Here is a 62,635-nt window from a genome sequence, read left to right on the forward strand (position 1 = left end):
AGCTTTGAGAACACTGTCCAACCATCTCGTCCTCTGTTGTCCCCTTCTCCTTGTGCCCTCCATCTTCCCAACATCAGGGGCTTTTCCAGGGAGTCTTCTCTTCTCACGAGGTGGCCAAATTATTGGAGCCTCAGCTTCAGGATCTGTCCTTCCAGGGAGCACTCAGGGCTGATTTCCTTAAGAATGGATAGGTTTGCAGTCCATGGGACTCTCAAGAGTCTCAAGACTCTCAAGATGCTGAACTACATCCAGCCTAATGCTTTCCTTCATCACAAGTCTCTGTCATGTATGCAAACCTATGCCAATAATAGTCAAAATATTTATTGAATGAAAAAGGAGCTAGGGATGTACACCCCCCCCCCAATACATTATGGACTACTACAAAGATGCACCCACACACCCAGAAGGGTGTGCTGTATGAGAAGGCACTGAATCACATTGAGCCTACACTTTCTGTGGCTGCAAGACTCTGTCAAATATGGCACCCTCATGCCAATAAGAGCAAAACATGTTGGAATGAGTAGGAAGGGGGTATTCATTGTTTCTACTTTTGCCTCTAACTCCACCCACATGTTAGGTTACCCACGAGGGATACCTGGATAGCTTACAATTATTTTTAAAAAAATCAATATAAACATAAAACAAGCTATAAAATCAAAGGCAACATAAATACAGTATATTTTTTTGTTAAATCACAGGTGTAAAAATGGAGAGCCATTCTATGTTTTATAATTGGTTTATTTAACTGGGTTCAAGTTTATACATGGCATGGGTTATTTGATGGCCATTTGGGAAGGCCAATGTATCAATTGGTAGATCATCTTGCTTTGCATAGAAGTCTTGGGTTCCATCTCCAGATAGGACTGGGAGTCATTGCCAGTCAGTGTACCTGTGTTTCTCAAACGTGGCTCCCCATCTGTTGTTGGACTACAAGTCCCATCATCCCTGACCGCAGGTCCTGCTAACTAGGGATGGTGGGAGCTGTAGTTCAACAACAGCTAGGGACCCACTTTTGAGGAACACTGGTAGACAGTATTGAGCTAGATGGGCCAATAGTCTGACATGCTATGAGACAGCTCTTCTTATGAAGGAATGGGGCCCTAGGCCCAATTCAATTTTTATCCTGCCTTTCTTCATGAAGCAGCCCAGAATATGCTGTGCCACTTGTAGCGGAGACCACCTAACAAAATACCATGAATGCCAAACTTCGGTGGTTAAATATGTGTAACTGAATGTTAACCCTGCCCAGTGATTGGTTTCTGTAGCTAATGGTTTGCCCCTTAACTTCCAAAAGTAAATAGTCGCCCTGTATACACTTGCCAAAGGGACACGGGTGGCGCTGTGGGTTAAACCACTGAGCCTAGGACTTGCCGATCAGAAGGTCGGCGGTTCGAATCCCCACGATGGGGTGAGCTCCCGTTGCCCGGTCCCTGCTTCTGCCAACCTAGCAGTTCGAAAGCACGTCAAAGTGCAAGTAGATAAATAGGTACCACTCCGGCAGGAAGGTAAACGGCGTTTCCGTGCGCTGCTCTGGTTCGCCAGAAGTGGCTTAGTCATGCTGGCCACATGACCCGGAAGCTGTACACCGGCTCCCTCGGCCAGTAAAGTGATATGAGCGCCGCAACCCCGGAGTCGGTCACGACTGGACCTAATGGTCAGGAGTCCCTTTACCTTTACCTATACACTTGCTATATACTCTTGAGAGTCAGCTGACTGAGAGCCAGCCTATGTCTAAACCACAACCAATCCTTCTTGTGTATGGGCAAGACTGGCTGATATGCTCTTTATCCATTCCATGCATTCAGCCAGATCATTGGCAAGCTAACTATTTGGATCTAATAACTGTAGCTACTCACAGAATCGCTTTTATAGAACAAAGATATAATGTCATGCTCTCTGCTTTTTTGGATGGCTGTTATAAAAAAGAAACCCTTGAACTGTATTTTTGTGCAATGTGTGAAACCACCACAAAGGATATTGTTCTTTATATAAAGATCCCTGTCAAAAATATTTGTTAGGAGTTTAGTTGCAGGAACCTAGTCACACCTAGAGAGTTTGTTTTCATTATCAAACAGCAAAAAAAAAAAAATTTTTTTTAAAAATGCAGTTACTGTACTTTGCTTGTGTCTTTACCTACACTGATGACCGGGAAATTAAGAGTGTATTTTTGGCTCAAACTTTTTATTTTTTATTATTATTATTGCTCTCTGTTTTATTACAGCTTACAGCTAAACAAATACAGCTATTGCCTACCATGAATGCCTCTTCTAAAATTATTTATGACCAACTTATCTATGTAATCCCAATACTTGTGTGTTTGTGCGATATAGCTTCCTCCCTCCCTTTTCAGGCTTGGTTTGTAAAGATGCTTCAGTGATGACCCACAGATGAAATACATACAGTGGACACTCTGGTTGTGAACGTGATCTGTGTGGGAGGCACGTTTGCAACCCACAGTGTTTGCAACCTGCAGCACCGCGTCTGCGCACACGCAGGTCGCGATTCAGCGCTTCTGCACATGCGCAATCATGACTTACTGATTCTGCACATGCGCGAGCGCCGAAACCCGGAAGTAACCCATTCCAGTATTTCCGGGTTCGGCGCAATGTGCAACCCGAAAACCCACTACCTGAAGCGTCTGTAACCCCAGGTATGACTGTACAAATGACTACCGACTGAAAACAAAGGCTGCATTCAGTTTTTGTTTTAAACAGGCTGTGGCCCGTACAGTTTAATGCTACTACAAGCAGCACAAGAACTTCCACTTTGTTCTTAGATCAATGCAATGTTCATTTATTATTTGTACTTACAAAACCCCTCCCCCAAAAGCCCAGCCCCTCCCTTTTCAGCTACCTCCCCATCCCACCTCCCCCACAAATGCCTTTTACAAATAGTTAAAAATTAAAAACCAGATGACATTAATTTTGGTACAGTTATTCAGCAATATAGCTGTCATAATTAATGGGTTACGTTTCATTACAACCAGGGTGATTTGGGTAAAGGGGGCGGGGAGTTCTGGTTATTGGCCAAATAAAATTTCATATTACAAGTTAGCAAATTCTAGTACAAAAATAGTCCATGTGATAGAACAGCCTGTAATATTATTATTTTTTTTTAATTTTTATTGTTATTCACAGTTAAGAGAGTCTGTTGGCTGCATAATTCCTTAAGTATTTTATGAATTTTTCTTTTATGGGGCTTCTTCTTATATAACCCAAATATAGGACAGAGCCTCAATAAATCCTTAGCAAAGAACCCTAGAATGAGGGTTAATAAGATCTTCAGTTTATCTTCTTGTAATGTGCTTTTCACGGGATATCCAAAACCCAACTGGTTCCCCAGGTAGTCTCTTTGATATTTGTCCCTATGAGATCTAGAATCAAAAGGACCCCTGAAGGACATTCTCCAGAACTTTTCCATGGCGGCCACAGGCCACGGTAGCGATGCTCAAATTCCACACGGGGAGGGGTGGTGGCGCAAAAGCATGCTCTGTTCATCCCCATTTCCCCCACACATTCCTCTTGTCACCTCCTTTCAAAAAATCATCAGTATTTTGCTCATTAAAACACCTCGGGCCTGGTTCTTCTTCGCATCTCTCCCAGGAGTATTCCGTTCTGACTATGGCCCCTTCCGTTTCCACCTGTTATGAATGCTTTTCTGCCATTGGTTTCTTTTTTCCTTAGGCCAGAGAAAGATCTGCAGAGGCGCTTACTTGTCCCTCAAGATATCTAGCTGTTCTTGGTATTCGGTGAATAGCCGTTGCAAACGAAGGTTCTGACCGATGACGGGAAGCAGTTCCTTGAGGAGCTCTCGCTTGCGTAAGCCCTGCATGGGAAAGGAAAATAAATCCTTTAATGTCCATCACACGGCAAATACCAGAGTTTGATTGTGGGATTACAGGAGACTCCCCACTTGTGACTGACATATGTACAACCACGTATGCACACTGGGAAACAACTACCGTATTTTTCGCTCTATAAGACGCACCAGACCATAAGACGCACCTAGTTTTTGGAGGAGGAAAACAAGAAAAAGAATATTCTGAATCCCAGAAGCCAGAACAGCAAGAGGGATCGCTGCACAGCGAAAGCAGCGATCCCTCTTGCTGTTCTGGCTTCTGGGATAGCTGCGCAGCCTGCATTCGCTCCATAAGACGCACACACATTTCCCCTTACTTTTTAAGAGGGAAAAAGTGAGTCTTATAGAGCAAAAAATACGGTACAGTGGTGCCTCGCAAGACGAAATTTATTCGTTCCGCGAGTTTTGTCGTCTTGCGATTTTTTTCGTCATGCGAAGCACGGTGCCGGGAAAGTTTTGGAAAAGCTTCAAAAACCTCAAAAAGCTTAAAAAACCTCAAAAAAGGCTACCACACCGCGTTCTATGAGTTGCTCCTCGAAGTCAAGTTGCAACTGTATTAACGGTGTTAAGAAAAAGGAAACAAACTTGCAAGACGTTTCTGTCTTGCGAAGCAAGCCCATAGGGAAAATCGTCTTGCGAAGCAGCTAAAAAAAAACACCAAAAACAAACAAACAAACCCTTTCGTCTAGCGAGTTTTTTGTCTTGCGAGGCATTCGTCTTGCGAGGTACCACTGTAATTTAATTCATACCAGGAAATGGAAGAGGAGAGCTGGAGTCCTTGTGGCTTGCGAGGAGATGTTCCACAAAGCCCAAAGAGGACATCAGTAAGGACAGAGAAGAGACTGGACACTCAGTGGGGCTTTGTTTAGGCTGCTAAGCCTCCCCACCTAACATCTAATGTGTGCGGTAGCGCAGCAGCAACAACTGTGTGTGCCCTCCAGCCTTCTGCCAGCCCCAGAGCTTCAATTCCAGTTGTAGATATTTTTGGTACAGTGTATGGGTTTTTAAAATCTGGATTGGAGAGACAGTGGCAGAGAGGGCATTTCAAGGGTGTTTGGAGGGTTCTCTCCCCCGTGTAAGTGGGGAATCACCTGTATATCTACGATAAAAGGTAAAGGACCCCTGACAGTTAAGTCCAGTCGCGAATGACTCTGAGGTTGCAGCACTCCTCTCGCTTTACTGGCCGAGGGAGCCGACGTTTGTCCACAGACAGTTTTTCCAGGTCATGTGGCCAGCATGACTGAGCAGCTTCTGGCGAAACCAGAGCAGCGCACAGAAACGCCGTTTACCTTCCCGCCGGAGTGGTACCTATTTATCTACTTGCAGTGGCATGCTTTTGAACTGCTAGGTTGGCAGGAGCTGGGACCGAGCAATGGGATCTCACCCCGTCGCGGGGATTCGAACCGCCGACCTTCCAATCGGCAAGCCCTAGGCTCAGTGGTTTAGACCACAGCGCCACCCGCGTCCCTATAGCTATGATGGGTTTGTGCAAATTGGGGGCTTTCTCTTTCTGCGTCAACTGTCCCAAAGTATGTGGCTACATGGAGGATGTCTTGCATGAAAAACTAGAGGGTCACAGTTGTGCTGGAAAGTGCTTCATATCACTCAGAGACAATAAATTGATGCATAATGTTCCCAAGCAGGCACTGGCTCACATACATGCGCAAGGATAATCACACAGGTAGGCAGGTGGGGGAACAGGACCCAACTGCTCATCCCTGGGAGCAGCCAGCAACATGCTTGTTGTTGCCTCCCGACATAAGACAAATCGGGTCCTGCACTGGAGAGGCAGGTGGCTTCCGCTTCCCGGCCTCGCCATCAAATTAACTCAGAGCTTTCCTAACTCTTCACGTTGGCGACACGCTTTTTAGACATGCATCGTTTCGCAACACAGTAATTCAGTTTTTACTTTCTTGGGCTCCATGATCACTGCAGATGGTGACAGCAGCCACGAAATTAAAAGACGCCTGCTTCTTGGGAGAAGGGCAATGACAGGCCTAGACAGCATCTTGAGAAGTAGAGACGTCACCTTGCCAACAAAGGTCCGTATAGTTAAAGCCATGGTTTTCCCAGTAGTGATGTATGGAAGTGAGAGCTGGACCATAAAGAAGGCTGATCGCCGAAGAATTGATGCTTTTGAATTATGGTGCTGGAGAAGACTCCTGAGAGTCCCATGGACTGCAAGAAGATCAAACGCATCCATTCTTAAGGAAATCAGCCCTGAGTGCTCAACTGGAAGGACAGATCCTGAAGCTGAGGCTCCAGTACTTTGGCCACCTCATGAGAAGAGAAGACTCCCTGGAGAAGACACTGATGCTGGGAAAGATGGAGGGCACAAGGAGAAGGGGGCGACAGAGGACGAGATGGTTGGATAGTGTTTTCGAGGTTACAAGCATGAGTTTGACCAAACTGCGGGAAGTAGTGGAGGACAGAGGTGCCTGGCGTGCTCTGGTCCATGGGGTCACGAAGAGTCGGACACGACTAAACGACTAAACAACAACAACACTAGCAAACAGGACATTAAACTAACCCCTTTCCAGCCCCAGGAGAAGACGGGAAACGTTTGCGTGACACACCTACACACTGCCACCTACACACTAACGTGTCGCAACACAGAGACTGGAAAGCTGTGAATTAACTGGTTGAAAATAAGGGACTATTAGCCCTCAAAGACAAGTGAGCCATGCCTTGGGTAGCTGGGTTTCCTTCTCTTTCTTCATAGGGAAAAAAACCCTAGAAAATAATAATATACAGTCAAACCTCAGCTCCCAAATGTCTCCGTCTTGGAATGTTTTGGCTCCCAAACGCCGAAAACCCAGAGCTAAATGCTCTGGTTTTTGAATGTTTTTTGGAAGCTGAACATCTGACACGGCTTCCGCTTGGGTGCAGGAAGCTCCTGCAAGCAACTGGAAGCTGCACCTTGGTTGTTGAACATTTCAGAAGCCGAACGGGCTTCCGGAATGGATTACGTTCGACAACCGAGGTTTGACAGTAATCACTAATTATTCTTTATGTGCCCCCATCTGACTGGGTTGCCCCAGACACTGTAGACAGCTTCCAACAAATTAAAACACATTAAAAGCCTCTCGTCAACTAAAGGGATGGCAGTACTGACTATTAACACGTATGCTTTTCCTTGTTTTGTTTATATATATATGTATATTTACAAAAATAACATTAATTTGTAGCTCTCAACCAATACAATTCTCAGTGGCAAGAGAAAGGGCACAGATCTGACATCAGGAAGGACAGTATTCACAAGAGAGTAGTAGAAAATTTCAGCCTCCCAGGACACAATGATGCAGTTTGTGAGCAAAGGAACGCCTGGGTAAAACTACTGTGTTCAATTTTGAGTTCATGAAGTTCAATTTTGTCGCTTGTCGCCTGAATGGAGATAATGGGTTTTTATTCTACTGCTAGGTAATTTGACTATCCCCAAGTATCGCCATCTATTTTAAAGGCAGATATAAGTGTCTCCCTTCAGCAATATTGGAAGGGCGTCATCCAAGTGTCCCAGATAAGGGCTGTCTGTGTCCCATTGCAAGTGAAGTAGTTGAAAAGTTGGGTCCTGTTTTCTTTGAAAGTGACGTTCATGGAGTGGAATGTTATAGGCTACTTCGCCACCTCTTTTCAGGATCACCCAGGAAGGACACCAGAATGGTACCTGAAACTTTTATTGGCTAATATTGGAATATGATGCTCTTATTTAGTAGTTTGTAACCCATATGTATATGTTTCACCATGTGCCTTGTACTGTATTTTAAAGAAGTGTGATTTTATTCTTTCTCTGCTCTGTTTTGGGGGAGTGGGTGGGTCTGTGACTGTATGATAAATGATTGCTTGTTTGATGAGTGGCTGGACTGTCAGAATGCCAGGACTGTATGTTTTGGACCTTCTCCTTGGTAACTGTGCCGCTTCGCAAAGGAAGAGAGAGAGGCAAGGAATTTGTGTAATCTGTTCTGAAAGGAAGCCACCTTACCACAACAGTTGCTTCCCACTGACTTCCAGCTGAGCTGTGGACTGGACCCAATAAATCCTTGCATAATTCCCGCAATCGATATTCAAACCCTGATAAAAGACAGAAGGTGAAATCGTGTTCAGAGGCATCACAATAAATCCTTTGCATAAATCATATAGCAGAATGTAGTGAGGGCAGCCCTTACAAGTTTCCCAGGAGTAAAGTAAATTGCTTGAGTAAGAAATAGGACAGAAACAAGAAGACACAGCTAAGAATTTGTTATGAACTTGGTTTTTGTTTTTTAAAGTTGACCATCCATGTTCATGACAGTTAAGGTTCTGTCTATTGTCTGCCAGAAATGGATAGTGACACTGCATATTATTCCATTCTTTGAAGGACTGACTTTGTGACTGAGCTAGCCAAATTAATGTCAGAAAAATACTCAGAGGCAGCTGAATTGCTTCAGTTGAATCCAAGCATATTTACTATTATTAGATTTGATTTATTGCCTGCTCTGCACCATAAGGTCCCAGGGTAGGGTGCAGCAATTTAAAAACACAGTATGTAAAACAGTTTAAGACAAATTGAGAGTCATGGGAATAAGGTGGGTCCTTAAAATATGCATGTTTGGTGTCAAAGACAAGGGTAAAGAGGTTCATCTTCAACATATAACAGAAACTACATACAGTGGTACCTCTGGATATGAACTGCCCCCTTTGCGAATGCTTTGGGCTACGCACGCAGCAAACCTGGAAGTACAGTAGATGCTCAGGTTGCGAACGTGATCCGTGTGGGATGCACGTTCGCAAACTGCAACGTCCGCAATGGTGCGTCTGTGCACACGTGGGTTGCGATTCGGCACTTCTGTGCATGCACAAAGTGCAATTTAGCACTTCTGCACATACGCAACCGCCGAAACCCAGAAGTAACCCGTTCCGGTACTTCCGGATTTCGGTGGTCTGCAACCTGAAAAAACGCAACCTGAAACATCTGTAACCCAAGGTATGACTGTAAAGGATAGGTTTCCGCTGCCGGCGCCTGTGCGGAAGCGGGCTACCGCTGCCCGTGCCTGCGCAGAACAGCGCACCTCTGGGTACGAATGTTTTGGGGTAAGAATGGACCCCCGGAACGAAGTTTGTATCCAGAGGTACCACTGTAATGATGGTTCCTGATGCACCTCTTGGAGAGGGAATCAGACAAGTTAGCGGCTCTCCTGGCCACCTCTACTCCACCCAAAATTCTGAGGGCAGCACAGAGCCCCTCTGCTCATCATAATATCTGGGAGGGTCTGTAGGGGCAGGAGTTCCTTGAGGGTCAGTTTGCAGCAACTCACCGCATAAGGAGAGGGACCAGTTGCTGACCATGGTGCTGACCAGGGGGCTAAGGCAACAAAGGTGAATTGGGGACGAAAACTCTCAAACGAGAGATGCATAAGCAGCATTGAGAGAAACTGGGGGGGGGGGGGGGGAGGGAAAGGTATCTACCAGTGCTGCTGTACTCACTACTGCAGTGTAAACAACCCAACCCTAATGGCAGGACAGCAAAAGTGGATTTTGCAAGCCCCTGTGGCCGCCAAGTGACTTTTGCAAACCCGGAAGGGCAAACACCCACCATTTATTCTGCGATGGTCTAAGGAGCTGACTGCCCTTGCTATTTTTAATGCACTTCTTACAGATGTCAATTTTGTCTGGATACCTGCCAGGAAATCGGGATGGCATATATATTTTTAGGTGCCAGGTGACAACGTTCCTCTTCAAGCAGGCTTTCGGACAATTCATATTCTACAGCTTTTTAAATGTGTTTGTGGGATGGGGGGGATATTGCTTTACTGTTTCTGTTTTAACCATTTATTTGTGCTTTTTTATCTTGAATTTTTATCTTGTGAACCGCCCTGGTATCTTCTGATGAACGGTGGTATATAAAATCTAATAATTAAATAAATATCTATCAACTTATATATGTCTAAAGCGAGAGGGATATATTAATGTTCATTAAAGTGTGCTAATGTTTTCTCTTTTTTCTCCTTCCCTCCTTCCTTCCTTCCTTCCTTCCTTCCTTCCTTCCTTCCTTCCTTCTTTCTTTTGTTAAATTTGCTCAAAGAAGTACATACATACACACTCGGAGCCTCACCTTCATTAACTAGATACCGTGCATAGATAAGGAGCCAGTGGCGGTATTCGTGACTTGACTGTAAAGTCAGCGCTGCAGCTACCTGACTCTCCAGATACGCCAGAGTCGTTTCCTGCTGCACCAAATGAGGCATGGAGAACAATCTTGCCGCTTGCCTCCCGGAGCTGCAATGAAGAGCAGTGACAGGAATGTTTTCAGAAGCGAAGAAGCAACTGCTTCAACTGTAAGTGTCCGTATCTATGTTGTACTCAACAGCAACCTTGAGCTCACTCTCTCTCTTCCCTGCTCCACCTCCACACAGCTTCGCCAAGAGATCAGAAGCTTCCGCTCACAAATCGGGAATGGAGGGGGACGAAGGATTGCATGAGCCAGAAGCTATTTGTGCTTGTAATGGCAAGCCAACAATAGCAGATGCTTCTGAATTATTGCCATTAATACTGGATCGTCCCTGTAGATGGTGCTTCACAAAGAGGGGCAGGTCCTTACCCAAAACAGCTCACGGCGTAAAGGGAGAGAGGAGTGAGACAACAGAGGAAGGAAAAAGGGCACCAGGGTAAACAGGGGGTGACTATTAAATTACTTAAGGGACGAGGGTGGCGCTGAGCTCCCGTTGCTCAGTCCCTGCACCTGCCCACCTAGCAGTTCGAAAGCACGGCAGTGCAAGTAGATAAATAGGTACCGCTCCAGCGGGAAGGTAAACGGTGTTTCCATGCACTGCTCTGGTTCGCCAGAAGCGGCTTAGTCATGCTGGCCACATGACCCGGAAGCTCCCTCGGCCAACAAAGCGAGATGAGCGCCGCAACCCCAACGTCGGTCACGACTGGACCTAATGGTCAGGGGTCCTTTACCTTTATTCAGTTACTTCAGTTACACACACTTGGTCTTTATTCCCTGGCCCTCCAGATGGGAACAGAATGCGGGACTAAAAAGACCTTTAATCCAATCCAGTAGGGCAGTGGCTCTATGCTTTTGTGGCTCTAGATTCTCACAATTAGGTTTTGCACCAAGTGAGAAGGGCGTGCGAACCTTGAGGAATAAACTAGCCCCCAGCTATGCAAAATTCGGCTACTTGCCAGGGATAACGCCACGGAAACTACTGGGGAGGCATCAACAATAACAAAAAGACGAGGCTTAGTAAGTCCATACTTAGACGTTCTCCCTTGTATTATAGCTAACGGTCCTGAACACAGCATAGCCTCCTGTGATGGCAAACTGTTCCTGAAGTCCGCACATTGCGCTAGAGTCTCCTGCTTGTCAGAAACAAGGTTCCTGGAAAGACAAAAAAAGATTTGGAGGTGATTAAAAAGGAGGGGGTGGGGAGGGGATTAAACTGAAATGAGAGGGGGGATATTTACTTAGTTTTAATATTTATATACAAGTGGGGTCTCAACCGACGCGGGTGGCACTGTGGGTTAAACAACAGAGCCTAGGGCTTGCTGATCAGAAGGTCAGCGGTTCGAATCCCCGCGACGGGGTGAGCTCCCGTTGCTCTGTCTCTGCTCCTGCCAACCTAGCAGTTCGAAAGCACGTCAAAGTGCAAGTAGATAAATAGGCACCGCTCCAGCGGGAAGGTAAAAAGCGTTTCCGTGCGCTGCTCTGGTTTGCCAGAAGCGGCTTAGTCATGCTGGCCACATGACCCGGAAGCTGTACGTCGGCTCCCTTGGCCAATAAAGCAAGATGAGCGCCGCAACCCCAGAGTCGGTCACGACTGGACCTAATGGTCAGGGGTCCCTTTACCTTTACCTAGGGTCTCAACCCAAAGTGCTCAAAGCTGTTTGCTTAGGCAGGAAATTGTGGCTTGCAAACATGTTTTGGGTAAAGCAGAGGGTCACAAACGAGGCCGTCCCCATCAGGCCTCTTCTACCTCACCTGTCACCTGGGACGGGGGCAGTCTGCCACTCCAGCAGACTGCCTCAGAGGAAGAGATGAGAAGAAGGGTTCATTCCATTGGCTTTGATAAAAGCCCGGCTCCATCAGGCACCTCTTGCCCCCAAACCGTGCCAGCAGATCATTGGAAGAACAGCTGTTTAAGAACAGGTGCCTGAGTTTGATTCCCCCAACTTCCCTCCCTGCCTGTTTCCCCTTTTGTGTCTTCTCTCTCTTTCTCTCTTTTAATACTGTAAGCCTACAGACAGGAACTGTCTTGTTTTAATTGATTATATGCAAGACATGCCGGGAGCCTACACTGGCTGAAGAGCGAGGTACAAATGCTCTAAATAAACAAATAAGCAAAGGTTGGCTTTCAAGTTTAGAGCTTCCCCCCTTGGACAAAGGAACGCACTCAACAAACCCATTCCCCCCCCTCCTTTAGGTGCTTACCAAGAAGACAGAGAAGGGTTAAAGCAATAGGCTTTTCCATCAGACATGTTCATTAAAGGGATGCCATGCTGTGTCAACAAGATCTGAGACACAGTTGTTTCGCTTCCTATAAAAATCAAATCAGATAATGAGACTTCCTTGGAGCAAAGTCATAGCAGGGTTACAAGTCTGGGTAGAGCTTAGTTGGGTAGAATCCATCATGTCTAAAGAAAATAAATGTGGAGGGGGATGAAAAGGAGAAGGAGTAGGGGGAGAAGTGGCCATGAAGTGTTAGGGTGAGGTGTTTTGACCACACAGGATGCTTAATGCAGGCATAGGCAAACTCGGCCTGCCAGATGTTTTGGGACTACAACTCCCATCATCCCTAGCTAACAGGACCAGTGGTCAGGGATGATGGGAGTTGTAGTCCCAAAACATCTGGAGGGGCGAGTCTGCCCATGCCTGGTTTAATGCATAGCACTACAAAGCACCCCTAACTGGAAATAATTTCGTTACCTGCTAAAATTGTTTGCAGGGACTCGTCTTTCACCACTACTGCCTGTTTTTGAGCATTCCTGGAAAGTACAGAAAGGGAATGGCATTTCAGTTCAGCAAAACACAGAAGAGGCATTTCTGCAAAGGGAGAAACTGAAACATGGCACGGTAAAATATTAAAACTGAAAAGCAAGGAATTGCCGCTGGAACGTTGGCACCAGTCTCATAGGATGCTAAGTGTCGCACCAATATAATTCTTGGTAAGATTCAGGGGGCTATCACTTCATTGGCACCGGCTCACATGGGAAAGCCTGAAATGAACCAGGTCCTGCTTTTGAGAACCTGTAGAGCAGTGTTTCCCAAATGTTTTTGGGCAACGGCACACCTGTTTACTGAAAAAAAATCTCGCGGCACACCACCATTAAAGCCCCGCCCCGTGACGTCAGCGCGCAGCGTCACGCCGGGAGGGACGCACAAAAGTGAAAGTTTTTTCCCTCCCCCTTGCTGGGGAACCTCCAAGCTTTGGGGGTGGGAGGAGGCAGCAGAGCGAGGGACTGAGGGACGGCGGCAACTGAGGCGGCGGCGGCTGAGGCAGAGCTGGGAAGGGGGTTTCCAGGGGACACGGCAGCTCCTCGAAAGGCTTCTCTCAGCTGCGCTCAATCCGCCTCGGAGAGGATTTCCCCTCCGGTCCCATGCGTTCGTTTGGGGCATCGCTCCGGCTGCTCCCTCTCCCGCCGCGCAGGAGCGATGCCTCTCTCTGGCTTTCCCTCCGCGCAGGCTGAGGGAGGGAGGGAGGGGCGCGTGTGACCCGTCTCTGCTGGGAGACCAAACCCAGCGAGGCAGAGTCGCGCGGAGGCGCCCAGGCAGCGCTTCCGGCTGCGAGGAGGAGCGCCAGGCAACAGCAGGAGGCGCGGCCTCTCCTCGCCGCCGCCGCCCCGCCTCTCGCCGCCCGACTCGCCCGCCTCCCTCCAGGCATCTCGCGGCACACGAGGCAACGTCTCACGGCACACTCGTGTGCCGCGGAACACCGGTTGGGAAACACTGCTGTAGAGGACGCGGATGGCGCTGTGGGTTAAACCACAGAGCCTAGGACTTGCCGATCAGCAGGTTGGCGGTTCGAATCCCCACGATGGGGTGAGCTCCCGTTGCTCGGTCCCTGCTCCTGCTAACCTAGCAGTACGAAAACACGTCAAAGTAGATAAATAGGTACTGCTCCAGCAGGAAGGTAAATTGAGTTTCTGGTTCGCCAGAAGTGGCTTAGTCATGCTGGCCACATGACCCGGAAGCTGTACGCCGGCTCCCTCAGCCAATAAAGCGAGATGAGCACCGCAACCCTAGAGTCGGCCACGACTGGACCTAATGGTCAGGGGTCCCTTTGCCCTTTACCTTACTGAAAGTCTAGAGGATAAGGGCTACCCATGGCTACCAGCTACAATGACTATGTTCTGCCTCCACAATCAGAGGCAGTAAGATCTTGTGCTCAGGTCCTGCTTGCAGGCTGCCCACAGGCATCTGACCAGCCATTGTGAGAACACGATGCTGGATTAGATGGGCCCTTCGCCTGATCCAGAAGGCCATCCCCCCATGGGAGATGGTGTCAGTGATAGCTTGTTTTCAGCGAGTCTTGAACAAGGTCCATTTTCCACCTTGGTGTTTCCTCCACACATACGACCCTCAGCTACCCCAAAGCCTCCTGCTTCCTCAAATTTTCCCTTGATGCCTCTTATAACTAGAATTGCCTCCTGGAATGCCTCTGAGTGACCACCTCTCTTTATTTCCTCATTCACCTTTTCCAGGATCTCCCTCTAGATCTCCACCCCAACCCTCTCATTAACCCTACAGTTGCCGCCATGCTTGCTCACAGAGAGAAACCCTTTGCACCTCAGCTCTGCTCACAATGGAAGGTAGGTGTCCAGTCCTGGCATCTAATAAAATATAGGTATGCTCAGTATAGGAGAGGCTGAGGCAGTCCAAAAACAAAGGGAGCAAGAAGGGAGCCAACAGCCTCCCATATATTGTGGATTTCAGAAGGGATAACAATTGATTATTTATACCCTGCCCATCTGGCTGGGTTTCCCCAGCCATTCTGGGTGTTTCCCAACAATATATATATATTTTAAAAAATAATCAAACATTTAAAACTTCCCTAAACAGGACTGCCTTCAGATGTCTTCTAAAAGTCAGATAGTTGCTTATTTCCTTGACATCTGATGGGAGGGCGTTCCACAGGGCGGGCGCCAATACTGAAAAGGCCCTCTGCCTGGTTCCCTGTAACCTCACTTCTTGCAGGGAGGGAACTGCCAGAAGGCCCTTGGTGTCCTGGCTGAAAGATGGGGGTGGAGACGCTCCTTCAGGTATACTGGGCCGAGGCTGTTTAGAGCTTTAAAGGTCAGCACCAAGACTTTGATTTGTGCTCGGAAACATACCTGGAGCCAATGTAGGTCTTTCAGGATGTTGAAGGACACCTTTTGCAGGTGCCAGAGGAGGGACTGGCAGGCAGAGTGATGCCCATGGGCAGCATGTTGGTGCTTATTGCAAAGTAAGTGCAATGGAAATAATCACATATGCTTCCCATGCCTCCACACACCTCCTTTCTCTGTTGTTTCTCTGGGTCAGGTTTAACAAACGAGTCATGCCAGAGGAAGTTCAGGCAAGGAGTTGTGCTAGCACAATGAGGTCCCCCCGCTGTCTCCCTTGCCCCCAAAATTGGCTCTTGTGGGAGATGGGAGAATCCCAAGAACAGTGTAAGAGGGAAGGAGAGTGGGGATTGCTTCATTTGGTAAGCTGAAATGAATCAACTGCCATTGCACTCGCTGGATTCCTCCCTCTGCACCTGTTGACTGTAACCTTCCTGAGGGCCACTGAAACGATGACAGCTTAGTGCTTACCAGACGGAGAGGGTTGCAGCCGTGGTGAGAGCCATGATGTAGAAGCCCGTGCAGTGCAAAGTGGAGATTGGCGAATGCAAGACGATTGGAGGGAGAAGGCGGCGGCCGCAAGCCGAAAACACAGACAGGGTCCGCTTCTCACAAGCAACGCTCACTACCTTGCTGGAAAAGAGACAGGGGAGAGAAATCAACTCAGAACTTCCAGTTATTTAATAAGACCGACACGTCAAGCTTTGCATGAACAGTCCCCAAAGTGGCTTGCGCACAAAACGAAAACACAACAAGAAAGTGAGAAATAAAAACACATTTTAAAAAAGCACAACCCGACCTCCATGGTAAACAAGAGGGGAAAGCTACAAACATCTCTGTAATTGCATCCCAGAGAAAGCTTGGGAGAACGGGACAGCTTCCACCCGAAAACCTAAAATATATTTCTGAAAGACATTCCCATCCTGCCCTTCTGTTATCAATACATGGCATTCCATCAGCTGGTGGAACACGCAGAATGTATTTTTAATTTTGTTTTTATCCTAGTCAGAGAGCTGCCCTTGGGACTTGGTGATTGGGGGCACGGGAACAGGAGGTCGCTGAGCACTGAGAAGATGGTTCCACAGATCGCAGCGCCTGAAGAGGTGATTATGGGGTAAGGTGACCCCATGAGTAAACTGATGCCAAGACATTAAGGGCTTTATATACCAAGTTGATGCCTTCAACCTGGCCTGGTTGTGGCTGTGTTTGCACATGCGCGCGCACACACACACACACACACACACTCACCAGCTTCCTGCTGCTGAGAGAATTCGGCTGGTGAGAACTGTTTCCCATTCCTTTCCTTCCCGGTTGCACTTTAACCTGCTGAGTTTTGAACCTCCCACTGTGGTGATTTCATTCTCCACTTCAATGTACATGGAGGGATCTGAGCTGACCTGCAAAAGTTGGTTCTCTTAAAATGAAAGCTGAGCAGGAGAAAGTCAAATATATATCCCAATCCAAACAATTAAAAAACAACAACACACCCTGGAAATTTGAAGGTGCCGTTATCCAGCATCGAAAACGGTAGATTCTTTATTTAAGGACACACATTGCTCAAACACGGTGGCTCATCTGAAATACCAGCCCGTTCGCAGCTACTGTATTATGTAGTAATAACTGAAACATTATTAAAAGTGCCTGCCAGCAGCATTATTCAGAATCACCATTATTACCAGGCCCTTCCCATATTTTATTAGCTTGTTAAATTTACATACTGCTCCTAAAGAACAGCACTCTGCAGTTTACAACTGCAGACTTGACAGGAAAGGTAAGGAACAGCATTTAAGTACAGTGGTACCTCTGGATGTGAACGGGATCCGTTCTGGAGCCCTGTTCGCATCCGGAAGCGAATGTGACCCGTGTCTGCGCGTGCGCGGGTCGCGATTCACCACTTCTGCGCATGCGCATGACATCATTTTGACCGTCTGTGCATGCACGAGCGGCGAAACCCGGAAGTAACGTCGCTGCAGTGCGCAACCCGAAAATACTTATCCCGAAGCTACTTCAACCTGAGGTATGACTGCACAGTTAATCTGCTCTGTCAATGCAGTCCAAATCCAAATCCAATATTATTCTGCCAAGGGACAATTGTACAGTACATCCCACCCCCAATAAATCATTTAGGGCATAATACAGCAAAACAGCACATCTGAACTTCCATGCTATACCAATACTTAGCAACAAGGGCTCATTACAAAGGAAGTGAAATGCTACCATTTGTAATTTAACCTGATACTTTAACCCAAAGTTAGCAACCACCTATTATCTGGCTTTTCCCTTTGTTTTCTCGCTACCTCTGTTGTTCTGAACCAAGCTGACAAGTTAACAGAGAGGCAGTGGGGTGTGGTGGTTAGAGTGTTGGATGAACCTGGGAGACCAGGGCTCAAATCCCCACTGGGCGATGAAGGTCACTGGGTGACCTCAGGCCAGTCGCTGCCTCTCAGCTGAACCTCTCTCACAAGGTTGTTTGTGGCGATTAAATGTGGAGAGGGAGAACCCTGTATGCCACCCTGAGCAACTTGGAGAAAAAGGGTGGGTTAGAAATGCAATAAATAAAGCATATGGGATTCAGCTCCATCCTTTTTAATAGGCACGAGCTGAAACGAGGAAGCTGGCCGGATCAAATATGGTTCCCCCCCTTTTTTTGAATTTAAATTTTATTTCCAAAACCGAGAAAAGAAAAATTACAAACATCAAATTCATTTTCTAACTTAAACCTATTGCATAATTAACTAAATTAAAATATACCCAATTAATCTAAACTTCTCTTTGCTGTATAGAAATACAACACAGTTAGAAATTTTATATTAAAGCTTTTATATTATAAATAATCTTTCAAATTCCCTTATACCCCCGTTCCCCTTCACCCATGTGTGATCTTATTTTATTTTATTTTCACTTCTTCCGTCTTGTTGTGTTGTTATAATTTAATTATTGTTCAGCTGATTTTTTATTATTTCCTTGCTTACCCCTGCACGTTTTACACATTACCTATTCCAGTTCCAGAACCATATTTTTTCATATATTCCTTCACTCCCTCCCACTCTTGAATTATTCTCTGATTTGAATGGCCTCTAATAGTTGCCGTCATTTTTTCCATTTCCACAAAATCAGAGTTTACTTTGCCATTCTAATAATGATGGCATTTTCTCCCCCTTCCAGTTCTTTGCAATCAGTATTCTGGCCGCTGCTGTTGCGTAAAGGAATACATTTTTCTTATCTCTGGGGACGTCCGGATCAAATATGGTTCTATGGGTCCGGCTTGTCGGCAGGAAGACCAAAATGTCATCTTCTCCCCAATCCCTTTTATACCCCAACCACTTTACTGGGAACCTCTGCCTTGGGAAACTGTGAAGACTTCGCTCCTTATGCTCGGAGTTTCCGCAGCTGGCTGTCCATGCCGATCCTAGCGCTTCTCTTGGAACTAACCTGCCGTTAACTGCAGAAGAGTCAGTGTAGTTTTTTTGGTTTTCTTTATCCAACACTTACTTGCAATGCAAACGATTTCTGAGGGACTGGGGTTGGCAGTTTAAGTGCTAGCGGTGCACTGTGGCAAGCACTGTCCTTCTCAGAAGCCAGGATTGCTGGAGACTGAAAGGCAAGAAGGAGAACTCAACCAGGCTGATCGGCGTAAAGACGCCTGTGTCCATTTAATTGCAAACACCAGCTGGAGCCGTTGCCTTCCCACCAAGCGGTCTATGGAAAGGAATCCAGGAAAGAGAGAAGGAGAAGGAGCAGGTGCACGCTGTAGACTTCACCTGCTTTTCTCCTTCCTGGAGATTCTTTTCCACAAAGCTCTCAGTGGGAAGGGGACATTTTTAACACCTGCTCTTGCTCCACCAAGAGTTTTCTTTTGTTTTTTTCACAGTTCTTTACATATCTGCATATTTTTTAAAAAAATATATATTAAAGATTTCTTGGTTTACAAATGTATGTGCAATGTCTCTTTTTTCAGGTTACATTTTTCTACAGATCAGTTTCATTTGTTGAGACATTAGTGTTACATTAGGAAGAAAGGGGGGAAAGAGGTGGAGGGGGGATGGTGAGTGGGGTGGGGTGGCAATGCTTCTATTCTGCTTAGTGTATGTGTGGGGTTTTGTGTCAGTGTCACTTGTGTGGGTTCTCTTTACTATTCGCTTGTATTCCTTTGGGGGTGAGAGAGGTTGGGGGTGGCCTAGGGTGTGGCTGGTTGTCTTTGACTGGCTGTGGTGAAATTTGTTTCCGTGTGTGCGTGTTTGGATCAGGTTAGCCAGATTGATTCGAATGCTATTGGCAGATTCTTGTCATTGTCTTGCTGCGCTGTGTATGTGATAAAGGGGAACCATACCGGGGTGAAGGCATCTTCTTCTATTTGCCCCCATGTCAGTTTCAGTTTGTTGGTTAGTTTTTTTAATAAGGTTGTTTCCCATACTATCTGATACCATTGGTCTATGCCATGGGTAGGCAAACTAAGGCCTGGGGGCTGGATCTGGCCCAATCGCCTTCTAAATCCGGCCCACGGACGGTCCGGGAATCAGCGTGTTTTTACATGAGTAGAATGTGTCCTTTTATTTAAAATGCATCTCTGGGTTATTTGTGGGGCATAGGAATTCGTTCATGTTTTTTTTTTAAATATAATCCGGGCCCCCACAAGGTCTGAGGGACAGTGGACCGGCCCCCTGCTGAAAAAAATCTGCTGACTCCTCGTCTATGCTTACTCCTGACAGGTCTCTCCAGTGTCTGGCTATGATGTTTCTGGCTGCTGAGAGTAGCTGAGAGTAGCTCTTTGTGTATTTAGTAAATGATGTGCCACTTCAAGGTTGCCAGTCAAAAGACAGGATGCAAATCGAGTACAGATCAATATTTTTTTTCATAAGCAAATGAGTAAGAGAAGATGACAGGCACCCCGGTTACCTGAACCGTTAGCGTAACGGGCATCAGTCTTGAGTCCTTTCGAGGTCTGCCTTTCTTCTTCTTTTCTACCTCAAGGTCCAGTTTACGCTTGGACAGAATCATAGGCTTGGCTGGGATCTTTTCCTCACTGTCGCTGCTACTCTCCAATATATCCTTGGGTTTGCTTTCCCTAATTGAGTTCTGCTCCTTCAATCTGCAGGGGAAACACAGGGTTACTCGACAAAGTTTCAAAAGCAGTTTCTGGTGCAATGCAGAGGGTTGGGGGAAGCAGGTGGCCCTGGTATCTCTAGAAAGGTACCATCTCCTCTGACTGGCAAAGGTGCTCCAAGGTCTCAGGCAGAGAGGGGACTTTTCCAAGCCTGCTACCCAAGACCCTTTTAACTCAGGGATTGGTAAACGTTGGCCCTGCAGATGTTGTTGGGTTACGACTCTCTTCATCCCTCACCACTGGCCATGCTGGTTGAGATGATGGGAATTGTAGTCCCAACAACATCTGGAGAACCAAGGATGAGAGAATTTGCTCCAAACACACAGCATAGCAATTAGCCATGTGTGATAATTTCAATTATCAGTCGCTTTTTGAAATGACAAAAGCGAAGTGGCTTGACAAAAATTAAAAACTACACACGTGAAAAACCAATTAAAACCTGAGGAATAATTAAAGACACATACAACAGAAAATGCATAAGGTGCTCATCCAGCAACATCTTAGTAAGGACCCCAGTAAAAGATGGGCACAACCACAGGAGACATTAATTAACTGAAGGCCTGAGATAATAATTGTCCTGGCACTTAGCAGCTGACAGAAATGGAGCCAGGCATGTCTCTCAGATGAAGATGGCAGGGTCTGGGCTGGTTCGTGGGCGGTGGTGGTAGGAGTGGCCTAATGATTAAAAATCCACACGTTTTCAAACAACATTTGGAGACTTTTAGTTTAGAGAAATGGCAAATAAGAGATGATAGAGGTATATAAAATTGTGCATGGTGTTGGGACAGTGGATAGAGAAACGTTTCCCCCTTCTCTCACAACGCTAGAACCCCGGGCCATCCAATGAAGTGGAAGCCTGGACAATTCAGGGCAGACAAAGTACATTCGTACCTTAGATCTCAAACGCCTTGGCTCCTGAACAAATCGGCTCCTGAACAATCGAAACCCGGAAATGAGTGATCCGGTTTTCGAACGATTTTCAGAAGCCAAACGTCCGGCGCAGCTTCTGATTGGCTGCAGGACGCTCCTCTGAATACCCCTCTAGCTCCTCTGAATACCCCTCCCTAACTTTCCATTTTTAATAATATGTGATTGAATACATTCTTCAATGTCCTTCTTTATTAACTTTTGAATAAACACGCATTCTTCAGTGTCTTCATTCATTAACTTTTGATTAATTGTCTTATTCATTAGTTGTTTCTTCCTTGCTCAGTAGCCTAAGGTTAGTTATAATGTTCTGCCTAGCTGATTTATTGCATTCCTATAACGCGACACAGTGCAGGTTTCCATGGTTATTGCCCATATACATTTTTTTTCCTGCTGGTAAGGGTTAGTGAAAGTTCATTTGCATGTACCAGGCCACACAACAAGAAAACGGAGTCTTAAGAAAATGCAACTTTGGAGGAAGTGGAATTTCCTCCTTCACTCTCACCTGGGCACAGCTCATTCCTCACCTGTCTATGGCAATCTGATTTGTGTGTGCTATGGCAGAAGTCCCTGAGGTGGCTTTGGATCGCTCTGTGAATCTCGAATCAAATGCTTTCATTGGCTCTATCTTAGAAGAGGCTGGCAGCACAGAGGGCGAAGATGCAGGGGGAGCAGCTGAAGCAGAGGTAGCATTTACACTGTAAAAAAAGGAAGAAAAAGCTGAGTTAGGGCAATATATATTGGGGGGGGGTGTTCCACAGGCCAACAAAACACCAAAATGAAAGATCAGAAGCAGTGGAAAATGGCGACATCAATCCCCAATGTTTCACCTCAGTCCCCAGGATGGAAGCTGTTTTTCATCCTAACATGGTACATCTTGGGTAAAGTGGCCCCTTCTGCCCCTCTGGGTACCGTATTTTTTGCTCTATAAAACTCACTTTTTCCCTCCTAAAAAGTAAGGGGAAATGTGTGTGCATCTTATGGAGCGAATGCAGGCTGCGCAGCTATCCCAGAAGCCAGAACAGCAAGAGGGATTGCTGCTTTCACTGCGCAGCGATCCCTCTTGCTGTTCTGGCTTCTGAGATTCAGAATATTTTTTTCTTGTTTTCCTCCTCCAAAAACTAGGTGTGTCTTGTGGTCTGGTGCGTCTTATAGAGCGAAAAATACGGTAATTGGAGGGGCCTCCAGCTGAGTGAAGAGAACTGGAATGAAGCCACTGGAAGCCAGTGACTTGCCTTGTCCCTCCCCATGCCTTCCAGGTACTTCTTTGGGAAGGTTATTTTTAAATTTCATTTAATGAAATTACAGTGGTACCTTGGTCCTCAAGCTTAATCCATTCCGGGAGTCCGTTTGACTCCCAAAACCATTCAAAAACCAAGGCGTGGCTTCCGATTGGCTGCAGGAGCTTCCTGCACTCAAGCGGAAGCCACATGGGATGTTCAGCTTCCGAAAAACGTTCGCAAACCGGAACACTTACTTCCGGGTTTGCGGCATTCGGGAGCCGATTTGTTTGACAACTAAGCCGCTCTAGAACCAAGGTACCCCTGTATATAAAACAGGGAGAACAATTATAACAACGGGCAAAAATTAAAAGATGAAAAAGGAAACGATAAAATGCGCGTGCGGAATGAGTAGTTGCACATGAGTTAAAATAAGAAAGGGAAAGTAAAGACTATCAACTTCCAACAGATCATCAGGTATAGTTCCAGAATTGCCAGGCTTGTGATGAAGGTACTTTTGACACCTCTGCATCTAGCACTTTGCATGCTAGCAGTTGTAGGAAATCCGGCTGGTGTTTTCTGCATTTCTCACTTCTGACGAAGTGGCTGGTGATTATATCACCATGAATTCCTGACTGCACTGGATAGAGTTTACTGTATCTGACTCCAGCTTATGTATTTAAACAACTGATAAATAATACCAACCGATATTGTGTTAGAGTGTGGGATACTGCCACATAGACCAATGGTCTGACTCCATATAAGGCAACTTACTATGTTCCTAGACTATTTTTGTGACAAACTTAAAATGTTATAAAGTTGGCAAGTGGTGCAAGCAGGTGTGTAACCCTTAATGGGTCTGTGTGTGCTTTTGAGAATCCCACAAAGTTAAGACTGCACACACATACACCATACATTCAAAGCACATGGCTTATCCAATAGAATCCTGGGGACTGTAGTTTTACCTTTCAGAGTTACCCTTAACAATTCCCAGAATTCTTGGGGGTGTTGCTGTTGTGTGTTTTAAACGCATTGTTCGTACACAGCCTCAGCTTATGATTAGTGGTTAAGTGGTGTCTATTTCCCTATAACCATTTAACATATTTCCAAGAGAGATGTTTCCCCCCCGTTCTGTTGCGTTGTTAGAATTACACAGAAAGTTTTTTTCAAACACATTTTCAAATCACTGAGGATCAGTGAGAGGCAATATGAGAGTTATTGCCGCGATGGGCTCGTTCAGAAACACAAAATCATAGCTAACAAGAGTCGCAGAGTGACCGACATGCAGTACATGGACAGAGCCCCCAAGTCACAAAAAGTAAGAAGACGAGATCTCCGTTGCCCAGTACTGACCCATCTTTGTTGGCTGCGTCTTCGGTTGGTTTAACACTCACTGCCACCGGCTCTAAGGCAGGCTTAGACGTGCAGAGGATATTGGTTGCATTGTAATCTAGTGACATCAGCTGATTGGTTTGAGAAGCTGACATCATTGAGCCTGCTAAGGATCCAGATATAGGAATACTATTGAAAAAAGCTGTAGAAAAATCCCTGTTTTTCGGGGGGAAACAAACAGACAACAGTCAAGAGTTTAGCTGGATTATATACGTGCCACATAATCGAAGGTGTATACATTTTAAACACAAATGTATGCATTGAATTATATAATAAAAAGGGGGAAGAGATTGTATGTAAAGTAGCACTAAGAGGCATGTTCCATCAGCACAAAGATTTATGCTGCATGCAGAGTCAGAGGTGAGTACATCAACCTCCTTCTGGGATTCTCAGCATATCTGAGTTACACAATCAGAAATGGCTGCATTCGATTTGCCATTTTCACCATTGTAGCAACTGCCCCCCACCCTTGTGGTGTCGGAAACAGTAGCAGGCTACCAGTTCATGCAGGGAACTTGAAATTCTCGGGAAGTCTTCCCAAGGGTAGCCCCAGGTACAGTGCACCGCAGTAGTCAATGGGTTTAGCAGTTACCAGGGTGTGAGCAGCAACAACCAGCCTGCAGACCCTGAAAGAACCTAAACTGCTTAGGTCTAGGTTATCTGAAGAACTTGCACAGGGCTTCTGCTTACATAAGTCATTAGCTGACTCTCACCCTGAATCTTTAAGAAGCAGCAATAACTTAGAAAAAGTACATACATCAAAAGACAAGTTGCAGAGCAGGATAAAAGTATTTTCACAACAGGAAGACAAGATGGTTTCTCTTTAAATGTACAAATGATTTAAGAAAATCTCAGCAGAACAAAATATAAAATCTATCATTTTATATTTCATACATAGATAGATACATACATAGATGATATAGATAGATAGAGAGAGACAGGTGGCGCTGTGGTCTAAACCACTGAGCCTAGGGCTTTCCGATCAGAAGGTTGGCGGTTCGAATCCCTGCGACAGGGTGAGCTCCCTTTATTTGGTCCCAGCTCCTGCCCACCTAGCAGTTTGAAAGCACGTCAAAGTGCAAGTAGATAAATAGGTACCACTCCGGCGGGAAGGTAAATGGCGTTTCTGTGCGCTGCTCTGGTTCGCCAGAAGCGGCTTAGTCATGCTGGCCACATGACCCGGAAGCTGTCTGCAGACAAACGGCAGCTCCCTCGGCCTATAGAGCAAGATGAATATATATATATATATATACACACATACATCCACACATACATACATACCCAGTATCCAGCTGAGCTATGCAGAGAGGTGTGATTCTTCTCCGTCCATCTGCTGTCCGAGTCTCAACTTGTTTCTTTAAAAGATTCTGTTGGGGGGAAAGATGGCTGTTGGAACTTTTGCTTGTAATTGCTATAAAGGCCTATTGCAATGCATCAAAAGTCTATAAACTGGACATTTTATCAGTTTATTAAAATACTTCTATCCCTCCCACTCATACAAAACAACAAGGCAGCATATGACCTTTACAATAAAACGGTTATAATAAAATGTAAGGTACCATAAAGAGAATACAAAATAATAATGATAGCCGGCTCATCGTAAGAAAATTTGAGCAGGTAAATAGGCCTATTGCCATAAAAAAAGGCTTGAGGAGCTGTCTGAAAGTTAGCACTGATTACGCCTGCTGAATCTCCGAGAGCCCAAGTCCAAAACTCTGGATAAGCCCACTCCGCAGTTTCATGTAGATGTTAAATATCATAGGTGGTTTTCAACCCGCGTGCAGTGGCACCCTGAGGTGCCTTGAATGATGGTCAGGGGTGCTGCGGGCAACACTGGCCTCTGTCCCTCTTTCCTTCCTTCCCTCTCTCTGATGCCCTCTTGTGTCTCTGCCTCTCAAAGGCTTGCACAGCTGTTTGTTGCAGCAGCCTTGGCTGCAAACTCTGTAGGCGAATGGTGTCTCTGGGGCTAGCCAGGGGGTGCTGGTTGCTAGGAACCGAGGCGGCCTTGGAGTAAGCAAGCAAGCAGGCGAGGGAGCCCAGCCAGCAAGTCCGCCAGCTCTTGCTGTTGGGAATGGACAGACAAGTTGCAGACGCCTGTGGGGCAGTGTGAGGAGGCACCTCTCTTTGGGGCGGGGCGGGGGGCAGCTCAGAGACCAGAGGATGGCAGGGGCTGCCCGGAGGGGAGAGGATAGGAGGCTGAGAGAACACTCCACCAGGGTGTTCAAAAAAGGGTGAGAGGCTGCCAGCTCTGCAGGGAAGGGGTGACATTACTCCTGAGCCCCACAGTGGTGACGCAGAAAGAATGTACAGTGGTACCTTGGGTCACAGACGCTTCAGGTTACAGACTCCGCTAACCCAGAAATAGTACCTCAGATTAAGAACTTAGCTTCATGATGAGAACAGAAATTGTTAGGCAGCAGCATGAGGCCCCATTAGCTAAAGTGGTACCTCAGGTTAGGAACAGTTTCAGGTTAAGAACGGACCTCCGGAATGAATTAAGTTCTTAACCTGAGGTACCACTGTAGTTGGTCAAGGGAGCTGTGGATTCAAAAAGGTTGAAAACCTCGTACGTCGGGGATAAAACTGAACCCTGAGGAACCACACACCCTTAACTCGGACAGCAGCTTCAGTAGGATACCACGGTCAATGATATCAAAAGCCACTGAGAGGTAAGGAGAATGAAGAGGAACACATTTCCCCTGCCTCTTTCCCGACAGAGGTCATCATACAAGGCCACCAAAGCAGTTTCTGAGCCAAAGCCGGGTCTAAACCCAGATTGAAATGGATCTAAGAAATGACTGAATCGCTCAATGCTTCACCAAGGCTCCAGTTGTCCATGTCACAGCCTCTCCAGGACTAAGCATGAGTGGCTGGAGGTCTGTGTAAATGATACATGGGAACCACAGCAACAACCCTTCTGTGCTGCGTCAAGGAGGAGCCAGATGCCAAACTTTCCCCTTTTGCAAAGGTGACATGAAGGAAAAGAACCACCACCACAGTCACCTACCTTCCTAATGTCTTCCAAGCTCTCCCCATTCACCATGCTTGCTACTTTAGGTGCTGCTGTTGAGCCAGCTGCATCTCTCGCTGCTTCGTTCTTCTTTTCCACCTGCTGCTGCCTTTGCTGGTACTTCAGCATCTCTGGATTCTCAATGATAGCAGTAGACAGGTGTGCCTCGGTCATTATAGCCAAGCTCTTGCCATAAGTGGTCTGGTGGATGTTGCTCTAAGGGGCGCAAAGGTGAGAACACAAGAGCAGCCGCTTAAACTGCGTGCACGAATCTTGATCAGAAATGACAAAGGACTCGGGCAACGGACTGAATATCCAAATAATGCAGAAACCTTCAGCTGTACTGACTCATTTATTTCCGGCTGCATTTGTCTGCCGGCTTGCACCATTATTTAGAAATGATTCAGGTGCTATGCAAAAATGAAGGCAGGAGACGGACTCTGAGAAAGAGGTTTAGAGAATGCGGACAGGAGGGACCAGAGGAGCATAAAAGAGAGTAGACTAAGGAAAAGCAATAGATAAATGAGAATTTCTGAAGGAAGCGATGGAGGGCATTTCAAACACCAGTGATGCTGTAGACTGAGCATGCAAAGCATGTACAACCCCACTAAGCTAGCCTTTTCCAGCCTGTGCCCTGCAGATATTTTGGACAGCAAAACCCATTGTCCCTGCCCAGTGGCCATACTGGGGGGGGGGGGGGAGTGATGGGGAGGGTCCAAAGCATCTGCCAGCTACCAGGTTGAGGAATGCTGCGCTGAGCTAATGGACATCCCCTTTCAATGATGGCAGAAAAAGGAAAGAAGACTTGAAAAGCATAGGGATGTACACAAAAAACCAGGTATGTGTTGAGTGCAGGAATACATGCACATAACCTGTTTAGAGTGCACCTGCCATATATTCCCAGCTGTGATCCAAAGGATGTGTTAGAACTGGCAACATGACCCCCACCCTGGCAACAAAAGGTTCTCCCAGATGCGACTGATCAGCACAGTTCTAACCATGTCTACTCAGAATCAAGTCCTGTTGAATCCAATCGGGATTACCCCCAGGTAAGTGAAGTTAGGGCTGCAGCCTTAATTAGCAAGCCCGTCCAAAATAGCGCAGGGTACCTTCTCTTCCTCGCTCAGAGGGTCGCCAAGCTCGTCTTGGGAAAAATCCAAAAACGCTACTGATCCATCCATGGAGCACACCAAGATGCCAAGCCCATTTAAGGTCCTGGGAAGACAAAGATGGAGGATTTTGATTAGTACCTTAGACTGGAAAGAACAGCTCATGTAACTGGAAGACAAGCGGTTTGGTGGGATGTAGTTAACCTGCTGGTAAACCCAGAAACACACACACACACACACACACACACACACACACACACACACACAAAGTTCTCACATCAACCAGCCCGCAAAATTATCAGGCATCCTGAATGATATTCCTGAGAAACTTTGCAAACCCGAGCAGCGTGCAGTATGCTTTCTGGGCCCAAGTACTCATCATATCCTGGGAGCTGCTGTAGAAGTTGCTCCTTCCTGCAATGCCAGGATTAACATGGGGAGACCCAAGCACAGTGGGAGAAGTCCTCCTTGCCAGCATGAGCCGAAGTTGGCCGCTAGCAGAGTGAAACTGCACACGGCAGGTCTGGAACTTCTAACATGACCCTGGCGGAGCGGGAAAGAGTGGCACTGCAGAAGCTCTCATGCCATCGAGGCAACAGGGATACCCAGACCTAACTTCCCTGCCACTGAAGAAAGTCTTGCAGAAGATAAATGAGTGTTCCAATACCGCAGCAGGGAGCAGGATGAGAAACTCTAAGTTCTGGCCTTTTTTTGCCTGTGCTTTTCAGATGGCCTTGGTTTTACACAGTTCAGCTTCAGAGCATTCACAAGCTGCACTCCTTAAGAAAGGAGTCTATTGCTATGGAACTGCGGTCAGAGGAATGGCTTTGCGTATATGGGGCAGCAGGCAAATCATGCCCTACTGACCCTATGTTGTGCTGTCACCATTCCCTGTTCAGCTATTCAAAAATGTAAGCTGGCCGTCCATATTGCTTTATACCATAACAACGTGCTAACGGACCGACAAATCAGCCAAACACTCACAACACCATTTCAAGAGAAAGCGGGAACAACTGGCAAGTGACTATGCTGCTGTCTGATGATCAATGGCATAGTATTTCATACATGCGTAAATAATGGCCATTATAGAATTCATAAGATCAATAGGAAAAGACTGAGCCATCTCAAATACTTCCTTCCCACAACCAATTTCTATGTCTTCTTTTTTGCCAGGATACAAAAAGCCTCAGGCCAACAGTTTTTGAAACATATTCCAGAGACTCTGGAGGTTCTTCAGCAGCTTATTGGGAAATTCCCCAGTGAAAAGAACCACAGATAAGCTTCCAGAAAGATAGCTTGTGGTGTGCAATAGCAAAATGTTTTAGGTGTTTTACAGACAGTACCAGCCTTTCCTGGGGCTCAGCATGTGCTTTCTGCATCAGCTTTTAAATACCTGCTGCAAACTTTTCTATTCAGTCAGGCTTATGCCGGCAACTCAGAGCACATCTTTCCACCACAGTTATCCAATTTCACCTTTCTCACATGGTTTTTATTGTATGGTACTATGTACAGCTGCCGTGAAACTGGTTCGGTATTTTCTTTATGAATCAGCAGCAAGTAAATATTTCTTATAAATAAATAAAATGAGCTTCTTGGGAAGGTGGGTGGGATACAAAAAAGTACGATGCGCACAATGAAAACAGCCTGCTTTAAAACAAACCTTCCCCCCCCCTTTCCCTTTTAATAAACGCAAACAGGAATAAAATGCAAATTCAAACCCTCAGATGTTCCTTGGAGATGTTAACGTGCTTTACTTACTTGGGCGCTCACTAAACAAGCCAGGCATGGCAACCTACCCTGACATCCGCCAGACTTCATTTGATTGCCCTTATCAGTTTTATGGATGGTTTCATTTTACTTTGCCGAAACCTTCTTGGGCATTTTACAGTGTTGTTCCCTCCTTTTAATGGGACTTAAATTTGTGGTCTTACGTTATACTATCGGTATTACCGGTGTGGGTGTGTGTGTTTTTAGCAGGAACTCGGTGGAACTAAGTTCCCTCAATTTTTAAAAATTAAATAATAATCTCTTTTTTTCTTTTTGTTTTGTTCTGGAATGGATATACACCCTATGCCTGAGCCAAAAATCCACCTATATCTGTAATCAATAAAGTTGTGGCCAATCCAGATCATTGTCTGCTTGAGTTTATTAATCGCATCTTACATTTAGCCACTACCTTGGGGGGGCGGCGGCGGCGCTGCGACTGGGCCTGCTATAAACTAAACTAAACTAAACTAACTAACTAACTAACTAACGAACGAACGAACGAACTAACGAACGAACTAACTAACTAACTTCGTGATGAGTTCCTCCACCCTTTTTCCAGAAAAAAAAAGCCACTGGGAATTACTACTCTGGTTGTACAACTCCGCCCCGAAAGCAATGCTGAAATCTGCAGCCTAAAAATCTTTTAAACAAAGGGGAAGGGAAGCACTTTTTCTAACCACCCACTTCCTGCTTAGGCACACCTTTTATTATCGTGCTGAGCTCAATTAAGGCCCAGATCATCAGCTTTGCTTCTCTTACCACCTAATCATTTCAAACCAGCAGAGGGAGCAACCAGAAAGAGGAGAGAGGGAACAGGCTTTTTACTGAAACTGAAGTAGCACTGCGGCGCCTTCAAGTGGCAGGGAGGTATCATTGCAACGTGGCATAAGAACATAAACATAGTCTCCTGGGGGAAGGAGCTCCATAGTTTAACTGAGCGTTGTCAACTATGTCTTGGAGTCCAGTCACCGCACCTGCCTTTCCAATCTGAACAGAGCCCCAGAAATTTATTCCATTTGTTTTTGCACTGCACTGCAGTCTATTAGACTTCTTATTGTTTCTAAGGCACTCACCATGGTGCCTTAAAGTAAAGGTAAAGGGACCCCTGACCATTAGGTCCAGTCGTGACCGACTCTGGGGTTGCGGCGCTCATCTCGCTTTATGGGCCGAGGGAGCCGGCGTACAGTTTCCGGTCATGTGGCCAGCATGACTAAGCCGCTTCTGGCGAACCAGAGCAGCGCGCGGAAACGCCGTTTACCTTCCCGCCGGAGCGGTACCTATTTATCTACTTGAACTTTGACGTGCTTTTGAACTGCTAGGTTGGCAGGAAAAGGGACCGAGCAATGGGAGATCACCCGTCGTGGGGATTCGAACCGCTGACCTTCTGATTGGCAAGCCCTAGGCTCTGTGGTTTAACCCACAGCACCACCTGCGTCCCTACCATGGTGCCTTAGCTACAAGCAAAAGACAAAATCAAGGATACGTTGTAAACCACAATGTTTTTATTTTGTAAAAAAAAAATAGCTGAAAACTCGGGAAGTCAAACATTACAGAATTAAATGGGAACTGATGGTTAACCACAAGGATACAGTTTAATGAAACTGCAGAATGACTGGGCTTGCTGCCAACAGGAGATCACTATTTCCCAGTGAACAGCAAAGGAAATATCTTTTGTCGCAATCCAAGCCATATTTTGACAGCCAGTGTGGTGCAGTGGTTAGATCACTGAACTAACACCACAGAGACGCAAGTTCAAATCCCCACTCAAGTCATGAAGCTCATGGGTTGAACTTGGGCAACTCGCTTTCAGCCTGACCTACCACACAGGGCTGTTGCGAGGATAGAACGGAAGTGATGAGAACAGTAGCCGCGACCTTGCTCTTGAGAGGAAAGGGGGAATTTAAAATGTAGTTAATGAATATCTTACCACGAGATGTCCATGATTGACTTGTCAAACAGCTCATGTATGACAACCAAAGGCCTTTTCAGACACGTCAGCTAAACAACAGAAAGTTGCATGGTGGTTATTGTCATACACAAGTCTCACATCCCACTCTCCAAGATCCAGCAACATGTAGAAGCTCATGAAACATTAATTCATGCAAGCTGAATGCCCAACAATGGAAAGCCTAGAGTGAGGTGGTCCAACGCACAACCCATGGGCCACATGAGGCCCTCAAGACCGTTTTTGGTGGCCCTCAACAACATTTGACACCACACACACACCCCTCCCCAGCCTTCAAGCTGTCCTACCAAAGCCGGGTAAGCGAGGTGCTGAGCTTTGGGAAGGAGACGTGAGGGCTCTGACAGGGTCCTAAAGTCATCCCGCCTTCTTCCCAAAGCGTAGTTAGAGGCCTCGCTCCCCCCACCCCCTGCCTGACAAGGCAGTTTGCAGCCCACGGGTTCTGCGTTGAAGTACTCTTGCGGCCTACTTGGGCTGCCCTGACCTAGAGGGAGAGAGGGAGGAAAGTATAGTGACGTTCCCGGTAAAACAGCAACTGGGCCATAATGCACTACACACTAGCAGAGACAGGCATAACTCCTAGGAACAAGCACAGGTTTTACTGTTGTGACTCTCCCCGACCCCTAAGCTTTGCTTTTTTACTGCTAAATATATAGGAACACAAGAAGCTGCCCTATACTGAGCACAGCCGTCTTTCCCATTGGGTTTACTGGTGGGTTGCGCCAGGGCGCCGGCCTCTCAGGGGCGCCCCTGCGAGGGGGGAGCTGCAGGGCTTTGCCGGCGGCCTTCCCTTTCCCTCCTGCACGCCCGCCAGCTGCGCCCCATCAACCATATGGCTGGCGAGTGTGCAGCTTCCTTACCAAGCCTCCATGGGAAGAGAGCGATCCCCGCAGAGGCTTGGGAAAAGGTCGACAACTCTGGGAAACAGGGGGTGGAGCGCCGGAGGAAACTTTGCACCACGGCGCCGGATATGCTTAAGATGGCCCTGATACTGAGTCTGACCACTGGCCAGTCTACCTCAGTACAGTGGTACCTCGCTTCAGGTTACATACGCTTCAGGTTACAGACTCCGCTAACCCAGAAATAGTACCTCGGGTTAAGAATTTTGCTTCAGGATGAGAACAGAAATTGTGCGGTGGCGGTGTGGCAGCAGCGGGAGGCCCCATTAGCTAAAGTGGTGCTTCAGGTTAAGAACAGTTTCAGGTTAAGAACGGACCTCCGGAACGAATTAAGTACGTAACCCGAGGTACCACTGTATTGTCCACACAGACCGGCATTGGCTCTACGGGGTTTCCTAGCAGGGGTCTCTCCCAGCCCTGCCTGGCAACACTGGGGATCAAACCTGCGATCTTCTGCTTGCAAGGCAGAAGCTCTATAACGGAACTACATCCCTTTTACCACTAACAGAAATTGGTTCCCTGCCACTACCCGTGTTCTCTTCCAGGAACTTAGCATATTCATCCAATTAAAAAATTATTTAGACTAGGGTTACCAGACGTCCCCGGTTTCCGGGGACAGTCCCTGGGTTTGCAAATCTGTCCCCGGACAAATTCTGTCCCCAGATTTGCAAATCTGTCCCCGGGAAACGTGGCAGTGGCAGCCTCAGCAGCCCAGAGCCAGCCTGGTAGCGCAGTTGGCTCTGGATGGCTTCAGGAGCTGCTTGCGACGCCCACCATTTTTCCTCTCCAGAAGTCCCCATATGCTGTGTCTTGTGCGCAACACTTCATATGGGGACTTCCGGAGAGGAAAAATGGCGGGTGCCACGGCCGCGAGCAGCTCCTGAAGTCAGCCAGAGCCAACAGCGCTACCAGGCTAGCTCTGGGCTGCTATCGCCACCGCCAAAAGGGAACCAGGGACGTTCGGTGGTACAGATCTCCTGCCCCCTTCCCCCTTTGTTTTGACTGATCAGGGGAGGCTCAGGAGTCGTGGGTGGGCAGCCGTTGCCCAGTTTAAAAAAACCTGTGAATTTATGTTTCACAGGGTATGAAAGAAGGGCTTTGCACCTTTATACAATATGCCTGTGTGCTTGGGCCCAGGGTCTTTTGCCTCGCCACCCCCACTTCTGACTCCCTGTCTGCACCTTGTCTGGCAGAGAAACCATGCGCCTTGTGCCCCTCCTGGGCAACGGCCACCTGCCCACGATTCCTGAGCCTCCCCTATTTGTCAAAACAAAGGGGGAAGGGGGCAGGACATGGGAGAGGCTCAGGAGTCACGGGCGGGCCATTGCCCAGTTTTTTAAAAACTGCGCATTTATGTTTCACTGGGTGCGAAAGAAGGGCTTTGCACCTTTCTACAATGTGCATGTGTGCTTGGGCCCAGAGTCTTTTGCCTCACTACTGACTCCCTGTTGCTACTCAGCTTCAAAAAAACCAAAAAATTGTCCCTGGATTCATTGAAAAAAATCTGGTAACCATAATTTAGACCTCTTTTCTTAAAAAAAAAAAAAAAAAAGAGCTTCCCAACCAGCTAATTCAGTATCATTTAAGCTTTCTTTAAACAGCCACAACAGGGTGGTTGGTGGCAGTATTGTGATTTCCACAAGGGCCAGCCAGTCAGCACTCTCCGCAGCCTGCCAGGAAGGCGGGAGAAAGGTGGCTTCATGACTGTCGCAAAGACTAGCCAATCAGCACTCTGCACAGCCGGCTTACAACCAGCTGCTCCTATGCACAATTCGATGAAGTTCATACACCTGTCCTAAAAGGCAGAACCAGAGTGGGGCCCACTGCTCAAGATACACATGTCTACCTCAGCCTGAGCTGGGCCATGTCAGCTAGAACGGAAGACTTACTTACCCAGACAGAAAGAGACCGGTCTTTGCTGCCAACAGCACAGCAGCAATAAGGGTGGCTAGATTTGGTTGAGCTCCCATTCTTCTGCTTCTTTTTGAAGATTTTTGGATTGAATTTCTAGGGAAGGGAAGGGGAAACGACCAGAGGGTCCTCTTAAAAATTGATTTGCTTTAAGAAGCCGAGCTAAGGTGCAAAGGAGGACCAAGCAGGTATTTTTGGTCCTCGCTAAAACTTGTATGTCAGACATGACCCAAACAAAGAATTATATAAATCTCTCCCAACATGCCTATTCTGTGTATTTCTGGGATGGCTGCAATGAAATACAATTATTGCAAGAAAAAGGAAAAGGAAAAAAGCTCTTTTGGCTCCTGTAGCCTCCTTGACTACCCTCCTGCTCTCTTTCAAGACCTTAATAAATAGCTAAAATAAGCACATTTGTCACTTTTTGTTCCTGAAGCCTACTGTTATCCACACACACACACACACACACACACACACACACACACACTGCCACCCCATGCAAGACCTGGCTTAATAATTACCTAAAATAAGAACAATTGTCTCTTCGGTTCTGCTTCACTTCTGTCTACGATCAGGACAGGGAGTAATTTAGACCATTTGGGGAAATTCTAGGGGTGGTGCCACACCTTAAAGAAATAACAGGGCACTGACCTGAAAATGGCCATGTTCTGCTTTTGCTCCTGCACTATAGGACAACCTTCCCCCTGCCATACACACAAGGTAGCAGCTTATCACCTGCTTCAGGTGTCTTGTAAAGGTGTAGCTTTTTGCCTGACTGGTAAGATCAAGTCCTATCTTCATTTGTTTGAATTTCCTGCATACCTGTTTTTATTTATTTCTATCTGCTTTTATGTTTTTCCCCCTCAGTTTAATAATATTGTTTGTTTTTGATGCAGTACGTTGCTTAGTTTTTTAACACAGTGGTACCTTGGTTCTCAAATGTCTTGGTACTCAAACAAGTTGGAACTCAAACACTGCAAACCTGAAAGCAAGTGTTCCGGTTTGCGAACTGTTTTCGGAAGCTGAATGTGCTCCTTTTTGAGCGTTAACGCTTCCAATATGAGTGCCACACTTCCGTTTTGAGTGTTACACTGGGGTCCGTCTGTTTTTGCTATTTATTTTGGGTTTGTGTTTTTGTGGCTCTTTTTGTTTTGTTTTTGTGACTGTGTGGAACGCAGTTCAGCCTGCTGATTGATTGTGTGACTGCAGTACATTGTTTATTGCTTTCATTTTATGGAGCAATGGTCTCGTTAGATAGTAAAATTCATGTTAAATTGCTGTTTTAGGGGTTGTATTTAAAAGTCTGGAATGGATTAATCCATTTTGCATTACTTTCTATGGAAAAGCATGCCTTGGTTTTGGAACACTTTGGTTTTGGAACGGACCAGGGCACCACTCTGTGTGTGCGTGTGTGTATATATATGTGTGTGTGTGTGCACGCGCGTATGTATATGTGTATGTACAGTCATACCTCGGGATAAATACGCTTCGGGAGGAATATTTTCGGGTTGCGCTCCGCAGCGAGCCGGAAGTAACGGAGCGCATTTCTTCCGGGTTTCGCTGTGCGCGCATGAGCAGACATTCAAAATTACGTCACACGCATGCACGGAAGCACCAAAACGCGGCCCGCACACGCGCAGACACGGGTTATGTTCGCTTCAGGATGCGAACGGGGCTCCGGAATGGATCCCGTTCGCATCCCGAGGTACCACTGTATATAGATATGTACAAGTGTGTGTGTGTACATATATATATGTACGTGTATATATATATATCTGAGTTCATAAACGCTTTAAAATAAATGAACCTACCACCACTGTCACTGCTTTGCGATGGCCAACAAAATCCATGTTGGTCTTCCACCCGTCTCGCTCAATGATCTGTGCCGTGGGACCAGAATTATTCATGGCATGAGCAGAGACGAGATAGTGTCCGTCGGGTGACCAGCTGAGACGTAAAACATGGGTCGTTCCTCCACACTGAAAAGTAAAATCAGGCCACAGGGACTGAGCATCACGTTTGCCAAATGTTCATGGATGATAAATGACACCCTTATCTGTAACCAGATTCAACACATATTATCTGTCACTGGCAGCATCTGGGGTGGCACTCACAGGTGCCCATGTCACCCAACCACTTTGGCTTCCTGGAGGATAGGGCTGCCAATGGCTACTAGGCTGGGGATGCTGCATTCTGCCTTCACTGTTGGAGGCAGTCCGCCTCTGAATACCAGTTGTTGCTGTTGCATTCAGGTTCTGCTTGCAAGCATTTGCTTGGCAACTGTGAGAACAGGGTGCTGGACCAGATGGGCCGTTGGCATTTTCCAGGAGGCTCCCTCTATGTTCTTATATGTTCTCTTTTCAGTCGGGCACAGAAGTTACGATTTGCAACCGTCTTAAGCTTCTACTACGTGAAGCCCCAGTTTCAGAATGCAGCAACTGGGGAGAACACACACTGAATTCCTATGCTATATGTGGGAGAGAGAACAGCCACATGCACCCAAATATATATGGACCACACGGTGCTCAGTTTGGAAATGATGGCACCTGCTCGTTTCAAAGGCACCTAACTGAAGAAGGCAAAATCGATCAGCTGCTACGGCTTGGCTCAGATCAAGAACAGGCCAGGAAGCAGCAGTTCAGTTAGGTGCTTTTAGTCAAACCTTGGTTCTCGAACGGCTCCATTTTCTAATGTTTCAGCTCCCGAAAACAAGGAAGTAAATGCTCCGGTTTTCGAACGCTTTTCGGAACCCGAATGTCACGCACGGCTTCCGCTTGAGTGCAAGAAGCTCTTGCAACCAATCGGAAGCCGTGCCTTGGTTGTCGAACGTTTCGGAAGTCAAACCGTCTTCCGGAACAGACTACGTTCGACAACCGAGGTTTGACTATATGAGATTAACAGATGTACATCTTAAGGGGCCAATGTGTATTACTTCAATTACTCTGCTGTTTGTGGGCCGTTCTACTTAATTGGCTGAGTGGGGCCCTGGATGTTTGGCGCAAAGTCCTGTCTCGGATGGCAGGTGCCTTGGACTCACACTTGTCCACTTCTCTTTGCAGATTGTAATTTCCTCCTCCCCCTGGATTGCAGGATGCAGACCGCCAAACAACAGTTTGCATTTGTCCTGAGAGCCAGAACTGCAAAGCTGGGAGCCCTGACATCTTGATCTGAAGCTGGGGGTTGAATACGCATAAGGGACATGTCAGGGAACTGCCATCGGTTGAGGAGGGAGAGAGGAAAAGCCGGATGGGTTACAAAGAGCCCCCAAAGATTGTGGAAAGCAGCTCCTCCTTGGCGGGGGAGAGTAACCACGACTCCAGTGGAGAGGAGCTGCAGGGTTCGGAGGAGGCGAGGCGTTGCCAGGATACCTTGCCTGGGCAAAGCGGGAAGGGAAGAGGTCCACTGTTACCCACGTAACTGGGCGTCAAGAAATTACTTTGCTGGGGAAAGTTTAAGCCCTGCCCACTCACGGATTCTGCCAGTGAATGAGCCAGCCACGGGAGAGTGGCGCTCCGGACAGATAAAGTTTATTTTGCATCAAAAGCAAGGCTTCACAGCTGAGCAGGGAGGTACTTGCCTGCTTGCTCTCGAGCAACCCCTTGGAAACCTAACAGGACAAATAAATAATCCCTTGTGGAGATCTTGAAAGACATCTCTTGTACGAAGGTTTAAAATTACATTTATTGCTCCTCCCACTTCTTCCTCCAGCCCTGCCCATCACTCCACCTGGAAAGGAATGCAGCCCCTGTGCTAAAAAAGCTACCCCACGTCTGCAGTTATGTTCATTCACGGGAAGAGTTGTTGAGACGGCTAACACAACACACACCTCATCAAACGGTTTGGTGATACTGGTTTCTAGCTGCCAGTCCATGGTACGCCACACCTTCAAGCTTCGGTCATCTGCTTGCGACGCAATGTATTTTCCAACTGGGTCCCAGGTGAGCCCCTTAACTAAGCCAGAATGTCCCTTCAGAGTGGCCAGAATTTCTGCATGCAGCAAAGAGATAAAAAGATTTTTAAAAAAAAACAACACATGCTGACTTTTTCAAGAACGATTTAATTGCATAAAGCTGAGAGAGCTTTAAAATGCTACTGAAGCCTGACGACGTCTTGGTACAAGCTGGTATTCAATCATGCTGAATTCATAGTAGTTGTTGTTGTTTTTAAAGGATGCTTGCATACAAATGCAACTAGGAGATATGAAAGAATACAGTTGTACCTTGGAAGTTGAATGGAATCTGTTCTGGAAGTCTGTTCAACTTCCAAAACGTTCGAAAACCAAAGCACAGCTTCTGATTGGCTGCAGGAAGCTCCTGCAGCCAATCGGAAGCCGGGGAAGCCCCATCGGACATTCGGCTTGTTGGACATCCCTGCTCTAAAGCTTAACAATTGCAAGGCGGTGGAAGAGAAGACGCTGGGAGATTGACAATAATATTAGTGGGGTCATTAATATTCATGAGGTCAGAAAGTAGCCCAGTTTTGATGCAGTCCCAAGTCAAACCATGGCTTACTGCATTTGCAGGCTTACTGCTTACTGCAAATGAGCAAACATGTGGGTCTCCAGAGTGAAGATTGCAGCCCCTGCACTCCTCTATCAGTCCTGCCACTGCCATGCTGTTGTTGTTGTTGTTTAGTCATTAAGTCGTGTCCGACTCTTCATGACCCCATGGACCAGAGCACGCCAAACTCATGCTGGTAGCTTCGAGAACACTGTCCAACCATCTCGTCTCGCAGTTTGGTCAAACTCATGCTGGTAGCTTCGAGAACACTGTCCAACCATCTCGTCCTCTGTCGTCCCCTTCTCCTTATGCCCTCACTCTTTCCCAACATCAGGGTCTTTTCCAGGGAGTCTTCTCTTCTCATGAGGTGGCCAAAAGTATTGGAGCCTCAGCTTCAGGATCTGTCCTTCCAGTGAGCACTCAGGGCTGATTTCCTTCAGAATGGATAGGTTTGATCTTCTTGCAGTCCATGGGTCTCTCAAGAGTCTCCTCCTGCACCAGAATTCAAAAGCATCAATTCTTCGGCGATCAGCCTTCTTTATGGTCCAGCTCTCACTTCCATACATCACTACTGGGAAAACCATAGCTTTAACTATACAGACCTTTGTTGGCATAGTGATGTCTCTGCCATGCTACCTGGGGATAAGCCATGGTTTTGGCTTAGCATTACATCTGAGTTTGGGCTCATGGTTTGCCTTCCCCAGACAAATCGTGAGTGGTAAACCGAGAACAAACCCTGGTTACAGCATGTGGTTTTTCTGGAGCAAGACAAACCATGAGCCCAGGTTCGAACGCAATGCTAAGCCAAAGCATGGCTTAGTCCTAGGTAGTAGGGCAGCAGCAGGACCAGGAGAGGGCACAGTCCTTGTTCCGGGAACCCACGTGATGCTCATTTGTGTTAAACCATGGGCTTCGCTTAGCGCTATAGGGTGAACCAGGTTGGTTGGTTGGTTGGTTGGTTTTGTTCAAAAAGGTTTGCCATATTGAGCGGCAGCCCCCGCAAAACAAAACCATTACCTCTTGATAGTCAGAACTCGGTGTTATACCTGGGAATTTGACAGCATTCCAGATGACAACAGTGTTATCCACACTACAAGAGGCCAGCCAAGCATCATGAGGAGACCATGCCACATCCATGACATCTGTAGGGGATATAAAAAACAAACAGACACCTTAAGCGAACCATTTCTCAGGGGAAACAGAAAACTAGCCTCCCATCCGCTTAACAGCTCCCTTTGAGTTCAGAGAACTGAAATTCACAGCCGTCTGCTTGTTGCAGACGCGAGCAATGGTCAGCGAGCGATTTTAACTGTTGGGTTGTTAGTGATTCACTGCACCCCCCCCCCCAAGAAGCTGAACAATTCTGGGCAATCCTCTCCAAAAAAAGCTCAATAACTCCAATCCCCCCCAAAAAAGCTCAACATCTTCTGAAATTGGGAGTCCCCCAAAATAGGGGGGGCGTGTTATACACGGAAAAGTGCGGTAATGACTATGGGATGAGCTCATAGGGTATGACTCTTGCTATTTGCTGCCTTTTATCTAGCCGGCCACCTGTTAAGTGAGGATGCAAATACCATATTTTCCACTCTATAGGACGCACCGGACCATAGGACGCACCTTATTTTAGGGGGGGGGGACAAGAGAAAAAAAAATCTCCCCCTCTCTGCTCAGCGCCCCTTCAGCGAAGCGGCAGGAGAAATGGAGCCCCTTCCATTTCTCCTCCCGCTTGGCTGAAGGGGCGCTGCGCAGCTCTCCCTCTCTGCTGAAGAGAGTCTTGCTCTCCTGGCTTCAGCGAAAGCAACACGAAGCCTCTGGAGCGCGTTGCTATCACTGAAGCCAAGGAGCCTGCATTCGCTCCATAGGATGCACACACATTTCCCCTTAATTTTTGGAGGGGAAAAGGTGCGTCCTATAGAGCAAAAAATACGGTAACTGCACAGAAGCAGTGCAATGGAAAGCAATGCTGACCATTCTACTGGGTGCCAAATAGCATCTATCTAAAGCATACCAGATAACGGGGAGTGAACTTTGGGATGGATTGAGAGATCAAGTAATGCACTGTGAGCACCTTCCAGTGTTTCAGACACACTTACCCCCCGAATGGCTTCGAAGGATTGAGAGACACCTCCACTGTTCTACGTTTGCAAGTTTACTACTGGAGCCAAACACTGTGCTCGGCCCAATATACCTATGGAAGACGGGAACAAGAGTTACCAAAAGCAACCACACGGCAGAATTCCTTTCTGAACCACCACAACAGTTGAAATGAAATTTAGCAGACAAAAATCTCACCCCACATTCAGGGGAGACTTTTAATAGGGAGCCTGTATTTATTTAATTTCTTCATTTTATTCAAAAGCCTAACCACAATATTTTTTTAAAAAAAATCTCTAAGCAGTGTAGACTCTGTACGATAGAAAAAAAACATTCATTGGAACAAAAATACAAACCTAAAACAAACAAAACCAATATAAATACAGTCGTATCTCGGAAGTTGAACAGTATCTGTTCCGGCAGTCCGTTCAACTTCCAAAATGTTCGGAAACCAAGGCATGGCTCTGATTGGCTGCAGGAAGCTCCTGCAGCCAATCGGAAGCCGCGGAACCTGCATCAGACATTCGGGTTCCAAAAGAACGTTCGCAAACCGGAACACTCACTTCCGGGTTTGTGACGTTCGGGAGCCAAAACGATCGACTCGCAAGGCGTTCAGCTTCAGAGGTACGACTGTAAAAGCAAGTAAAACTGGAATTCAGGGGATTAAGACACATAAGTCAGGGTGCAACCTGGTGGGTCAGGGAAAGCCTGGGCAAAAAAAATTAGCTTTTTGTATTCTAGAAAGTGTTTACAGAACTCTGGAGATAAGAAACAGGGAATAATTCAACAAACGTTCAGAGAACAAGGAAAGATGTAAATTTGGGGCGGGCAGCACACTTACGCAGCTCTCTTCCAAATCATGATCAGCTTGTCGTCCCCCCCGGAAGCCAGATACATGCCATTGTTTGACCATCGTACACAGTTCACACATGCTAACATGGAAGAAACACACACAAACGGAAAGAAGGTGGATTTTTATATCGAGGCACGTCAGAATAGTTCACAGTATTTTTTATGGGTTCGCACCCTTTGCAATTCTCTCTGTATGCTTCTGATAATCGTAATGGCGTCTTTATCTTTCTGCAGTGTTCATGCACTGGATCTCAGCTGCAGAAACAGATTGTGTTTCTGTCCCACCTGTGGGAGGTGGGGGCTGCAGCCACCAAACAGTACGAGTGGAGGGGGAACTAACCATGAATGAAGAGGGAAGGAAATGCGATTGCCTACCATTTCAAACAATGCTTTTCTTCAGAGATGTTGTGCACCCAACAAAACAAGTATTTGAAATGTACTTATTGTTTGGAATTTTAGCTTTTTCCACCTGCAGTGATCAAAACAGCTTACAAGCCGAGCAAAGCGGCATAATGTCACGTCTGTGAAAGAGTAACCCAGGAAAGCAAAATAGAACGAAACGAAAACTCAGCGACATCAGAGGCGAAGACATATCAATGCACACAACAGCAGTATGCTTCGTTTGATAAGCGGGTATTAACTGCCAATGGCAAGATTCAATATGCTCAATGCTTCAGGTCCCCTCTACTGGAAAGACCCTGTCTTTTGTACCCACATACATGTTCTGGTGGTGGATAAAGGGCAAGGCCATGGATGTTGATCTCACAACTTGGGCAGGGTCATACTGGAGGAGGTGGTGTGTATGAGCACCTAAATCTTTACAGCCTTCTGTTCTCCTTTAAAATGAATGGGTCACCGAGCAAATATTTCAGTGGCATAACTTAAGGTCCTTTTAAAAAATGGTGCAATTGAGAATGGGTACCATCTGGCATTATAGTACTACCCACTCATTTCTGGACACCAGAAAGGTATTTATAAAAAGTGGAACAAGCAGGTGGGGGGGGGGGGACAGAGAGCATGCAAGAAGATGGGTCATTCCTTAACACCAAACCATGGCTTAGTGTAACATTCAAAGCAGTTTTCAAAATCTAAAATCCTCTGATATGCAATTAAGGCCCACGGTTCTCTACACCAGAGTTCTTCAACCTGTGATTCCCTTGTGTTGTTGGACTACAACTCCCATCATCCCTGGCCAGCTTAGCCAATTGTGAAAGATGATGGAAGTTGTAGTCCAACAACATCTGGGGACCCAACGTTGAAGAACACTACTCCATGCCATTCCTGGAACTTTACTGACCAACCAGCACCAAAATGGAAATGTAATTCTCCAGGAGGGATAGATAGAAGGTAGATAAGAGATGTAGTGTTATATCTCTGGGCAATTTTCAGTAAATAGTCAATGATTTCCGACGATCAATTATTAAAGAACAAAATTCCGGCCCTGGCCCCTTTAAATTATACGTCTGAAATTACGAGAGCTGGGGGGTGAAGGGTAAACCAGAAGTGGAATTCTCTGCTGAAGAATTGTGAGCTCTGTCCATTTCTGGTACCGTACTAAAAAGCAGCCAAACAAATTCCAGGTCTCAAAATCCTTTAATCCTTACAGTATGCCTGTTGCACCTAGCCACCCTGGTGGATGTTGGAGCTCTCCTGGATCCCACAAACCTGAAGTCCGCCCTCCCCTGTTCAATCAATACCTAAATGATTGTCCATCTGACAGAGCATCTTGGGTACATTCTCGTTCTTTTCGTCTTCCTCTTTGAGGACGGGAGCCATGTTCCATATCACAACCTTCCCAGAATCCTGTCCTAAGGACAAAGAGAAATCAACATACCATTTTACAGAAAAGCGCTGGTGTTTCCACAGAGAATACTTCCGTTACCTGCATGCAGCCATGATGATGATGATGATGATCAAATAGAGAAAGACTGACAGTGCAGCACTGTGGGGTGGGTGGCTTCCAACTACCGAGTTCCATTTACACTTGCACAGCAAAACTCCCCCAAGCCCACTCTGCACCCTCCTCTCCAATATGCTCCAGAGGGTTGGGGGGACAGGACCCAGAACTGATTTTTTTTGGGGGGGAGGGGTAACAAGAGGGTGGGGATAAATTCCATTGCACAAGAGTAAATACTTGCACTTGCTGCTTTGGGTAGAGCACACAACAAATCTGCTCAGGACATAGGTCTTCAGCCTGGGTTGGGACCCAGGGATGGGTCGCAAGGCCACACCAGGTGGCCCTCAGCAAAGCTGTTGCCGCCATGTTGGATTCCAGCTTCGGCTGAGCAGACCAAAGGAGCACTACATGCTTATCTGGACCAGGACGCGTTCACTGGACAAAATGCTCATTTTATCAATTTCCACGAGTGCTGCAATGTAGAAGGAGGAAGGCAGGAGCCATTTAAGAAATAAAATAAAATGCTTATTTCTGGGCAACTGCATGCTCACGCCTTTCTCTTGCCACGCTGCAGGATTCGTTTTCATTCAGCACTGATGCAGAAGTAACACTATGTATATTGCTCTGTGAATTGCCATTTTAGGGTTCAATCATATGCATTGCTATAAGGCTACCAGCTATAAATCAGATGGGTCCTATGTTGCAGCTTGGAAGTCAGAGGTGGGTCTCAAGTCTTGACTGGTTGAAGGCCACAGGCTGGAAGCACCACTGAGTCCAATGGGACTTATTTCCAAGTAAAACTATATAGGATTACAGGCAGGCATGTGCAAAGTCCTAATCTGGCCCGCCGGTCGATTATTTAATAGGGGTAAAATCCTAAAAAGAGCTGAACAACTTTGGGGGGAAATGGTAAAAAAAAAAAGCTCAACAGCTCTGGTGGGCTGTTCATCAATGAACGCATGTTCATCAAATCTGGCCCTCTTTGAAAAAAGTCTGGGCACCCCTGGATTACTGCCTACAACTCTTTGGCACCCAAGCGGTGTTTCATAGAACCACATAATTCAGAACTGCTCAATCATAGAATTGCAGAGTTGGAAGGGACCACAAGACTCATCTATTCCCACCCCCTGAAAAGCAGGAATCCTTTGCCCAACGTTGGGCTCAAACCCACGACCCTGAGATTAAGAGTCTCATGCTCTACCAGCTGAGCTGTCCCATACATTCCCATTCAAAATACATTCAGCTAATTTGCCCTTGGCCCTAGGACACTAAACTGTCTACGCAGAAACAAAAGTTGCAGTCCATTTTAGCCATCTCAGCTAAATTGACACAGAATTCGCAATCAGGAGGAGACAAAGTACCAAAAAGAATGGTGTAAATTTTTGATCTATATAAGTGAGAACTGTACAAATTTGAAAACTTTGGCAGGATTGAAGTAAATCTTATGTCATGTTGTAATATCTAATCAAAGAAACTGCGAACTATAGAATAGAATAGGAAAACTGATGGAAGGGAAGGATGGAAGTCAACAGCTCTACGGAGCATAAAGTAGGATATATGTAATAAGATTTGATGTTTTACTGGTGTTGGTGGGTGTTGGTGGGTGATCTTAAATCTCAATAAAAATTATTTATAAAAAAAACAAACAAGAGTTGCAGTCCAGCCCATAGCATACAGATGCACCAGATTTGCTAAAATTGACAGGGTTTAAGGGATTGTGTAATTGCAGGTTGGATTCCAGGAGGAAATCAAAACAACAAAAACAGCATCATATGGAGACAAATAGCTAGAATGATTATTCAAACTTATAACCTAAGAAAGGGAAATGGGCAAGACGATTTAGTCAGATTATCAAATGTCACTCTTCAGAAACAGCAACAAGGTTTGCTTGCATTGTTGATTTGATTAACAGAAATTGGGTTGAGCAGGCCAATGTAAATAAAGCAAAGAAAGGAAACCAGTTACAGACTGTTATTAAATTACACATTTTAAACCACGCTGAGCAATGTCAAGATCAATGTAAGCTAACAAAATGGCCTTCATTGTGGCAGGGAAAACTTTTGTGTGGAGGAGGTCTATCTATATGAGGCAAAGCTGTATTGTGATGATGATCTAGCAGTTATACATTGCTGCCAGTTCTTGTTTCTGTTCTTTTCTATGGTGAGGTTATAGATTTTTAATTATTTCTGTAGTTTTAAAATCATGTCACTCCAAGCACTGGAAAAGTTAAAATAGCATCAGCAATGATACTAATAACAAATTATTACTTTTTAATTTGAAAACTTGACAAGGAAAAGAAATGGTTGGGAGAGAAGAAACTGAGCGATATTAGTTGTATAACAAGCATGTGTTGTTTGTCATGATTTTAAAATGTGTGATTTAATAACATCCTGTTGTCTGTTTCCTTTTCTTACAGGATTTACACAGCCCACAGACACACAAAAACACATATTCAAAAAGCACACAATCTTTATACGCAACAGTTGGACTGAACATTTATTCACATGTAACCACCGGTGGCGCTGTGGGTTAAACCACAGAGCCTAGGACTTGCCGATCAGAAAGTTGGTGGTTTGAATCCCCGCAATGGGGTGAGCTCCTGTTGCTCGGTCCTTGCTCCTGCCAACCTAGCAGTTCGAAAGCACGTCAAAGTGCAAGTAGATAAATAGGTACCGCTCCGGCAGGAAGGTTTCTGTGCCCTGCTCTGGTTCGCCAGAAGCGGCTTAGTCATGCTGGCCACATGACCCGGAAGCTGTATGCCGGCTCCCTCGGCCAATAAAGCGAGATGAGCGCCGCAACCCCAGAGTCGGCCACAACTGGACCTAATGGTCAGGGGTCCCTTTACCTTTTTAACCACCAGCAAGTGCACAGTCTGTAGGTATCCTTACATGCTAACAGAGCTGCTCAAATTAACAAGTAAGCACCGCTTTCAAACAAACACATGTATACAGTGCACCCACATTCCGTGTGATGTGTGAAAAAGCCTAATGGGATCTCTAGTGTGGCAGGGAAGGTATCAGGTTTTGTCCCCATTGAAATGCTGCCATCCCCTTCAATTTCTATTGGATAAGGGAAATTGCCATTTGCGCGTTATCTGTGATTATTTCACCTCTTTTAAGTGGGGAGGCAAAGAATCACAAGTAATGGGGGTGGGAGACACCTGTCACAGCATAATATATGCACTCCAACCCCTCCTCCCCATGTGAAGGACAGTATCGACAGGAGTCAAAGATCTGAACTAGCCCTGAACTGGTGTCAAACAGCAATGAATTATCATTGTCATCCATTTATTAATCACCTTTCACACAGTAATCTCAAGGCGGTCACCACACACAAAAACACAACTGATACAGTTAAACAAAACTAAAACAATGCCAAAGAGACACACTCGTGGCAAGGACACGTTTATGCAGCCGGGAAAGCCTGTTGGAACAAAAACGTTTTCCATTGTTCCTGGAAAGTACAGACTGTGACCGCCTGTCATATCTCAACAGGAACGCTATTCAACAGAACAAGGGCAGCCTGACTGTACGGTAATTTAAGGAAGAAATGTCTCAATATTGGGCATCCTACAGAAAATATGAGTGTTGAAAGACTTACAGCAAGTCTCACTTATGGTTTGGACCTCATGCTAAACCATAGTTTAGCCCAAATGCAAAGATCTATCGCGTTTTGCTTCTCCTATTGCACAAGCGAGAGCAGCAAACCATGAACCACAGCACACTTTTACATCCAAGCTGAGGATCACGGGTTGTTTTATGCCAACAAAAGCCAAGGACACACCTTGGCTTAACAAACATGGTCCAAATGAAGCAGATTACTGGTTCAGACGTAACGTTAAGACACAAACTGTGGTGCATGAAAGGAGGGTAGATCAGTATTACGAGAAATGGCTTATGCAATTTTACCTTCCACCTCTGCAACAATTTAAAATATATGTATGGTTTGCAATGGTTATCATACAATCAGCCCCACACGTAACTCTTTGGTACTGCATTGAAAAAACATGATCCATGATTTATTTTCAAGGTAACCAGTAATCAACTTGGAAACAGAGTTTTCTCAGGAGGATATAATCTGTGAACATACCTTGCCCTCCAGTTGCAAACTTGGTCCCATCTGGATGAATGTCAACTGAAAATATCGGCTTCCCTGAAAAACAGTAAGAGGAACAAAATCTCATGACTTGGGAGCCTCTTCCCACAATGTACCAGGTTGTACACAAAGTGAATTAGATACCAAATGTCTCCCTGCCATCCAAACCACCAGTTCATGTTCTGCCATGCTGCAGCACAGTCCAAGCCATACAGCGATCTGGTACTGAGTGTGACTTTTGAAATTTGTTCTGAAAGCAGGCATCATTTCAGCACATGACTGATGGCAGGTGTTGCACTTTTATTTTTAGAAAAGCAACAGGAAATCATGCTTTTAAGATGTCTATACCACTTCCAACGGATTCCGGGACAGTGTACAACTCAACCACTGAGAAAATCCAATGATTTAGGAAACTGAAAAGCTGGCAGAGGCTGTAAAGTTAGTATTAAAATGGTGGATCAAAAAAGGCAAAGAAGAAGGCCTGAAGTTGGCATGTGTTGAACCTCCTTAAGCTGGGTGGCACGATAGACAAATCCCTCTCCTTCAAACATACCTAGCACACTGCACCAATTGACAGTACATTTGTTCAAAAGGTGGCTCATCTGAAGATCTTATGACAGCTTCTCCATCTTTTGAAGCCAGTGGGATAAAAAGTCAAATAGGAGATCACACCTTATGGTACTGAGTACCTCCAACAGGTCCTCAGTACCAAGCATTAAGTTACATGAATGATATTTGTGTGAGTTATGTGAATGCAAATTATTTAATTGGCGCCATATTGTACACATGGCACTTTAGAATAAACAAGTTTGATCATAGCCCAAGGGGAAACAGAGTTGTGTGTGTGTGGCAGGAAGGTGGTGGAAGAGAAAGAAGAAACACAGCAAGAGTGCAGTATAATTGTTATTCCAGTACAATAGCTCTCTGTATTTGCATTTTGCCAAAACAGAACATCGGGCTGGATCCAATAGTGCCCTTCGAATGGGGAAGGCATGTTCCACTCATAGAAAGGCTGCTTTATAGCTGGAGACGGAGGCCAGATTTGAACTAACACTTTTGCAGAAAAGCCGCAACTCAGTTAGCAAAACATCTGCTCTGAATGCGGAAGGTCTCAGGTTCAATCCCAGTCATCTCCAAGTCGGGCTAGGGGAAATTCTCTGTCTGAAACCTTGGAGAGCTGCTGTCAGTCAGTGCTGACAATGCTGAGCTAAATGGGCCCATGGTCCAATGCATTCTCACAGTGGCCAACCAGATGAATGCAGGAAGCCGGAAAGCAAGTCTTTAGTGAAACAGCACTCTCCCCTCCTGCAGTTTCCAACAACTGGCGCAATCCGAATCCAAGCATAAACACAGAGCAAAGCCACTGTGTCTAGTAGCTGCTGACAGCCTTTACCTCCGTGAACTTCCGAGTTAAGCCAAGAAACTTTGCTCAATAAACTGTGCCAAGACACGCAGCCTCATTTCTCTTGCGTTACTCCCTTCTTGGAACGCGGGTGGCACTGTGGGTTAAACCACAGAGCCTAGGACTTGCGGCCAAAGGACTATCAGAAGGCCGGCGGTTCGAATCCCTGCAACGGGGTGAGCTCCCATTGCTCGGTCCCAGCTCCTGCCAACCTAGCAGTTCGAAACCACGTCAAAGTGCAAGTAGATAAATAGGTACCACTCCAGCGGGAAGGTAAACGGTGTTTCCATGCGCTGGTCTGGTTCGCCAGAAGCGGCTTAGTCATGCTGGCCACATGACCCGGAAGCTGTACGCTGGCTCCACTGGCCAATAAAGCGAGATGAGCGCCGCAACCCCAGAGTCGGCCATGACTGGACCTAACGGTCAGGGGTCCCTTTACCTTACTCCCTCCTTGCAAAAGAAAAAGACCAGGGACAGGGGACCTGGCGTTATGACTGAATCCGAGATTGTGGCTTGTTTCTCCCCAACAAGCCACAACTGCTAGTCTGACTTAAAACCATGTTCTGTTACTGACTTGTAGATTATGGATTGTTAGGGAGCGAAACTGGACACAAACATGTATGTAATAGAAGAGTTTGGATTTGATATCCCACTTTATCACTACCCGAAGGAGTCTCAAAGCGGCTAACATTCTCCTTTCCCTTCCTCCCCCACAACAAACACGCTGTGAGCTGAGTGGGGCTGAGAGACTTCAGAGAAGTGTGACTGGCCCAAGGTCACCCAGCAGCTGCATGTGGAGGAGTGGGGAAGCGAACCCGGTTCCCCAGATTACGAGACTACTGCTCTTAACCACTACACCACGCTGGCTAACTGGCTTTATTTCTTTATTGTATTGTGAAATTGCTACGAGATGCTTGATAGGAAGTGGCTCATCAAATAAATCATCACCATCATCATCCTCTGCCCTTTCCCACTCTGGACCTGCCCCATTTGGGAACTTTTAAAAGCTAAAGGCTTAGGCATCTGTCAAGGTGCCTGCTTCACTTCCCAGCACCAACACCGCAACTTATTTGGATTTGCAGCGGCTGCGTTATTCTTTGGTCCCTCTTCTTCCCCCGACGGTTGGCCTATTTTTATATCCTGTTGAAACAAGCCAAAAAAGGTATTTGCTCCTGTCTGACAGGGATTGATGACCGCCCTATTTGGCACAGGCATGAGGAGAAAAAGGAAACTCGGGGCTTAGGTTGAAATTTGACCAGTTCAGGAGGAAAAACAGCAATTCGGCAAGTAGCAAATCAACAAATAATATAACACTTCTTCAAACATGATAAAATAAATTTCCAGAGCTCAAATGTTACAGTACAGTGGTGCCTCTGGCTACGAACTTAATTCGTTCCGGAGGTCTGTTCTTAACCTGAAACTGTTCTTAACCTGAAGCACCACTTTAGCTAATGGGGTCTCCCGCTGCCGCCGGAGGAACACGATTTCTGTTCTCATCCTGAAGCAAAGTTCTTAACCCGAGGTACTATTTCTGGGTTAGCGGAGTCTGTAACCTGAAGCGTCTGTAACCCGAAGCGTCTGTAACCCGAAGTACCACTGTAATCAAATCCAGCAGGTCTGATACTCCCAAAATATTTGAAGTACGGTAATCGCATCTTTAGTAAGATGTCAACTTTTTTTGAAAGGAAAACAGAAAAGCAAAAGTAAAATATTTCTTCAATACTTCTTGACAGAGAAGGCACTTCTTGTTGGTTTCTGCTGACTTTTCACCACTGTACTTGCCCCACTCGCCTCTTCTTCCAGCTCCCCCCCCCACACACCCCAGTCCGCCAGAAGGTCTGAGGGACAGTGGAGCAGCCCACTGCTAAAAAATTTTGCCGACCTGTCACAGAACATCTACATGCTTCAAGCGTTTCTCCCTCTGTTGGAGGTATCTCCACGGTAAACCTAGTGTTTTATTACTTAGGAAGGAGTGCAATATGTCTCTTAATACTACTTAATTTAGAGGGTTTCCAATTCTTTCCTTTCTTACTACATCAGTAACTTCAGAGCTATGATGGCTGGATGAGGACAGATCTATGCCGTTATTTTCTACGGGCATCACTTTACAATCAGCTTTGCTAGCCAAATACCCTAGAATCAGCATTCTTATGAACAAATTGCCTAGTTATAGTCATTTCCCTAATGACAGCTTGCCTTGGTTTGGAATGCTTGTGCAGTTTGGGCCAAAATTTTCTTCCGCAACTATCCAAGCTACAGCATTCTAGCCCAAAGGCACGCCGCACACAAGCACCAACCACAACAGTACATTATACTGCAGGAACTAGCGTTTACTCTTCCATTTTCCCCTGAAGTCAATATCAACTGCCCTAAGCTACACATTCCAAAATGGTATGGCCCAGGTTGCTTTCTGTAACGTTATTTTCAGAGTTACAGGGTTTCCCACCTTTGAAGGGGTCATGTTGTTGTTGTTGTTGTTGTTGTTTAGTCGTTTTGTCGTGTCCGACTCTTCGTGACCCCATGGACCAGAGCACACCAGGCATTCCTGTCTTCCACTGTGAAGGGGTCATAACCAGGCTCAAACTAAGCCTTCTGCTATTAGTGTTTGGAAGTGTGCACTAGCATTCAAGGAAGGCACGATCTGATCTAAGGTAGGTCACAACTAAGGCTGGGCGATATCTGGTTTTCAGCTTCGTGATATATCACCAGTTAAGCATCACAATATACTGATATATCACAATGTCAGAAATAAGGATGGAGCTATGTAGAGGCATTGGCTGGCTTCATGCTTTTTCCCACATTGCGATTTTTGCATAGCCTACACCATGATTTGCAATATATTGGCCAGGTCAAAAACTATGAAACCAATATCACAATTTGGACTTCAGACCTGTTTTGGATGCTGTACTGATATACCATCACCCAGCCCTAGCCACATCAGCGGTTCTACCACAATCTCTTTCTGCTTGTATATTTAGGTTTTCGTTTTGTTTTTAAAAGAGGAAATAAATGAGGAAGAAAAAGCACAGAAGCAACAGAAGGTCTAAGGAACTCTTTCTACCTTTGACACTGGTGCAGAAAATAAAATTTCAGTAGGTACAGCTTTTGGCCTAGCTAACAAATTGTACCTGCCAAGCCTACACAGTCACAACAAGAGGAACATAAAGAGTGTTAGAAACTCAGAAATATAAGCTAATCGCCAAATGGCACACCTTAAACCTAGGTTCCGGACGCCACAATGGAATGTCTAGGCGCCATTTTTTTTTAATATTTTTTTTTTACAATTAGAAGTATTTTCCCCCCATTTCATTTCTATACCACTTTGTATTTTAAAGAATATTTGGGGGAAACCTCAAAGTGGTTTACAACACATTAAAATATCAAATAAAACAATCCAGAATAAAACCAATTCTAGCTTCAAGTAAAATATTTCAGATCCTTCTACAACTGGCATTCTGCTTTCCCCATATTTATTTACCTACTTAATTTATACAGCTGACCCAAAGCAGAAGTACTCTAGGAAGCCAGTGTAGGACCTGAGAGTTGTTGTTTAGTTGTTTAGTCGTCTCCGACTCTTCGTGACCCCCTGGACCAGAGCACGCCAGGCACTCCTGTCTTTCACTGCCTCCCGCAGTTTGGTCAAACTCATGCTGGTAGCTTCGAGAACACTGTCCAACCATCTCTTCCTCTGTCGTCCCCTTTTCCTTATGCCCTCACTCTTTCCAAACACCAGGGTCTTTTCCAGGGAGTCTTCTCTTCTCATGAGGTGGCCAAAGTATTGGAGCCTCAGCTTCAAGATCTGTCCTTCCAGTGAGCACTCAGGGCTGATTTCCTTCAGAATGGAGAGGTTTGTTCTTCTTGCAGTCCATGGGACTCTCCTCCAGCACCATAATTCAAAATCATCAATTCTTTGGCGATCAGCCTTCTTTATGGTCCAGCTCTTAGTTCCATACATCACTACTGGGAAAACCACAGCTTTAACTATACAGACCTTTGTTGGCAAGGTGATGTCTCTGCTTTTTAAGATGCTGTCTAGGACCTGAGAGATCAGGGTTCAAATCCCCACTCAGTCATGAAGCTAACTGCGTGACCTTGGCCAAGTCCAACCTTCTTAACCTACCTCACAGGGTCATTGTAGATATTAACTGAGATGGTGGGGTGGTCTGTGAACCATGGACTCCTTGGAGAAAAAGGGCAGGATATGAATGCAATAAATGAGCTCTTCTGCTTACCTGCTACAGGGGCCAGCCAGATGGAGATGTCAGTTGCCAGAGATCTCCACATGGTCACAATTGGACCCGTGCCAATAGCAAACGAGCCTGGCTAATTTCTTACACTGGACTGAGGGCACTGTCTAGGCCTGGCAAACCCTATCCATAGCACCCTCAGTTCCATGACAGAAGAAAGCAGATAGATACCGTATTTTTCGCTCTATAAGATGCACTTTCCCCCCTCCAAAAATTAAGGGGAAATGTGTGTCGCTCTTATGGAGCAAATGCAGGCTCCATGGCTTCAGCGACAGCAACGCAAAGCCTCTGGAGTGCAGCGGGAGCTCCCACTGCGCTCCGGAGGCTTCGCGTTGCTTTCGCTGAAGCCTGGAGAGCGAGAGGGGTCGGTGCGCACCGATCCCTCTTGCTCTCCTGGCTTCGCTTTGCTGGAGAGGAGCTGCACAGCTTTCCCTCTCTGCGCAGCGCCCCTTCAGCGAAGCGGGAGGAGAAATGGAAGGGGCTCCGTTTCTCCTGCCGCTTCGCTTAAGGGGTGCTGTGCAGAGAGGGAAAGAATTTTTTTTCTTGTTCTCCCCCTCTAAAACTAGGTGCATCTTATGGTCGGGTGCGTCCTATAGAGCGAAAAATACGGTAAGTGTAGTACATAAGTACACCTTGACACTTTGAAAGCATTCTCATCAAAAGTCACACTAATTTTCTTTAAGGCATCCTCTCCCCGCCCCCCAGGGATAGACGATATCAAGAACACAGACTGCATCTGATACGTTAAAAACTTAATCATTTTCCTTTCACTTGCTAAAACATCTGTGTTCACCTATCCTCTTCGGAACTGGTACCTTTTTTTCGCACTTTGCAAACCATGAAAACTTGCCACTTTTTGAAGGCCCAACACAAGATATTACTCAGACACCAAAGAGGACCATGGCATAAACCAATGCCTCTGAGCATTTTCAGTCGGAATTCTTAGCGTGGTTAATAGTGCTCTTCAATATCAGCGACTTTGCCGGAGTCTTTTTTCGAAATCCACAAGTAACAGACCTCTAAAGCAGGCTTAACTCAAAAAGGGCAGCCCTGCTGGATCAGACTAAAGGTCTAATCTGGCATTCTGCTTCCTACAGTGTCTGAATAGATCATAAATGTGAGCTTCCCAGAGGCCAGCAGGGCATGAAAGTCCTAGCCGAGGGATGCCAACCCCTGCATTCTTCCAGGGAGGTCTTTGCCACATGACCCAACCTTTTCATTGCTGTGTATGTGTGTTTCAGAGTGGGGCCGGATCAGCCTTTACAACAAATTTCTAAAGGAGCTCTCAACTGCAGCATTATATATGAAATCACACAGAGATGCAACGTTAGAGCATGAAACCTCTTCCACAAAGCATGGGGCTTCCGGTTAAGTAAGCTTGCTTCATAGACCAACTATTCTAGGCTATTGACAAAGAGTGATTTGAAAAGGGTAAGACAATGAATGCTGCTCAGTGTTAAATAGTAGAACGGGCAGTGACAGAACTATGTACCCATCCAGAATAAATTGAGGACATATGCACCCTGGGAATTCCTTCCAACCTGCTCTAGCAGGGCTCTAGGTAAAGGGACCCCGACCATTAGGTCCAGTCGTGGATGACTCTGGGGTTGCGGTGCTCATCTCGCTTTATTGGCCGAGGGAGCCGGCGTACAGCTTCCGGGTCATGTGGCCAGCATGACTAAGCCACTTTTGGCGAACCAGAGCAGCGCACGGAAACACCGTTTACCTTCCCGCCAGAGTGGTACCTATTTATCTACTTGCACTGGCGTGCTTTCGAACTGCTAGGTGGGCAGGAGCTGGGACCGAACAACGGGAGCTCACCCCGTTGTGGGCATTCGAACCGCCGACCTTCTGATCAGCAAGCCCTAGGCTCTGTGGTTTAACCCACAGCGCCACCCGCATCCCTAGCAGGGCTCTAAAGCACCCCTAAACAACAGCAAGCTATCCTAACATTAAACCACCCTAAACACCAAAAGAAGTCGCACCAGCCTGTCTCCGCAGACCATCAGGTAAGGGGATATTTCTGAGACAAGGTAAATGATACAGTATCCAGCTGAACTTCTGCAGCATGTGGTAGGTGGGGTAGATTACTTCGCCCCTTTTTCCTCAAAACACACAGACATCCAATTTCCTGTCCTTCCAGATTAAAGCTCAACTCTCTGATGCCCTTGTCTCCCGTGCTGAATAAATGGACAGAGCAATGGTGACCCACTTTAGATGTTATTTAATCCAAGAAGACACCCCCCCCGAAAAAATCACTTATTTTTATTGATGCTGTATGCAAAGAACAAAGTTTAAAGCTGCAATCCTAACCCCACTTACCTGGGAAGTAAGACCTGATGAATTCAACAGAATTTACTTCTGAGTAGACATGGTCAGGACTGTGCTGTAAGCACTGCAGAAGCTCAGAAATCTGGGTGATGCACACCTGGTAAGGGGCTTTTAAAAAGTTATGCTCCGTGTCCTCAGACTATGCGCTTTCTTGTGTTCTGTGCATGGGGTAAATAATATTTAAATTGGGCCTGGTCTGATGCAATAAGGAGGTTTGCTATGCAACCCAATCAGCCTGTCTGGACCAGTGGAACCATTTATTCACATCCTATAATCTAATTCTCTCTGAATGACAAAGCAACGAGCCTTGGGAACCTCTCTGGTCAAACTCCACCCCAAGAGGAACAACAGCATTTTAAAAACTGTAGATCCTTTCTTTAGCCTGATACACATTCCCACTGTCTTCACCATACAATCAGGCGGTTACATATCAGAGCAAAGGTGGGGAACTGCATGTGACCCAGAGTCCAAATCATTATCTCCCTTATCACCTCCCCGCTTGCCCCAGGCCACATTTGACAGGAAGATGGGGCTGCCCCACCTGTTAATCACCAGACATCACAGTGGAAAGTGTCAAGGATCAACTGATGGTCTCCGGTCCTGTGAACTTAGTACTGTGAACAGCATTCTGCAAGTGCCAAGGATCAGCTGATTGCTGGAGCTTGCCAAGTCAGGTCACTGTCACACAGCCATTTGGGAATATAAGCAACATATACATACATACAGGGACGCGGGTGGCGCTGTGGGTTAAACCACAGAGCCTAGGGCTTGCTGATCAGAAGGTTGGCGGTTCGAATCCCCGCAATGGGGTGAGCTCCCGTTGCTCGGTCCCTGCTCCTGCCAACTTAGCAGTTCAAAAGCACGGCAAAAGTGCAAGTAGATAAATAGGTACCACTCCGGCGGGAAGGTAAACGGAGTTTCCATGCACTGCTAAGGTTCGCCAGAAGCGGCTTAGTCATGCTGGCCACATGACCCGGAAGCTGTACACCGGCTCCCTCGGCCACTAAAGCAAGATGAGCGCCGCAACCCCAGAGTCGGCAACGACTGGACCTAATGGTCAGGGGTCCCTTTACCTTTATACATACATACATACATACATACATACATACATACATACATAATGGCCAACTGATCATCAGGGTTTGTAAAGCCAAGGGCACAGTGCTTTGCAGTACCTGCAAACCCTGTTTCTGCTCAGCCACATCTTTACCTGCAACACACCTGATCAGGTATATGGGAGGTAGGTATGATCAAGGCTCAAACAACATGACCCCACTCCACCCCCCACAGGCCCTGTTTCCCACTGCTGTCATGGGGTATGATTATACTGCAGCAGTATGCTATTAACACCTACTTAAAGTAGCACAGAAAAGCTCTTTCCTTGCCCTGCTCCTTTCGCAAACTGTCAGATTAAGGGCTTGCAGTTGACATCTTGTAAAACTTACTTAGCTTAATGCAAAGAGCTCTATGGGGTTGCTTTGCTTTCCAAGCTGCACAAGTGCAGTAAAGACTTGCGCCAGCAGTTGTTTAGAGCTATCTTAGCCCAAAATGGCAACTAGACATCCCGTTTTGGCAACTGTAACCTTGGTTTAAGGAGCCATTTGGCACCTACCTTTGTATTTTATATATGTATATATATATGTATATGTATATGTATATGTATATGTATATGTATATGCAGGGACACGGGTGCCGCTGTGGGTTAAACCACAGAGCCTAGGGCTTGCCGATCAGAAGGTCGGTGGTTCAAATCCCCATGACAGGGTGAGCTCCCGTTGCTCGGTCCCTGCTCCTGCCAACCTAGCAGTTCGAAAGCACATCAAAGTGCAAGTAGATAAATAGTTACCACTCCGGCGGGAAGGTAAACGGCATTTCTGTGCACTGCTCTGGTTCGCCAGAAGCGGCTTAGTCATGCTGACCACATGACCCGGAAGATATAAGCCAGCTCCCTCGGCCAATAAAGCGAGGTGAGTGCCGCAACCCCAGAGTCGTTCACGACTGGACCTAATGGTGGGGGTCCCTTTACCTTTATATGTATACGTATATATTAGTTTCCAACACTGCATATGCTCAGAATCTTTCAGAGATTGCCCTGTGTGTCCCAAAGTATGGTCTGATCTCAGAGCACAGCCAGAAGGCATGAAGGGCCACTACTTTTCTAAAGCTAAGCCACCCTGGGTTCCATGATGGAAGTAAGATGGAAAGTAAATGCAAGGAAATAAAATAGGTAAAAATCTTACTCAGAGAAAGTCACGTTCACTGAACTGCACCCTGGAAACCCCTATCTGTTTCACACGAAGTGCGTGGGGTATGCCCAATGGATACCTCAGTAATAAAGAGAAGGGGCCACCACTCTGCAGATGCTCAGAGACCCTTCGGAGACAGATTGACAACCTGATTGAATGCAAAGCAGGGTCCTAGGTGTGTGCTGTGGAACACCCGTCAACTGCATCGGGGCTTCCTCAGCAATGAAGAAAGGAGTGACTCTACACATGCCCAGAGATCCCTCGGCTTCTCCGGAGCCCAACTGAGGATTCTGCACATGCTCTGAGTTCTTTAGGAGGAGAGGAGGTGTGTTTGTATGTGAAACCCCACACATGCCCAGATATCCCTTGACTTCTCCGGAGCCCAACCGTGGAGGGCTGCACATGCCCCGGGCCAACCCTACTCCTTTATGGGAGAACAGGTGTGTGTATGTGTGAAACTGCACATGCTCAGAGATCCCTCGAGCTGCACGTGCTCTGAGCCAACCCTACTCCTTTAGGGGGAGAACAGGTGTGGGTGGGTGTGAAACTCTGCACGTGCTCAGAGATTTCTCAGCTTCTCTGGAGCCCTAGCGTGAAGGGCTGCACATGCTCCAAGCCATCCCTAATTACGGTATTTAGGAGGAGAACAGGTGTGTGGGTGTGGAACTCTGCACATGCTCAGAGCTCCCTTGAGCTGCACATGCTCCAAGCCAACCCTAATTCTTTAGGAGGAGAACAGGTGTGTGTGAGATTGAGAAACTCTGCGCATGCTCAGAGATGCCTTGAGTTGCACATGCTCCGAATCAACCCTAATTCTTTAGGAAAACAGGTGTGTGGGTGTGGAACTCTGCACATGCTCAGAGCTCCCTTGAGCTGCACATGCTCCTACCCCTTTAGCAGGAGAACAGGTGTGCGCGGAACTCTGCACATGCTCAGCCCTCCCCCTGCTTCTCCGGGGCCTGCCCGAGAGGCGGGGCACATGCACAGAATCCGGGAGCACGCCCCCAGCGCCTTGGGCGTGGGGTGGGGTGCGTGGGTCGGCTCTCTGCACATGCTCTCGCACACCTTGCCCGAGAAGCCCCCGTCCCCCTCTGGCTCACCGCTGTGGTTGACCCAGGTCGGCTTCAGGAGCTTCATTTTCCTCCTCCTCCTCTTCTTCCTCCTCCTCCTCCTCCGCCTCCTCCCGCCGCTCGGGTGCCTGGGCCTCCGTGTTGAGGGCGGCTGCAGGTCGGGGCAGGCTCCGCGAGGCTGGCGAGGGAGCTGCGGGTGCTGGGGGCGGCGGAAGGCAGGCGAGGGCTGGGGAGTCGCTGCCGCCGCCGCCGCTGGCCTCACAGCCGGCGCCCCGCCGCCATGGGCTGCCACCCTCCTCCTGCGCTCGCCCCGCTCCCACCACCGGCCGCCGCCTCCTCCGCCGCCGCCGCCTCCTCACGGGAGCTCCATCCCGGCCGCCCGTCCCGCCAGCCGCCCCTTCTGCCTCCGCCCGGCAGCATCCCCCGCTCCCGGCGGCTCCCCGGCAACGCCGGAAGTCAGCGGAGGGCGACGACCTAAGCGGCCCGGCGGGAAACAAGAGGCGACGCCCAGGGAGGAGGCCGGGGCCCGGGGAGGGAAAGGGCGGCTGGGCTCGCTCGCTCGCTCGTGGGGACGGGGCGGTATCCAGCGTGGGGAAGAGGAGGAAGGGGAGAGCAGCTGCAGCCAGCTAGCTCCCTGGGCTCCCCTTTCCTGAGAGCGGGGTGGGCTGCTGGGGGGCAACCAGGGGTCCCTCCTGTGCTGTGTAGGATACAGGATTGTCCCTTATTCCAATTGGAAAATGCTGTTTATTTATTTATTTATTTATTTATTTCTCTCTTTCTCTCTGTCAAGTCGTGGGTCTTCGCCGCGTGTCTGGAAGGGTGTGTGAAAGGTCCAGAGGTTGCATCATTATCATCATCATCATTATTATTATTACAGATAGGTAGCCGTGTTGGTCTGCCATAGTCAAAACAAAAAAAATTCCTTCCAGTAGCACCTTAAAGACCAACTAAGTTAGTTCTTGGTATGAGCTTTCGTGTGCATGCACACTTCTTCAGATACACATGGTATGAGTGTATCTGAAGAAGTGTGCATGCACACGAAAGCTCATACCAAGAACTAACTTAGTTGGTCTTTAAGGTGCTACTGGAAGGATTTTTTTTTTGTTATTATTATTATTATTAAAGGTTCAGCCGTGATCGACTCTGGGGTTGCGGCGCCCATCTCACTTTATTTTTTCCCCTTAAAATTTTTCCCTTAAGGTTTTTTTCCCTTAAAATTTTTGGGGGCCCCCAAGAGAGTGGGGCCCTAAGCTATAGCTTGTTTAGCTTATACGTAAATCCGGCACTGGCTGGAGTGCAGTTAGGGGTCCCTCCTGTGCTGTATGATACAGGATTGTCCCTTACTCCAATTGGGAAATGCTGTCTCCTATTTATTTATTTCCCTCTCTTTCTTTCTCTCTGTCAAGTCGTGAGTCCTCTCCGCGTGTCTGGAAGGGTGTGTGAAAGGTCCGGAGATTGCATTATTATTATCAGTTTACAACGGGGCAGAAGCAGAGCCGGATTTAGGTTTGATGAGGCCCTAAGCTACTGAAGGGAATGGGGCCCTTTATATGTCCAGCTGTCCTTTGCCAGCAACAAATTGTCACTGTTTTCTGCATTGAATATATTCTATATGGTAATTTACAGACCTAATAGGTATCTAAAGCTATTTGCACATGCGGAATGTAGGCACCCTATATATAGAAATGAGCAAACCAGTGATATTTTAGGGAGCAGGCTAGCAGGCGAGGCCCATTACTTACATCACAGGACAACACAAAACACTGTTGCTGTATAAAGGTTTTATTTTATTTGTTTTTTATCTTATATTTTGGAAATGTACATCAAGGTTTTTTTCCCTTAAATTTTTTTTGCGCCCCAAAGGGAGTGGGGCCCTAAGCTATAGCTTGTTTAGCTTATATGTAAATCTGGCACTGGCTGGGGTGCAACTAGGGGTCCCTCCTGTGCTGTATGATACAGGATTGTGCCTTATTCCAATTGGAAAATGTTGTCTCCTGTTTCTTTCTCTGTCCCTCTTTCTTTCTCTGCCAAGTTGCAGGTCCTCTCCGCGTGTTTGGAAGGGTGTGTGAAAAGTCCAGAGGTTGGGAGGTTGGATAGTTACAATAGAATCGTCTCGGTAGTGGGGTGCACATTTTTATTCTTATTTATTTATGATTATTACTTTGTCAAAAGAAAACAAGGAGGAGGAGGAAAGAAAGGTTAGTTAAGTTCTGGGTAGCCAAGCACAGACAGATTGGCAATTTTTCTCACACATGTGTGTGTGACAAATTCCAGAAGGGTCAGGCTGCAACCGATTGGATTGGATTGCTTTGAATGGATCAGGACCAGATAAAATAAATAAATGACATGACACACACCCCTCCAACTGCCCCACCCTAGCAGTTGTTCCTGAAATGGTTCATTTGGATATTGCCATTGTTGCCAGGGCTGCCAACACCCATAGGTCCCTGCCAGCAGGGGAAACAGTCAGGTGGGAGAGGAGTTGGAGTCTGACACAAATCCCGATGGTGGGAGCTGGGAGTCCAACACAAATCCTCCCTCCTGGGGTATGAAGATGCTTCAAGCCCTGCCATATTGGGAAACCTGTGGTCCTCCAGAGGTTGCAGGAGGACACACCCCACACCCAGCTCTCTCATCATCTCCAACTATTGGGCTTGCTATCTGGGACCGAGTGCATTGGGAGTCCAACAACATCTAGAAGGCCACAGGTGTATGAAGTTGCTTCAAGACCCACCTGCAGCCCTCTAAATGCTGCAGGAACCTCAGCATTGGGAGATGGGAGCCCAGCAACATCCTGGATATAGCAGGTGTTGAAATGCCTTCATATATCAGGTGTGCAAGGCTACAGCTTCCATCATCCCTGGCTGTTGATTATGCTGGCTGGGGCTGGTGGAAGTTGGAGTCCAAGAGTGACTGAAGAGCACCACAGGCTCTCGATCTCTGCTGTATACGTACTGTTGACTTCCTCACAATCCCAGTCGGTATTATTCCCCATAGTCTAGATGGAGGCTTTAGTCTGAGAGAGGACAGGGAGACAGCACACACACACACCCCACCTGAAACAAATAATAAATAAACCTTTTGTCATTTTTTTCTCCTCTATAATTCTATGATTTTATGAAGGGCTTGACTAATTATTGACTTGTACAATTTTGTGCATGTTTACTTAGAAGTAAGTTGTTTTAATTTCAATTAAATTTAACCACAACTGAGACCAAGAGTGTGCAGGTAGCTCTGCATTAACTCTGTTTTAATCATCTTAAAAACTGTCTAATAAAGTCTTTGAATCCCATATATCCCAAATCATAATCTATAGAATTACATAAACTTTATTAAGTATATACTTTACAACATTTCATAAAGTATCTAACACCTTTTGAAGAATACGCTGCTGTGTAAAAAAATATAATAAAGGATTCCCAGTTCTGTATATGTTTCTGCTTC

At 46.6% G+C, this 62,635-nt stretch overlaps 1 protein-coding gene across 1 annotated transcript; it reads right to left on the bottom strand.

Moving 5' to 3' along the window:
* Positions 1-717: 717 nt before the first annotated feature.
* Positions 718-59,517, bottom strand: HIRA (histone cell cycle regulator). The gene is made up of 25 exons (XM_077920800.1): positions 59,222-59,517; positions 47,890-47,952; positions 43,601-43,711; positions 41,893-41,983; positions 41,051-41,145; positions 40,004-40,099; positions 38,285-38,445; positions 36,270-36,437; positions 34,441-34,554; positions 31,613-31,683; positions 27,919-28,024; positions 26,807-27,025; positions 25,081-25,166; positions 23,761-23,955; positions 21,715-21,885; positions 20,053-20,245; positions 18,649-18,750; positions 16,405-16,553; positions 15,628-15,789; positions 12,761-12,819; positions 12,266-12,371; positions 11,093-11,215; positions 9,947-10,110; positions 7,838-7,926; positions 718-3,825 (listed from the first exon to the last, which is right to left on the bottom strand). Exons 1-25 carry the CDS (start codon positions 59,256-59,258, stop codon positions 3,709-3,711), a joined length of 3,048 nt encoding a protein of 1,015 aa, XP_077776926.1. The 5' UTR covers positions 59,259-59,517; the 3' UTR covers positions 718-3,708.
* Between the last annotated feature and the right edge of the window lie 3,118 nt (positions 59,518-62,635).

This window comes from Podarcis muralis, chromosome 16 (assembly GCF_964188315.1).
Source record: "Podarcis muralis chromosome 16, rPodMur119.hap1.1, whole genome shotgun sequence".
In the NCBI taxonomy this organism is placed as follows: Eukaryota; Metazoa; Chordata; class Lepidosauria; order Squamata; family Lacertidae; genus Podarcis; species Podarcis muralis.

Bases quoted from the DNA above. Each gene is read 5' to 3' on its own strand.
- HIRA (XM_077920800.1), bottom strand. From the start codon at position 59,258: ATGAAGCTCCTGAAGCCGACCTGGGTCAACCACAGCG. The intron at 43,712-47,889 runs GTATGTTCACAG...CTTTGTCCTTAG, and splicing joins GTTTGCAACTGGAGGGCAAG to GACAGGATTCTGGGAAGGTT. The intron at 16,554-18,648 runs GTAAGTGTTGGA...CAACTTTTGCAG, and splicing joins AGAAATCGTTTGCATTGCAA to GTCAGCTCAGATCCCTCCAT.